This window comes from Triticum urartu, chromosome 4A, assembly GCF_056163025.1.
Source record: "Triticum urartu cultivar PI428250 chromosome 4A, HENAU_Tu73, whole genome shotgun sequence".
Lineage (NCBI taxonomy): Eukaryota > Viridiplantae > Streptophyta > Magnoliopsida > Poales > Poaceae > Triticum > Triticum urartu.
The window spans coordinates 230,410,000-230,482,088 of NC_141876.1; positions in this window are offsets into that span (position 1 = coordinate 230,410,000).

Sequence of the window (72,089 nt, forward strand, 5' to 3'; positions counted from 1 at the left end):
TTTTGTTTTATTTTTTTCTTTAGAGTGAGAGGGAAAGAGAGCCTAACCAGCCTCTGGGGCCTAACCCACTTCGCAGCCATGCTCTCCTCAGCCCACCAAGCCCCATCCAACGCCGGACCACTCCCTAACCTAACCCTAGGCCCGATCACTCCCTCTCGATCTCTCCCACTGCCCGCCGCCACCACGCTCGATCCCCTTGCGCTTCTCTCTTTCCCTTGATCCCGCACGTCTCCCCCTCCTCCTCTTGCGCCACCAGAGGAGACCCTCTCCTCGATCCTCACCCTCCCCTTGGCTCTGCCATGCTGGCCTGCGACGCCACCGCCGAGCTCCACCAGGACCACGCCTGTCTCTCCTCCTTCCTCGCCGTGCCTCTGCCTCCGGCCGTCGCCAGCGAGCAGCTCCCCTCCTTCGTCCATGGCCTCCGCCGCCGCTGAGCTTCCAACCTCTGGCAGCCCCTGATGCGAGTTCGGCACCCTGTTTCTTCTTCGTCATCGGCGAGCCACGCTGTCCCTCACCACAGCAAGTCCGCCGCTCCTGCCAAGTCCCTCGTCCGGATCTGTCAAGCCCTGCCGCGTCCTACTGTTTTCTTCCCTCGCTGGAGCCGCGTCAAGTAACGTCGCTGCCCTGCTTCCTCGTCATCGTCGTCGCTTCCCTACACCTCTAGGCGCCGCCCCTGCAACCCTCTCCATCGAGCAGGATCAGGAGCGCCACGAGGACGCCCGCCTCGACCACGCCAGGGCTGCGTTCTCGCCCTCGCTGCTTGCCCACGGACCACGCGGCCTGATGCCGGCCTCGCCAAGGCCCAGCTTCGCCAGCTCCTCTGGCCCAGCTCCCGCTGACCTCCTCAAGTTCACGACCTAGGACCTGAGACCCATGGCCTTCACTGCTAATTTCTGTGGACGTCAAGTACCAGTACCACGACCCTGGATGGCTGCGAGTCATGTACCTCTACAGCTAGTGTGTTTTGCGTCAAGTCCGACTGCGACATAAATGACTATGCGATGACCCCGAAGGACTTGGAGTCACCAAGTACCTCTCCGAACGAACGGGAACGAGTACCATCGCCAAGATCGAGAGTACCTCTACGAAAACGCCAAGTACCCCTTCATGTCAGCAAGACCTGCAAGTCAGACTCCGAATGATCGACGACTCGTGGACCATGTACAACTACCGCCGCCTTGGGTTTTGTCAAGCTCCTCACTATGACTATGAAAGTCTATGAACCGTGTACAACTACCATTGCCCAAAGAACCGTGGGTCACAAGACTCGTGTACGACTATCGCGAGTACCTCTACCGTCATCGTGTACCACTACTTCCACTACCGTCGCCGTGGACCCAACAAGTTCGTGAGTACAACTACTTCCTCTACGAACTCGAACCAATCTGCTTCGAGACGCACGCTTCGAAGGTATAACCCGAGATGACGACCGTGAACGTTTGTTGTGTGTTGTATGAGATGAACCCCACGTTTACACCGTGTCTGAAATTGTCGCTTGGATGGTCCTCCTCATTGCCATGCCATCCACCCATGGGAACCCGGTAACCGGGATCACCCCATCATCTTGCATGACATGCTCTCGTCACACTTCCTTTTGCACTGGCATCTCAATCGAGTACCGGAACCAGAAAGTTGTCGTGGCATCGTTACCGTTATCATTGTCGTGGCACCCCTTTTCTTTCCACCACGGTGACAAATGCTTCATAATGCTCTTGTCAAATTTTAATAAATAATAGCATAAACTTGAACATGTCGTCTGCATCATGATAATAACATTTAAAATGTTTAAATTGTTGTTTGCATTAAAATTGCTAAATGCACTTGAGGATTTTTCCGGACTTGTTGTTTGTTGTTCCGGCCTCATTTAAACTTGCCTAGTTAGGTAATTATCTTTTTCTTCACCTATTGACATGTTAATCAACATTTAATATTGTTCGGTACATAAAAGAGGTTGAACTAAATAACTTGAATGTGGTGTTCCGTCAATATGCAACTCGTTGCATATTGGGCTCCACTTAACTTGTAGTGTTGTTTGTGCACTTTGCCATGCCATGCTTCTTTAATCCGGACATGCATCATACTTGGTTGTGCATCATGCCATGTTCATGTGATGGTTGTTTACTATGTTGTTTTCTTCATTCCAGGTTGTTTCCCTCGTTAGCTTCGTTTCCGTTCCGGAGTTGTGAGGATCCGTTTGACTACGTCCTTTTGTCTTCTTCATGGACTCATTCTTCTTCCTTGCGGGATCTCAGGCAAGATGACCATACCCTCGAAATCACTTCTATCTTTGCTAGCTAGTTGCTCGCTCTATTGCTATGCTGCGATACCTACCACTTGCTATATCATGCCTCCCATATTGCCATGTCAAGCCTCTAACCCACCTTGTCCTAGCAAACCGTTGTTTGGCTATGTTACCGCTTTGCTCAGCCCCTCTTATAGCGTTGCTAGTTGCAGGTGAAGATGGAGTTTGTTCCTTGTTGAAACATGATTTACATGTTGGGATATCACAATATCTCTTATTTAATTAATGCATCTATATACTTGGTAAAGGTGGAAGGCTCGGCCTTATGCCTGGTGTTTTGTTCCACTCTTGCCGCCCTAGTTTCCGTCATACCGGTGTTATGTTCCTTGATTTTGCGTTCCTTACGCGGTTGGGTTATAATGGGAACCCCTTCACAGTTCGCCTGGAATAAAACTCCTCCAGCAAGGCCCAACCTTGGTTTTACCATTTGCCACCTAAGCCTTTTTCCCTTGGGTTCTGCAGACTCAAGGGTCATCTTTATTTTAAATCCCCGGGCCAGTGCTCCTCTGAGTGTTGGTCCAAACTAGGGCACCGTGCAGGGCCATCCCTTGGCAACTTGGGTTACGTCGGCTCCTGTACGCTTAGCTTATCTGGTGTGCCCTGAGAACAAGATATGTGCAGCTCCTATCGGGATTTGTCGACACAGCGGGTGGTCTTGCTGGTCTTGTTTTACCATTGTCGAGATGTCTTGTAACCAGGATTCCGAGTCTGATCGGGTCTTCCTGGGAGAATGAATATCCTTCGTTGACCGTGAGAGCTTGTGATGGGCTAAGTTGGGACACCCCTGCAGGGTTTTGAACTTTCAAAAGCCGTGCCCGTGGTTATGGGCAGATGGGAATTTGTTAATATCCGGTTGTAGAGAACTTGGCACGTAACTTAATTAAAATGCATCAACCGCGTGCGTAGCCATGATGGTCCCTTTCCGGCGGAGTCCGGGAAGCGAACACGGTTCTTGTGTTATGCCTGATGTAAGTAGTTTCAGGATCACATCTTGATCACTTCTAGTTCACGACCGTGCTTTGCTTCTCTTCTCGCTCTCATTTGCGTAAGTTAGCCACCATATATGCTAGTGCTTGCTGCAGCTCCACCTCATTACCTTTTCCCTACCCATAAGCTTAAATAGTCTTGATCGTGAGGGTGTGAGATTGCTGAGTCCCCGTGACTCACAGATTACTTCAAACAGTTGCAGGTGCCGATGATAACCGTGCAGGTGACGCAACTGAGCTCAAGGAGGAGCTCGATGAAGATCGTGTTCGTTGTGTAGTTTCGTTTCTAGTTGATCAGTAGTGGAGCCTAGTCGGGGCGATCGGGGATCTTTCGCATTAGGGGTGGTCTTCTTTTGTTTTGGTTCCGTAGTCGGACCTTGATTGTATTCTGGATGACGTAATGCTATATTCATGTATTGTGTGAAGTGGCGATTGTAAGCCAACTCTGTACGTCTTCCTTATTGAGTACATGGGATGTGTAAACATTACCCCTCTTGCGACATGCCTACAATGCGGTTATGCCTCTAAGTCGTGCTCCGACACGTGGGAGATATAGCCTCATCGTGGGTGTCATAACACTAGGCCACATTGTTGGAGGCGGCAAAGTGAATTTGCAGGGTGTATCTGAGCTTGTCACCTTTGGGACAAGCGAGGACGATGTCGGGTCCCAGACCGGTTCGCATCTTCGAGCCATCAAAGTGCAGTCGCCAATGGGTGAGGTCCAGAGCTGGCGGCAGGTACTGGGTCTCGGCCCAGTAGACGAGGAAGTCGGCCAGTGCTTGGGACATGATAGCAGTGCGTGGCTGGTAGAAAATAGCATAGGGGGCCAGCTCGATGGCCCACTTGGCCACTCGGCCTAATGCATCTCTGTTGCCTACGATTTCGGCAAGTGGTGCAGTGCAGACAACCGTGATGGAATGCTCTTGAAAGTACTGCTTGAGCTTCTTGGTGGCAAAGTACACGCCATAGCACATCTTCTGGTAATGGGGGTAGTTCTGTTTGTAGGCCGACAGCACCTTACTTAAGTAGTACACTGGCCTCTGGACCGGCTGTGCTCTGCCGTCTTCTGGGCACTCTAACACAATGACAGTGCTGACCACCCGGCTAGTGGCGGCAATGTAGAGGAACATGGGCACCTTCGCAATCGGAGCCGCCAGGATAGGTAGCGTAGTCAGCATCTTCTTGAGCTGGAGGAAGGCCTCGTCCGCCTTGTCGTTCCACTCTAAGTGAGTGGTTTTCTTCATCAATTGGTATAGTGGAACAGCCTTCTCGCCCAGCCAACTGATGAAGCGGCTGATGGACGCCAAGCAGCCAGTGAAGTTCTGGACGTCACGCAGTCGGGTGGGTCTCTCCATCCACTCAATGGCCTTGATCTTCACATGGTTGCACTTGATGCCGCATTCTGAGACAAGGAAGCCAAGGAGCTAGCCGGCTGGGACTCCGAAGACACACTTTTCTGGGTTGTGCTTGATTTAAAAACGGCACAGATTGTTAAAAGTCTCCTTGAGATCTTCTAAAAGAGTGCCATGCTTCTCCGTCTTCACCACAATATCATCTACATAGACGTCGGTATTTCCGCTGAGTTGCTTGAGGAGGCACTTCTGCATGCAATGCTGGAAAGTGGCACCAGCATTTCTCAGGATGAATGTCATGGTCAGCTGGTAGAAGGCTCCGAATGGGGTGATGAAGGCGGTCTTCATCCGATTGGCTGGATTCAGCTTGATCTGGTGGTAGCCAGAGTAGGCCTCAAGGAAAGACAGCAGCTCGCATCTGGCTGTGGAGTCTATCACCTGATCAATCCGGGGCAGAGCAAATGGATCTTTGGGGCAGGCTTTGTTGAAGTTGGTGTTGTCAATACACATGCGCCACTTGTTATTCTTGTTCAGCACGAGGACTGGGTTGGCAAGCCATTCTGGAAAGAACACTTCCATAATGAAGCCGGCCGCCAGGAGTCGGGCTATCTCTTCACCAACAATTCTTTTCTTTTCTTCTAACAGGCGGCGGAGGGGCTGCTTGAAAGGTTTTGCATCTGATCTGATATGTAGCTTGTGCTTGGCAAAATCCGTCGGAACACCCGGCATATCCTTGGGAGACCATGCGAAAATGTCCCGATTCTCATGGAGGAAATCGATGAGCTCGCTTTCCTATTTGCTATCGAGGTTGGTACCCATGATAGCGTGCCTCTCCCGGTGGTCAGGGTCCAAGGGGATCTTCTTTGTTTCTTTGGCCGGCTGGAAAGAACTCGTGGCTTCCGACTCCTTGGGGTCTGGTGACAGTTCCGGCTGCTTGCTGGTCATGGCCACAACCCGGTCAAGGAGCTTCTTCTCGGCAGCAATCATGAGGGACTTGGCTAGCTGGCTGCTAGCAGTAGCATAGGCGGCCGACTTCTTGTAGTCACCGGCTATGGTGATAATGCCCTTGGTTCCCGGCATCTTCATCTTGAGGTAGGCATAGTACGGCACCTGTAAGTGCATCTAGTGCCACCCCTAGTTGGTTTTGGAGTATTGACGACAAACCTGGTTGAGGGACTAATGTGTTTGTGAGAATTGCAGGATAACACAGGTAGTAGTCCCTCACTGATTCGGTTTACCTACCGGAGATGACCCCTAAAAATGTATGAAGACATTGAAGACAAAGGTGGTATGTGAAGGTATTCACATTGAAGACTATGACAAGAGAAGACACTGTGTGAAGACTATGGAGGGCGAAGACTTAGTTGTTTTGTTATTTCGTTTTCTTCTTTGTTGAGTCATAGGAACCACCGTACTGTTAAGTGGGGTCCATGTGAACCAGTCAGAATGACTGAAGTGATGCTTAACCAAAATCCTATGTCTTTGGGCGAAGACAATGAGAGCAAATCTTATCCAGAGCTGGATAAGTCAGCTTTGCTTGTAGCTCAAGTAAAGTTGTCGTGTGTGTTTGAAATCTGACTGTTGGAACACGTGTCAGTTCCTTAGTGACCCAGGGTCATTTCGGACAAATCAGGTAGGGTTGCCTAGTGGCTATAAATAGCCCACCCTCTACACCATAAATTGGTTGGCTGCTTAGAGTTAGTGCACGGCTTTTTGTCGTTTGAGAGCAACCCACCTCGAAGCCTTTGAGAGAAATCCTTGCAAGGACAAAGCCCTAAACACCCAAAGCCAAAGAGTGTTAGGCATCACTGGAGTCTTCCTATCTGTGTGATCTGAAGACTTATTACACTTGAGGACTGTGAATCCTCCAGCCACATAGGCGTCGCATTCTGAGCATCCAAGAGTCATTGCGGATTGCCGGTGAACGAAGTCTGTGAAGGTTTGGAAGTCTACCTTGAAGACTTACCAGAGTGATTGGGCGAGGACTGGGTGCCCTTAGCTCAAGGGGAATAAGGTGAAGGCGCGGTCTTCTGAGTTGAATCTCAGCCTCCCTAACCAGACGTACAGTTGTCACAGCAACTGGAACTGGTCCAACAAATCATTGTCTTCAACGAGCAACTGGTTCTATCGTTCCCATCCCTTTATCAACAGTTGGTCCTTGTGAAGTCATTGCCTGTTTGCATTATCTATTTGTCTTCATTTTGTAACTGCTTGTTCTGATTGGCTTCATACTATCTTCCGCCCTGATCTATACTACCTAGTTGCTATTAGTCGTTGTGCTTTCACTTCATTGGATACTTGACTATGGCTTGCCTAGTGTAGTCTACCTTCCGCTGCATGGTAATAGGTTTGTTTCTATCGTTTGTCTTCGAAACTTCCGTGTTTTGAAGAATTTCATAAAAATCGCCTATTCACCCCCCCTCTAGTCGATCACTAGCACTTTCAATTGGTATCAGAGCAAGGTACTCCCTTGTTCTGTGTGATTCGGTTTAACCACCTGGAGTTTTAGCTATGTCGACTGCAGGGATAATCAAAGTCTCCGCTGCGTGCCCAGTCTTCGATGGAACTGAATATCCCTACTGGAAGAATAAGATGCGCATGCATCTTGAAGCCATTGATGTCGACCTCTAGTATGTTGTCAAGAATGGCGTCCCCAAGGCTGGTGAAGGTGTCACCGCTGCTGATGCCAAGAAGTTCGTTCAACTGGATTCCACTGCCAAGATATCATCTGCGGTCATCTGACCAAAGGACAGTATGGCCGTGTGAGTGCTATGGAAACATCCAAGCTAGTCTGGGACTGGCTCTCCAAGCTCAACGGAGGCGTCTCAACCCAGAGAGATCAAAGGATCAGTGTCCTACGCAACCTCTTCAACCGCTTCAAGAGAAACGACAATGAGAATGTTCAGCTCACGTTTGATCGACTCACTGACATCACAAATGAGCTTCAAGCTCTTGGCGCTACTGAGATCACCAAGCATGAAATCGTCAAGACACTCCTGAGATGACTTGACAGCTCGTTTGACACCCTAGCCCTGATGATTCAAGAACGCCCTGACTTCAAGACACTCGATCCGTCTGACATACTTGAAAGGCTCGACACACATGAGTTTCAGCTTTCTGAGAAAGGAGACATCTACGGTCCCAACTATGGGCGAACTCGTGCTTTGAAGGCAAAAGTTGTTTCCTCATCTGAAGAAGAATCTGACTGCAGTTCTGATGATCCTGAAGACATTGGAAAGGAGCTTGCTATGCTTGTGAAGAAGTTCCATAAATTCACCAAGAAGAAAGGCTTCAAAAAGTCCTCACAGTCCAGCTCAAGGAATGATGAAGCTTTTGCTCATGACTACAAGAAGAGAACATGCCACAAGTGCAAGAAACCTGGTCACTACATCTCTGAGTGGCCACAGTGGGAAAATGAGAACAACAAGAAGAAGAAGAGCAAGGAATATGATTCTGACGACAAGAAAAAGAAGAAATACTCAAAGTCTTCTTCCAAGTCTTCCTCAAAGTCTACATCACACAAGAAGAGCTCATCTGGAAAGGCCCGTGCGTTTGTCGGCAAGGAAATGGATTCAGAGGAGGAGTCTGCTTCTGAGGAGGCGGAGGTGGAGTCTGAGGAGGAGTCTGATTCTGGCGTTGCATGTCTGGCTACAGCCTATGTTGCCAAGTCTATCTTCAACACTGAAGACAATGACTTCGTCACCGACGCCGATGCTAATGACAAGGACAACTCCGCTCCCACCTACTGCTTCATGGCACGCAGTGCCAAGGTAAACTCAAGCACCACTCACTATCAAACATCAAGTGAAGATGACTCTGATTGTGGTTCCAAACCCAGCTACAAAACACTTGCTAAAATTGACACTGAACAACAGAAAGCTATGGAACATATTCAAAAACTGTTAGACAAAAGCGATGACCTGTTAGACGCTGAAATGACTCGATCTCAGTACTTAATTGAAGACATAAAAAATTGTCATGTTAAGTATGAGGAGCTTGAAAGTCGTCATGAAACGCTCTCAAAAACTCATGAAAAGCTTTCTTATGATTATCTTCAAAGGAAGCAAGAACTTGAGAAATTGAGAGCGGCTCATGAAGATCTTCAAAAGGAAAACGAGTCACTTCGCGCCAAACAGATCAGTCTCGCATAGGAAGGATTTGAACCACCATGTCTTAAATGCATTGAGCGTGATAACGCTACTTCTGTTGCTGGATGTTCTACTGCTGCTATTGTTGCAATATCTTCAACTGTTGATGTGGTAACTAACCCCTCTGCTGAGGATGCCACTGCTATTGCTGAGGAACATGCTAGGTTGAAGACATTGCTTGAAATAGGGATGTACAAAAGTCTCAAAGGGCATCAGACTCTATGTGATATCCTCAAAAGGCAGATTCTGAACCGAAACCCTAGGAAAGAGGGTGTCGGGTTCGAAAGGAAAATGAATGCTGATGGCTCTTTCTAGAAACCTGAGCAGTACCCGAAAACCACATGGGTTGCTGCAAAGGAACCTTCAGTGGATCCATCCACCCTATCTGGCTTCACTTGCGCTAATCCCATTGTCATTGATGAATCCTTTGATGCAAACTATAAGCCGTTTAAGAATCAGAATGGTGAAGTGTTTGCCAGGTATATTGCTACTAACTACAGGAATGGGCCACCTATGAAGAAAGTTTGGGTGCCGAAAAAGTGTCTGGAAAATCTTCCTGTGAATGTCGTCATGACACCACAAGTGAAGAAGACAAACCCCAGACCACAGGCTTCATATGGTCCAAAGGCTTCATACAGACAGAGGACTCACCTGAGTCGCACTAACGCAAATGTTTTGCAGGGAAACAATACTCAGGCCCATGAATATGAGCGCGTTTCATCAAACCGCCATGTCCGTGAGACCCAGAACTACTCTGCTTATTCTTATGAGTAGTATTGTCCACTTGCAAGACTATTTGCTAGGGCTCCCAGGCCAAAGTTCTCAAATGTTGCAATTAGACTCATTGCTTCAAAGCCACCCTTGAAGATGTGGGTGGCTAGGAAAGCTTAACTCTCTTTTGCAGGGAAAGGTCTCTAGTCGAAAATCAAATGCGTCTGAAGCTATTGCTGGGGACCGTAAACATCTTGTAGGGCGCAAGATCAAATGCCCAAATAGTCTTATTATGTACTTTGTTCCTGAGTCGCTTGCTACTTGCCATATCAGTCCTAACCTTGATCTAAGCTTTAATAATCCTCTTGCTCGTCAAATGTTTATGCTTCACAATGCTCTTCGTGAAGCCTATCCCCCTAACTGCTCTGTAGGGTATGACACCAGCTACTTCAGAATGGATTATTGATAGTGGATGTACTAATCACATGACTGGCAAGCGAAGTCTTCTCATGGACTCAATCTTACGTCCATCTGACAAGAGTCACATCACATTTGCTGATACTGGTAAAAGCAAGGTATTGGGTGTAGGTAGAGTTGCAATCTCAAGGGATCAGCACATGGATAAAGTGATGCTTGTTGAATCCCTTGGTTTCAACTTAATGTCTGTCTCAATGCTTTGCGATTTGAATATGATTGTGATGTTTGGAAAATATCGTTGCCTTGTTCTAATGCAATCTGACAAGTCTCTAGTCTTTGAAGGGTATTGGAAAGATGATTTGCACATGGTAGATTTCTCAGCAGGACCATAGCTTGCCGTATGTCTTCTTGCAAAAGCTTCAGAATGCTGGCTCTGGCATCGGAGGCTAGGGCATGCTGGCATGAGGAACTTGCATACTCTTGCAAAGAAGAAGCACGTCATAGGCATGGAGAGTGTCAAGTTCAAGAAGGATCACTTATGCGGTGCCTGCGAAGCAGGAAAGATGATGAGGGCCAAGCATCCCTCGAAGACAATCATGACAACAACTCAACCCTTCGAACTGCTACACATGGACCTCTTCGGTCCCACTCACTACTCAACTCTTACTACTACTGCTTGTCTCTATGGCTTCGTCATTGTTGATGATTATTCAAGGTATACATGGGTGCATATAATCCTCTACAAGATTGAAGTGCAGGATGTCTTCAGACGCTTCGCCAATCGAGCCATGAACAGCTATGGCGTCAAGATCAAGCACATCAGAAGTGACAATGTCACTGAATTCAAGAACACCGGCCTCGACACTTATCTTGATACCTTGGGCATCACTCATGAGTTCTCAGCTCCATACACGCCGCAGCAGAATGGCATCGTGGAACGCAAGAACAGAACACTCATTGAGATGGCTCGGACGATGCTCAATGAATACAAGACTCCAAGGAAGTTCTGGCCTGAAGCCATTGATACTGCATGCCATGTCATCAACCGTGTTTATCTTCACAAGCTTCCGAACAAAACATCCTATGAGCTCCTGTAAGAAGCCAAATGTCAGTTACTTCAGAGTATTTGGTGCCAGGTGCTGGATCAAGGATCCACATCACACTTGAAAATTTGCACCAAAAGCACATGAAGGTTTTATGCTTGGTTACGGAAAGGATTCGCACTCCTACAGAGTCTTCAACCTCTTTCACTATAAAGTGGTTGAAACTATGGATGTGCGGTTCGATGAGACTAACGGCTCGCAAAAAGAGCACCAGTCAAATGTGCTAGATGAAGTTCCATCCAGTGAATCCATCAAGCTTATGGGAACTGGAGAAATCATACCGTCTGAAGCACAGCCTGAAGAGGAACTCATCATCTCTGCACCTGATCAACCTGAAGACAATGCTCCGCATGAAGACAATCCTTCTAACGATGACAATGATCAATGCACCTGGTCCACTCACTCGTTCTAGGGCAACACAACTAGCAAATTTCTGTGGGCACTTCGCATTCGTCTCAATATCTGAACCCAAGAAAGTTGATGAAGCCTTCATGGAACCTGAATGGATTCAAGCTATGCAAGAAGAGTTTCAATAGTTTGAGCTGAATAATGTATGGGAGCTGGTCAAGCGTCCTGATCCTCGTAAACACAATATCATAGGCACTAAATGGATATATCGCAACAAGCAAGATGAGCATGGTCAAGTTGTCAGAAACAAGGCTCGTCTCATTGCTCCAGGATACACTCAAGTTGAAGGAATTGACTTTGATGAAACAGTTGCTCATGTGGCTAGGCTTGAAGCTATACGCATACTGCTGGCCTATGCAAATCATCATAACATTCTTCTGTATCAAATGGATGTGAAGAGTGCTTTTCTCAATGGCAAGATTGAAGAAGAAGTGTATGTTGCACAACCGCTTGGCTTTGAAGATCCAAAACATCCTGACATGGTTTACAAGCTTAACAAGACACTGTATGGCCTCAAACAAGCCCCTCATGCTTGGTATGACACACTCAAGGACTTCCTGAAGAGCAAAGGCTTCAAACCTGGTTCCCTGGATCCCACGCTCTTCACGAAGACATATGATGGTGAACTGTTTGTGTGCCAAATATATCTGGATGACATTATCTTCAGCTGCACTAATCAGAAATACAGTGATGAGTTTGGATACATGATGCAAGAGCAATATCAGATGTCCATGATCGGTGAGCTGAAGTTCTTCCTTGGTCTTCAAATACGACAGAAACGCAATGACATCTTCATATCTCAAGAGAAATACCTCAAGGATTGCCTGAAGAAGTTTGGAATGCAATACTGCAAAGGTTACACGACGCCAATGCCTACCAAGAGTCATCTAGATTGTGACGCCACTGGTAAAGAATTCAATCAAAAGGTATACCGCTCCATGATTGGTTCTTTGCTTTACTTATGTGGATCTAGGTCAGATATCATGCTTGGTGTTTCCACGTTCCAAGCGGCACCAAAGGAATCGCATCACTTAGTTGTGAAGCGAATTCTTCGATATTTGGTTTACCCCCCAACACTAGGATTATGGTATCCAAAGGGCTCAGAGTTTGATCTAGTTGGATTCTTGGATGTTGATTATGCTGGTGACAAGGTGGATCGCAAGTCTACATTAGGCACATGTCACTTTCTGGGACGATCACTTGTGTGTTGGTCTTCAAAGAAGCAGAACTGTGTATCTCTCTCCACTGCTGAATCTGAATACATTGCTGCTGGATCTTGCTGCGCTCAGCTTCTATGGATGAAGCAAACACTCAAAGACTATGGCATTCATCTGAAGCAAGTGCCACTCTACTGCGACAATGAAAGCGCCATCAAGATCGCCAACAACCCAGTTCAGCACTCGAAGACAAAGCACATTCAGATTCATCATCACTTTCTCAGAGATCATGTCATGAAGGAAGATATTGATATCATTCAAGTCAACACTGAAGAGCAGTTGGCAGATATCTTCACAAAGCCCTTGGATGAGAAAAGATTTTGCAAGTTGCGGTGTGAGCTAAATATCTTGGAATCCTCAAATGTCCTGTGATCATGCCCACATCCTAACACTTATGCATGTTGATGACTTAGATGTGCAAACACACGAAGTAACGCATATCTTCAACTAATGAAGACTTACACTCTAAGTGTGCATACATTAACGCAGAATTTGACTTCGGAGCGCCATGATAATTGTGCGCCGTGTCTGGGTCTAATATTTCCTATACGGTGGGTAACGCCACCACCAAACTTTTGTTTGGAGTACTTTCTATTGGCGTTGCATTTGCAAAGTCTTCACATTTGGTTTGTCTTCATTGTTAACATGGCTTCAAGTTTATCTTCAATATACTGATTTGGTTTCTGTCCTCTACAGCATTCACTTATAGCTATGTCTTCTAGTTGAATCTTTTGAACTAAGTGAATGTGATCGGACCCTGACCTTTCTATGCTCCCGTCTTAAGTCTATCTATCCAAATCATATGCATTCTATTGAAACTGTCGAATCTCTTCGATGCGTCCTTGTTAGCAGAAGATACATAGACAAACATTAAATCTGTTTTAAATGCTTAATCCTTTTTGCCTGAAACCCGGAGAAGCGGGAATGACTACCCGACAATCCAGGCGTGCGTGGGAACATGGAACAACCTCCAATGAGTTGCATGATCGCCACGTGTCCTTCAAATGTGAACCGCCAGGGGCACCTGCGTAATAACGGTGTGTCGTCCCTGTCCCTATAAATACACGCCACACCCCAGTCATTATCTCTTCTTCCACTCTCGCACAAACCCTAGCGCCACCGCTAGCCCTCGACGACGCCGGCGACGAAGCTCTTAGCTGCCGCGACCTCACCGACGCCATCATCACGCCGGCCGCGGACATCGTCTTCTCCGCCGTCATCGTAGGTGTCTTCCGTCGCCAAGTTAGGACACGGAAGATCGAACTGCTCGGCCTCATCTCCTACTCTGTCTAGCAGTTCCTCGAGTGGTAAATAAAAACTCCTTTTTACAGTCCTTTTGATCCGATAGATTCATCCTTTTTCAACCACAAGTGGTTTCTGTTCCTACAAGTTGGATCTATCTCGTTCTGCATCTCATAGCATGCCCAGTATGTTCACTTATGCTTCACAAAGTAGTTAGATTCCTCATGTGTACTTATTCATGGATTCGTACAAATCTGGAACCAACTCTCTACATATGAGTGAATGTCTTCGCACTGTGAGGTCAATGACATCTAAAACTGATTTATCTTCAAAATCTTCTGAGAATGCATATGACCTCTTCCCCTTCCCTCGCATCTCTAATGCTTTCACAGGTACATGTCCGTGGGAGAATCCCTTGGTTCTCATAGTCTGCATTCATTTGCAGAGTTCTTACAGCATCACATAAATTCTCCTAAAGCCAGTTCCTGTCTATCAGTAGACGGAAGACTTTGATAGTGTTGAAGCCTTTCAGTCTAAACTTCATGGCAACTGAAAAATCAGTCAGGAAGGGCGGCAGACAGCGCCATGGAAACACTGCTAAGGACCTGCCACCAGATCTCTATGAGCTATACAAGTCAGATCCAGAAGAAACCTATGGAGAATGCAAGAACCGAATCCAGTGGATTCGAAGAAATTGGGCAGAGGAATGGTTCAAGTACAGATTCGTCACCAAGGAGTATGCTGAGAAGAATGCCTTAAAGGGCCCCTGGGGAGATATAATATACAAAGGTCTTCAGCCCAAGTCGAAGTCCGAAGCTATTGCTCAACGCTTCTACCCCTGCATGATTCATGGACCTCAGCCTGCTAATGCCGACCCATCCTCTCTGTCATGGTGTCGTGAAGATAATATGTTCAAGCGCAACTATCAGGCTGCAAAGAACTTGGCCAAGGAAAACAAGAAGTCTTTGGGATTAGACTTCAACCCAGGCCCCTCTGCACCATGTGCTGACGGCACACGCGACGCTGAACCAAATCTTATTGGGCCCTTCTACAACTTAGAAGGTCTCATCGCTCACATTCAGGTTCAAGGGGCAGCCGTGGACCACTCTGCAGATGACAATGATTCTGACGAGGCGCCTGTACCACCGAAGCCTGTGAAGCAAAATAAACCAAAGGCTTCAAAGCCCCCCTCTGCACCAAAGGTCTCATGGGCGAAGCCTTTGGCCACTGCACCTCCTGAAGCCAGTGTGCGGTATGAAGATCTCTCACGCATCTCCAAGTCTGACAAGTTGAAAAAGCCCTTGCAACCCACTGGTCAAGCACTGACCCCTACTGCTGTTTTGAGAAATGAGAATGACGCCATTGATCTGTCCAGCGACGACGATCTTGGCGATGACGCTCTTGAGCAATTGATAAAGAGCACGCAAGAGGCGTAAATCTTCAATGATCTTCCCCTCTTTGATGTGGAAATCTTGCACAAGTTTATTGATGAATGGTTTGACAGCCCAGACCTCAGTTTTGATGATATTCAGCTCCCGATTGGCCTCAGCGTCTCCTTCCACGGAGCCATTGCTCATGAGTTGGCTCTTGCCCAGAAGATTGTTGAGCTAAAGCACAAAATTGACTATGAAAAGGCTCAGTTCAAGAAGCACATGGCCAAGCTCAATGTTGAAGACATTGAAAACTTCAAGGTCATGATGCATGAGCTCAAGGAGGCATTCCACAAGAAACGAGAAGAAGCAAAAGGTTCTCGTGACCGCATGAAGAATCTTGCTGCCAAATGTGTTCAAGGCTACAATGAAGCTGAAAAGCGCAAGGCTTTGGGGCGACCAGGCATCGACCCCAGGATGGCTGCCAAGAAGAAGAAGAAGCCAGCTGTGGCCGAACCAGAAGCATCAAGGCAGGAAGCACCTCACATTGTCTTCCCGGCCAGTATGACAGGCTCGAAGCCTAAGGCCCCCATAGTGGCTTCAGAGTTCAAGAAAACTAGAGCAGCTGAAGCTGAAGCCAGAAAGCGCAAGACCAAAGCCACCACTGATGATGCTCCCCCAACCAAGAAAAGGAAAACAAAGAAGAGAGACCGGGCTGCTTCCACAGAGCCCCTTGTTGTCGAGCCGATCTTAGTGGCTCATCCTGCGTCTGAACATCGTGAACGTCGTCTGGTAGTTCATGAGCCTGCTTCCATAGAGGCTCCTAAAGCTGAAGAGAATCCAGCTGTTGACCCCACCACAACTAAAGACATTGGTCCTCACGACAATGTTGAAGATGATGAAGTCCTTCCTCAGATCAAGTTCAATTTGGTATCATCGCCTGTTCTCACGAACAACAAACTCATCAGCATTGGTCGTCCATTGACGCCAATTGCTCAGGATGACTTATGGGCTGATCACCCTCAAGAATACCCTCGTGATGAAGAAACACCAGTCACTCCCCCACCACAAGTCACCACTCCGGTGATTGACAATGAAGAATTTGAGGCCCAACCAACTCCATCTCCACAGGCGTCGCCAGCATTTCGCAGGCTTCGCAAAGGACCAAGGCCACAGGTCACATTTTCAAGTGTTCCAGAAGGAGAAGAGTGCCAATCCGTCTCACGCGAAGTGTTTCCTGAAGCCTCTCCTACCGTGAACATCCCTGAATCTGAAGCCAAAGAGCTGAAGATATTCCGGCTGCATCAGCCGATGAAGAAGAAGAACCACGTGATGAAGAAAGAGTTGCTACACCCCCGTCCAACCCTGAAGTTGTTCTCGAGGAGAACGTGTCTGACCCTCCAGCTCCTGAAGTGGAGGTTACCAATACTGAGGCGGCCACCAACATCAACACTGAAGCCAATGACGTTGTCATGGCTGAAGCTAATGTGGCGCCTGAAGCTAATCTGCAGCTTGAAACCAATGCCTCTGCTCCTGTACCACCTCCCAGGCCACACACCATCGAGCAAGCATATGATCGTGGTCAGCTTGTGACTGTCCCCTGGCCAATTCTGGTTCCTCCACCTGCTCCCGGACCTCAATTTGCCTATCATGTGGAGCACAGGCCTCAGGTCCAGAATCCAAAGCCCAGGCTACCATGATTTCCAGGTACTGCAATGTCACTAGTATCATTTAATCTGAATGGATTCAAGGCACACAACACATTCTTCGACAGTGACAAGAACCCCTACACAAGGCCAAGAATCTCTTCGGACCAATTCTGGAGTTATCAGCAGCGAAGCAATTATTCATGCATCTTGTACAATCAGGGACGCATCTTCCCACATATGCGTCTTGATTGTGAAGCCATTGCTGGACTGCCATGCCTTGAAGAAGCCCTTGACTGCTTCCGTGATGCGGTTCTGCTCAACTTTGTGACTGCCAAGGAACACTGGAATGAAGAACTTCTACTTCAATTGTACCATCCCAAATTTTCAATTTGGAATGTTATACATTAGGTCATTATGCATATCATGTTTTATTTTGCTTTTGGTTTTGATCCTAGAAAATCCTAAGCAACTCAAGGACCCACGGAGAGAGTTGGGGATTTCGTTATTTACATATTTGAGTTTTCTCAAATTATGTAAACATGATCATTTGATTTTATTTATTTTATCATCAATTATTTCTATTACAAAAATATGAGAGAGGGAATAAAATGACTTTCCAAAAAATAGAAATATTTAGGATTTAATAAAAAATCAAATAAGATATATTTCGGAGTTTTTCGGTATTTTTATTTGAATTTAGGAAAAATGCACGTTTTTCAAAGTTGTAGTTTAGGGCCCAAATAAATGTTCACTTTGTCGGGCTTGATTTTAGAAGCCCGGGAAAATTTATTTCGTGATTTTTGGAGTCCGTTTAGTATTTCTTTTTATTTTTCTTCCGAGCGGAATTTTTTTTAAATAAAAAAACGCGGAACCGACTATGGGCCGTACTCGGCCAGGACACCGCCGGCCGAGGCCTTTATAAGTCGCCGCCCCGGGGCCCGAGAGAGCCCGGCCGCCCTAGCCGAAACCCTAACCCTAGCCCAACCCCGCCGCCGCCGCCGCCAGCCACCGCCGCTGCCGGAGCCGCGCGTCGCCCGAGGTTCGCCGCCCTCTAAATCCGTGCCGTTTTAAAAAAAAATTCTGTTCGTCATTTTTCTTTTTCGTCGGATTTTCCGCGGTTATTTTCTAATCGCGATCTCTTATCCGATTTTTGTTTTGGTATAACTTTTCGCTCGTTTATCGGAATCAGGCGATTCAAGCGCTTGGAGTTTCGTCTCGAAACCCTCTTTCCGAATAATAAACTTAAACAAGTTTTTGCTACTGTAAAATTTGCCTTAGATCCAGATTACTAGAACGAAGTTGTTTTCTTTCGCCGTTTGATTTCTTTTGCTTCGTTCGATTTGATTCTTTTTGCAAACCAGGGTTCTTAAGTTGAACTTTCTGGTTAGATCTTCTATTTGAGTTTTACCTGTGCATTAGATGAGTACTTATTGTATGCTTGTTTCTTTGTCTTTGATAGAATACCCGGAGTGCGCCGCCTGTTACTTTGAATCTCTAGGTTTCGCGGATCATCAGCAAGGCAAGTAACACTTTGATCATACCTTTTTCTACAACCCAGTTTTATTGCATTAGATCAATCCTCACACATTGCATGATTAGGATCTAATTAAATTGTGGGATGGGAAGTATATGAGGTAGTACCTATTACCCGTTTTATTTTCAAACCTTTGGGAGTTACTTCTACGTTTGCTTATTATGCCATGCTATGCTAGTAGACGTGGATTGGGTGAGTGATATCCATGGCAGATGTGAGATTGTTAATTAATGGTTTATCTAAGGTGGCAACCTAACACACATCTGGGTGGATTGAGGCACCTGGGTATTCCAGGACTTGCCTGTTTTTCTTTTGGACCGCCACCCAGGCTCAAAGGGATCATGAGATTATTCAAACTAGAAACTTCCGTGTGCAGCCACAAGCCATTATGGGCTCTGGCATAGTTGATTAAGTTGTGCGAACTCTTACAGTGGTAGACTAGCAGATGTAGGGGATGTAGGTGGTACGGTCTACCCGATCGTAAGGTGCTAGCACTTCTGAAAGACTATGTCTCGGTCATCCGTTTCTCAAACACCATGTAGTGCGAGAAATCCAACGGAGGCGATCGAGTCTTGTGGGGAAAAGTGCGCAAACCTCTGCAGAGTGTAACAAACTAATCATGGTTAGCCGTGTCCCCGGTTATGGACAATCTTGAGTAACTAGTACCTGGATTATCATGTGAATCTCAACATGTTACTCTAAAATTAATTTTGTTGGGTTTTAATGATGTTACTTAATTGGGATTGAGAATGCTGTCAACCATTCTCAATGTTTAACAACCACCATGATAGTAATTAATTTTATTCCTTTGAAGTAGGGAAAAATTGGCTTTATGCAAAAACTGTAACCATAGAGCTTTCCACCAGCCAAATATGCATATAGTATAGCTGTTTCATTCCATTACTCTCTATGTGTTACCTTGCCAGCATATTCCATGTGCTGATCCGTTTTCGGGCTGCAACGTTAATGTTGCAGACTTTCCAGACGACGATTGAGGAGTTTTAGGTCGTGGTTCTATACTCAGTGATGCCGTTGGAGTTGATGGACTCACTTATCTTCCAAGCCTTCCGCTGTTATCGTTATTAGATGGCCTTAAGCCATATTTATTGTAATAAGTTCTCTTTTGAGACACTCAATGTAATAAGTGTGTGATTGCTATTCTGATATAAATCCTTCGAGTACTATGTGGTGTCAGCATTACTGATCCAGGGATGACACCGGAGCACAGAGATCAGACTGTTTGAGGTCTGGTCGCTACAGAGATGGTATCAGAGCACACGCTGACTGTAGGACACGACCACTAAGCTAAAGACCTAGATCACTACTTACTCTCTTCTCTTCTGACTTCTCTTCTCTTTTCTACTCTTTAGGATGGCGGATGCAAGGAACAAGTTCACCCAACCAGATGAGGATACACCCTTTGGACGCCACTTGAAGGAAGTCACTAGATACCTGAACATAGGTATACCAAGCTTCACGGGAACCTACAACGCCACTTTACCTGAAGAAGAGCGCTGGATGATTCAAGTTCAAGTTCCAGGAAGGACGTTCATGCCAGTCACTTAGCCCATAGAGTTTTCTTTTGATCCACCAACTTGGAGTCTAGGAAAGAGTATGGCCGCTCACATCGCCATAGGACGCATTGGAGAAGTCTACCACAAGGATCTCAAGGATACTATCTACCAGATTTGTGGGCGCCGAGATGAACACTAGGAGATGATCAGCACCAGGAAAGATAGATCAATTGCAGCTTTTATCCAGGAGTTAAATCAGCACATTCGACGACAGGAGAATCAGATGTGCGCCGACATGATAGATCTGAAGAAGGCTAAGACTAGAATCAAGGAACTGGTGGAAGAACTCCAGGCTACACGTGAAGATTATGAAGAAGAAATTGAAGTATTGGTGGATAAGAATGCCGACCTAACTATGAAGCTAGCAGTATTTATGGGAGACCCGACACCAGTAGATGAAGACGAGGAACCCAAGGAGATTAGCCCGGAAGACTACATCATCATTGACGGCATCGACTCGGAACAAGATAGTAGCAATGATGACTATGTTGATGAAGCTGGAGCCGATATCATGGAGTCTACAACCGTAGAATATTTCTATTAGACCACCTCATCAGTAGTAGTAGTCCACCATGTAAATTTAGTAGTCCGAGAACTTTGCGATAGTTAGATCGATTGTATGCCTTTGTTTGTCTGATTGAAGTGAATTGTTTGCTTTTGCCTCATGTGCATATGGGTAGTGTTTTCTCTTTAGACCCCCTCTATTCTAATATCTCATCTTTTCTAAACCCTCAGATGCCTCCGAGATGTGACCCCGGATTTGCCTTTCCGCCGGAGCTCACCCAGTTGATCCAGCAGCAAAACACCTTGATGCAGTTGCTAGTTCAGAATCAGAATCAGGGGAACAACAACAACAACCCACCACCACCACCACCACCTGTTGACCACTTAGCCCGTTTTCTTAGGCTGAATCCGCCGGTGTTTTCCAGTAGCACCGAGCCGATAGTAGCAGATGATTGGCTCCGCAAGATAGCTAGGGAGTTGACCACAACAGGATGCACAGATGCGGAGAAGGTGAAGTTTGCCGCACATCAGTTAGAAGGACCCGCAGCATCCTGGTGGGAGAATTTCACAGCCACCTTCCCAGTCGACACTGTCACATGGGACCAGTTTCAGCAGGCTTTTCATAATGCCCATGTTTCAGCAGGAGCAATGGCCATGAAGAAGCGTGAGTTTCGTAACTTGCGCCAAGGAGGACGGACAGTTGGCCAGTGTGTGGAGGAGTTTAGTAAGCTAGCACGTTATGCCCCAGATGACGTTGCTACGGATGCAGCTAAGCAGGAGAAATTCCTGGAAGGATTGAATGATGAGTTGAGTATGCAGTTGATGGTAGCCACCTTCAACAACTACCAGGAGTTGGTAGATCGTGCTCTTATGATTGAAGGGAAGCAGCAGCAAATTGAGAACCGCAAGAGGAAGTATGGACAAGGAAAGTATAATTCAAGAGCTCAGCAGAAGCCTCGCTTTACCCCTAGACCGGGAGGACATTTTCAGCATACCCATGGAGTAGGTAGCTCGCACAATCACAATGGTACCAAGAATGGTAATGGGAATGGAGGAAGCAATGGCCATAACCGCAGCACCCCATCAACCCCAGCCAAGAAGGACTTGAGCCAAGTCACTTGCTATAAGTGTTCGAAGCCAAGACATTACGCAAATGAATTTCCTGAAGGCCAAAACGGCAATGGAAGTTCTGGAAAGAAGCCGAACCCTTTCAACAGGGGACAGGTGAACCACGTTAATGTGGAGGAGGTTGAAGCTCAGCCCGATGCAGTAATAGGTAAGTTTTTGGTTAAGTCATTTACTGCACTCGTTCTTTTTGATACTGGTGCATCGCATTCATACATATCAAGGGGATTTGTGGAAAATTATAACCTACCAACCCAAGCCCTTAGGTCACCCATGTTAGTAACCTCGCCAGGAGCAGAGTATGTGGCTAGTCTATGGTGTGATCGGTTACCATTAAGGATTGGTAACTATGTTTTTCCCTCAGACCTAATAGTATTGCAATCTCAAGGATTGGATGTGATATTAGGCATGGATTGGTTATCAAAGTATGAAGGGAATATTGAGTGTGCTAGTAAGTCAATTTTGCTTACCACACCAGAAGGGAGAAGGATCAAGTATGTATCCCGGCATGTGCCAAACAGGACACAAGTAAATTCCTTATCAAGAGTTGTGCAGGAGGAAGTACCAGTGGTAAAGGATTTTCCTGATGTATTTCCTGAAGAGTTGCCAGGCATGCCACCGGATAGAGACATTGAGTTTTTGATTGAGCTTTTACCAGGCACTGGGCCAATATCGAAGCGACCATATAGGATGCCCGCAAAGGATTTGGTGGAAATTAAGAAGCAGATTAAGGAGTTACTGGATAAGCGATATATTCGCCCAAGTTCTTCGCCTTGGGGATCACCAGTACTTCTAGTAGAGAAGAAGGATGGATCGTTAAGGATGGTTGTTGACTATCGAGGATTGAATGAAGTAACAATCAAGAACAAGTACCCGCTACCAATGATCAATGATCTGTTTGATCGATTGCAAGGATCTAAAGTATTTTCCAAGATCGATTTGCGATCAGGGTACCATCAGTTGAAGATTCGAGAACAGGACATACCTAAGATAGCATTCACCACAAGATATGGACTATATGAGTATACCGTTATGTCATTTGGACTGACTAACGCGCCTGCCTATTTTATGAACATGATGAACAAAGTGTTTATGGAGTTTTTGGATAAGTTCGTCGTAGTGTTCATTGATGATATCCTGGTTTATTCAAAGAATGAAGAGGAACATAAGGAGCATTTGCGTTTGGCACTTGGAAAGCTCAGAGAACATCAATTATATGCCAAGTTCAGCAAATGTGAGTTTTGGTTGAAGGAAGTAGGATTCCTCGGACACGTTATATCCGGAGAAGGTATAGCAGTTGATCCCGCTAAAGTTGAAACCGTGACCAAGTGGGAAGCCCCAACTACCGTTGGAGAGATCCGGAGTTTTCTTGGACTCGCAGGATGCTACCGGAGGTTTATTGAGAATTTCTCAAAGATCGCGAAGCCTATGACGGAGTTGCTGAAGAAGGATACCAAGTTCAAATGGACTGAGGAGTGTGAGGCTAGTTTCCAGGAATTGAAGAACCATTTGGTTACCTCACCAGTGTTGATTTTGCCAGATCAGACCAAGGATTATGAGGTGTATTGCGATGCTTCACGTCGAGGACTTGGAGCAGTGCTTATGCAGGATGGAAGAGTTGTTTCGTATGCTTCATGACAACTGAAGCCTCACGAATTGAATTATGCCACGCATGATTTGGAGTTAGCAGCCGTAGTGCATGCATTGAAGACATGGAGACATTTCCTCATTGGAAATCATTGTGAGGTGTACACGGATCACAAGAGTTTGAAGTACATTTTCACGCAGAAGGAGTTGAACCTCAGACAGAGGAGATGGTTGGAGCTCATCAAGGATTATGATATGAGATTGCATTATCATCCCAGAAAGGCTAATGTGGTAGCTGATGCATTAAGCCGCAAGAGCCATGTCAACACGTTAATGACGGGAGAAATACCCAAGGTGTTAGCAGAAAATCTTCGTGAACTATGTTTGGAAATAGTTCCGAGAGGCTATGTAGCAGCGTTGGAAATTCAGTCAACCTTGATGGATAGAATCAGAGAAGCTCAGAAAACTGACAAAGAGATTGCCGCTATAAAGGAGAAACTGAGCAAAGGAAAAGCTAAAGGATTTCGTGAGGATGAGCACGACACCCTATGGTTTGAAGACCGTGTTTATGTACCCAATGACCCGGAGATCAGAAAGTTGATTCTGCAAGAGGCACATGATTCATCGTATTCGATTCACCTAGGAAATACCAAGATGTATTTGGATTTGAAGGATATTTTCTGGTGGACCGGAATGAAGAAGGATATTGCGGAGTATGTAGCTGTCTGTGACGTATGTCAGAGAGTAAAGGCAGAGCATCAGAAGCCAGCAGGATTGTTGCAACCATTGCCGATACCCGAATGGAAGTGGGATAAGCTAGGCATGGATTTTATCACGGGATTACCAAGGACTTGTTCAGGCTATGACTCGATTTGGCTTGTAGTTGATCGATTGACGAAGGTAGCTCATTTCATCCCAGTAAAGACCACTTACACTAGTGCTAAGTTGGCAAAGATATACATGACCAGGATCGTATGTTTGCATGGAGTTCCGAGGAGCATCGTATCAGATAGAGGAACCCAGTTTACCTCAAAGTTCTGGAAGCAGTTGCATGAGACTTTGGGTACTAGGCTAGAATTTAGTACAGCTTTTCATCTGCAGATAGATGGACAGACCGAGAGAGTCAATCAGATTTTGGAGGATATGCTGAGAGCTTGTGCGCTAGATTATGGATCTAGTTGGGACGATAATTTGCCATATGCAGAGTTCTCTTACAATAATAGTTATCAGACCAGTTTGAAGATGGCACCTTTCGAAGCTCTGTACGGAAGGAGGTGCAGGACACCGTTGTCGTGGGACAAAGTTGGAGACCGCCAGTTGTTTGGACTTGACTTGATTAAGGAGTCTGAACAGAAGGTGAAGTTGATTCGTGATAGGCTCAAGGTAGCCCAGGCCAGGCGGAAGAGCTACGCAGATTCTAAACGCAAGGAGACAGTTTACGAAGTCAGAGACAGAGCTTATCTTCAAGTATCCCCACTTCGAGGGATTAAGCGCTTTGGAGTTAAGGGGAAGTTAGCGCCACGATTTTTAGGGCCATATCGAGTTTTGGAGCGTATGGGAGAAGTGGCTTACAAGTTGGAATTGCCAGGAGGATTGACAGGAGTTCATGATGTGTTCCACGTTTCTCAGTTGAAAAAGTGTCATGCGGAGATGGCTGACATACCTTTGAGAGACACAGTGCCATTGGAAGCAATTCAGTTGGATAACAATTTGACCTATGAGGAGAAACCAGTCAAGATTCTTGAGTTTGCCAGCCGAGTCACTCGCAGCAAGGTTATCAAGTTTTGCAAAGTTCAGTGGAGCCACCACACGGAGGATGAAGCCACCTGGGAGCGAGAGGAAGATTTGCTCAAGGACCACCCTCACCTATTTTCTAGCCAACCCGAATCTCGAGGGCGAGATTCATCTTAAGGGGGTAGGTTTGTAACATCCCAAATTTTCAATTTGGAATGTTATACATTAGGTCATCATACATATCATGTTTTATTTTGCTTTTGGTTTTGATCCTAGAAAATCCTAAGCAACTCAAGGACCCATGGAGAGAGTTGGGGATTTCGTTATTTACATATTTGAGTTTTCTCAAATTATGTAAACAGGATCATTTGATTTTATTTATTTTATCATCAATTATTTCTATTACAAAAATATGAGAGAGGGAATAAAATGACTTTCCCAAAATATAGAAATATTGAGGATTTAATAAAAAAATCAAATAAGATTTATTTCGGAGTTTTTCGGTATTTTTATTTGAATTTAGGAAAAATGCGCATTTTTCAAAGTTGTAGTTTAGGGCCCAAATAAATGTTCACTTTATCGGGCTTGATTTTAGAAGCCCGGGGAAATTTATTTCGTGATTTTTGGAGTCCGTTTAGTATTTCTTTTTATTTTTCTTCTGAGCGGAAGTTTTTTTAATTAAAAAAAACGCGGAACCGACTATGGGCCGTACTCGGCCAGGACACCGCCGGCCGAGGCCTTTATAAGCCGCCTCCCCGGGGCCCGAGAGAGCCCAGCCGCCCCAGCCGAAACCCTAACCCTAGCCCAGCCCCGCCGCCGCCGCCAGCCGCCGGAGCCGCGCGTCGCCCGAGGATCGCCGCCCTCGAAATCCGTGCCGTTTTAAAAAAAATTATGTTCGTCGTTTTTCTTTTTCGTCGGATTTTCCGCGATTATTTTCTGATCGCGATCTCTGATCCAATTTTCGTTTTGGTATAACTTTTCGCTCGTTTATCGGAATCAGGCGATTCAAGCCCCTGGAGTTTCGTCTCAAAACCCTCTTTCCGAATAATCAACTTAAACAAGTTTTTGCTACTGTAAAATTTGCCCTAGAACCAGATTACTAGAACAAAGTTGTTTTCTTTCGCCGTTTGATTTCTTTTGCTTCGTTCAATTTGATTCTTTTTGCAAACCAGGGTTCTTAAGTTGAACTTTCTGGTTATATCTTCTATTTGAGTTTTACCTGTGCATTAGATGAGTACTTATTGTATGCTTGTTTTTTTGTCTGCGATAGAATACCCGGAGTGCGCCGCCTGTTACTTTGAATCTCTAGGTTTCGCGGATCATCAGCAAGGCAAGTAACACTTTGATCATACCTTTTTCTACAACCCAATTTTATTGCATTAGATCAATCCTCGCACATTGCATGATTAGGATCTAATTAAATTGTGGGATGGGAAGTAGATGAGGTAGTACCTATTACCCGTTTTATTTTCAAACCTTTGGGAGTTACTTCTACGTTTGCTTATTATGCCATGCTATGCTAGTAGACGTGGATTGGGTGAGTGATATCCATGACAGATGTGAGATTGTTAATTAATGGTTTATCTAAGGTGGCAACCTAACACACATCTGGGTGGATTGAGGCACATGGGTATTCCAGGAATTGCCTGTTTTTCTTTTGGACCGCCACCCAGGCTCAAAGGGATCATGAGATTATTCAAACTAGAAACTTCCGTGTGCAGCCACAAGCCATTATGGGCTCTGGCATAGTTGATTAAGTTGTGCGAACTCTTACAGTGGTAGACTAGCATATGTAGGGGATGTAGGTGGTATGGTCTACCCGATCGTAAGGTGCTAGCGCTTCTGAAAGACTATGTCTCGGTCATCCGTTTCTCAAACACCATGTAGTGCGAGAAATCCAACGGAGGCGATCGAGTCTTGTGGGGAAAAGTGCGCAAACCTCTGCAGAGTGTAACAAACTAATCATGGTTAGCCGTGTCCCCGGTTATGGACAATCTTGAGTATCTAGTACCTGGATTATCATGTGAATCTCAACATGTTACTCTAAAATTAATTTTGTTGGGTTTTAATGATGTTACTTAAATGGGATTGAGAATGCTGTCAACCATTCTCAATGTTTAACAACCACCATGATAGTAATTAATTTTATTCCTTTGAAGTAGGGAAAAATTGGCTTTACGCAAAAACTGTAACCATAGAGCTTTCCACCAGCCAAATATGCATATAGTATAGCTGTTTCATTCCATTACTCTCTATGTGTTACCTTGCCAGCATATTCCATGTGCTGACCCGTTTTCGGGCTGCAACGTTAATGTTGCAGACTTTTCAGACGACGATTGAGGAGTTTTAGATCGTGGTTCTATACTTAGTGATGCCGTTGGAGTTGATGGACTCACTTATCTTTCAAGCCTTCCGCTGTTATCGTTATTAGATGGCCTTAAGCCATATTTATTGTAATAAGTTCTCTTTTGAGACACTCGATGTAATAAGTGTGTGATTGCTACTCTGATATAAATCCTTCGAGTCCTGTGTGGTGTCAGCATTACTGATCCAGGGATGACACCGGAGCACAGAGATCAAACTGTTTGAGGTCTGATCGCTACATCAATTCTATGCTACCCTCCACATTCGTGGATACAACAGGGATCCGAAGACTTGGATCCTTGAGTGGATGAAAGGTGATGTCCATCATGAAGCTAAAGCCCAAGACATCATTGAGCTCACAGCCCTGCCCACTCATGGTGAATACTATGAACCAGGTTGTCAACAACACCAGAATGCTTTGGAGAGCATTTTTCAGAAGCCAGAACCGAACATGAGTTAAATGCTGAGCATGATGAAGCCTTTGCCATGTGACGCTGAATACTCGACCGAATTCTTTGTTGAAGACCTAGAGTATTTGCCCCGCACTATTTACCATATCATCAGAAAAACTCTATGGCCTGTCAAAGGACATTCCTCTACAGCGAAGCTTGAAGGAGCGATGAAGACCTTGGTTTTCTATATCTTCAATGGCATCAGCTTCAATGCTCAAGACTTCTTCATCAGGAAGTTGGCTGCATCTGGCTCCGACATCTTTGGTCTGAAGTTCTATGCTCCATGGGAATGCGCCTTATCAAGCTTCACTCTGCCTTCAACTATCAGCCGTCTGCGCACAATCATCTTGTATTCCTGCCAGAGGTTGATCTGTCTGTTGAAGCTATTTACCCAGAGCTTGCTAAGGATCCAATCTATCTTCACAAGTTGATCGTCAAAGCTTCACCCAGCCCATTGAAGGAGTTCAGGCAGTATCTCATGTTTATCCCTTGGCTGGCAACACATGTGCCCCTTGCGCCCAAACTGACGCCACTGGAAGCACCATTGCCGAAAGGCCTCGGAAGCGATCTCATGTTCTCATTGACCGAGAGCTTCTCGTCGTGCTACATCAGAAACAGGATAAGCATCATGACTGGCTTAAGCGTCAGATGCAAATCCTCTTGGTGGACGTCAATCGCATTCGCAATCTTGCCACCAAGAATGCCTTAGTTACACATGAAACCTGTCGGAGGTCTTGGAAGAGTTTGACATTGCTTAGTGCTGAAGCTGATCTGCAAGACGATGGCTTCACAGAAAGATTCAAGTTTGACTCAACTCCTCCAAGGAATGCTCACTTGCATTGGACTCCCTCACTTGAAGACTCGGACTATTCGTCCTCAGCTGCACTGGTGAATGCCAGAGTCATCGATGACGAAGATGATGCCACTTCACCACCTCCAACTTCAGCGCGTGTCGACACTGCACCGAGTTCTTCTGCACCATCGAACCTCAAAGACGGCCCTGCTGCTTCGCCTGCACCTCATGGGAACGAGTAGAAGCTCCATGTCTTCAAACCTTTTTGGTCCTTACTAACAAAAGGGGGAGAAGCATATGAGTTGATAGTCTTCAAGAGGGTCCATATGGGTGGTTGCCTTACTTTTGATACATTTGCCAAGTGCTTACAACTCTCGCTTTTGAAACATTTGGTTCGTTTTTGAATTGTAACAGTTAAACTTGTTGGTTTTCTGCTACCTTTTCGACACTATGTGATGCGATGATAAATTCCGCATGTGCGATGATAAATTCCGCACGAAGTCATCTAGCAGACGTCCATTTTTTTCATTAAGCATGTCATTATCTTCGATATATCCTTCCATGCATGATGAAATGTCTTCATAAGTAGAAGAGGAGCTCCACAAGTACAACCTGCCATGTGCATTTGAATTCAAAAGCAAAATACTTATATGCACATCTTCAGGGGGAGCTTTCCTGCTACCTACGAACACAATACTTAAATCCGTTACAATTTCACATACTTTTATCCCCGTTGAAAACTTCAACCAGTTTGTCATCAATCACCAAAAAGGGGGAGATTGTAAGTGCATCTAGTGCCACCCCTAGTTGGTTTTGGAGTATTGACGACAAACCTGGTTGAGGGACTAATGTGTTTGGGAGAATTGCAGGATAACACAGGTAGTAGTCCCTCACTGATTTGGTTTACCTATCGGAGATGACCCCTAAAATGTATGAAGACGTTGAAGACAAAGGTGGTATGTGAAGGTATTCACATTAAAGACTATGACAAGAGAAGACATTGTGTGAAGACTATGGAGCACGAAGACTTAGTTGTTTCGTTGTTTCGTTTTCTTCTCTGTTGAGTCATCGGAACCACCGTACTGTTAAGTGGGGTCCAAGTTAGCCAGTCAGAATGACTGAAGTGATGCTTAACCAAAATCCTATGTCTTCGAGCAAAGACAATGAGAGCAAATCTTATGCAGAGATGGATAAGTCAGCTTTGCTTGTAGCTCAAGTAAAGTTGTCGTGTGTGTTTGTAATTTGACCATTGGAACACATATCAGTTCCTTAGTGACCCAGGGTCATTTCGGACAAATCAGGTCGGGTTGCCTAGTGGCTATAAATAGCCCACCCCCTACACTATAAATTGGTTGGCTGCTTAGAGTTAGTGCATGACTTTTTGTCGTTTGAGAGCAACCCACCTCGAAGCCTTTGAGAGAAATCCTTGCGAGGACAAAGCCCTAAACACCCAAAGCCAAAGAGTGTCAGGCATCACTGAAGTCTTCCTATCTGTGTGATCTGAAGACTTATTACACTTGAGGACTGTGAATCCTCCAGCCGGATGGGCGTCGCGTTCTGAGAATCCAAGAGTCATTGTGGATTGCCGGTGAACGAAGTCTGTGAAGGTTTGGAAGTCAACCTTGAAGACTTACCAGAGGGATTGGGCGAGGACTGGGTGTCCTTATCTCAAGGGGAATAAGGTGAAGACGCAGTCTTCTGAGTTGAATCTCAGCCTCCCTAACCAGACGTACAGTTGTCACAGCAACTGGAACTGGTCCAACAAATCATTTTATTCAACGAGCAACTGGTTCTATCCTTCCCATCTCTTTATCAACAGTTGGTCCTTGTGAAGTCATTGCCTATTTGCATTATCTATTTGTCTTCACTGTGTAACTGCTTGTTCTGATTGGCTTCATACTATCTTCCGCCCTGATCTATACTGCCTAGATGCTATTAGTCGTTGTGCTTTCACTTCATTGGATACTTGACTATGGCTTGCCTAGTGTAGTCTACCTTCCGCTGCATGGTAATAGGTTTGTTTCTATAGTTTGTCTTCAAAACTTCCGTGTTTTGAAGACTTTCATAAAAATCGCCTATTCAACCCCCCCTCTAGTCGATCACTAGCACTTTCAGCACCGCCATGAACTTAGCTAGAGCCGACCGGCCTAGGAGCGCATGGTAAAGGCTCTCTAGGTCAACCACCTCAAACCAAATTGACTCTCGGCGAAAGTGATCTATGTCTCGAGGACATCTATCTTGATCTTGTCGATTGGTGAGCAGGAAAGGCCACGTACAATGCCATGGAAAACAATCTGACTGGGCTGGAGTTGTCTATCTTTGATGTGCAGTTTCTCCATGGTGTCACTGTAGAGGATGTTGATGCTGCTACTGCCATCTATCAGGACTCGGGAGAAACGAGCAGCTCCCCTATCTGTCGAAAAGGTGGCATCCAACACCAAGGCATAGGAACCCGGGGAAGGCATCACCTTCGAGTGGTCTGCACGGCTCCAGCTGATGGGCTTCTCGGACCAGTGCATGAACTCTTGGGCTTCTGAAGCGACAGCATTCACCTCACGGTGTTGTTGACGCCAACTGTGTCTGTCATCAGCCACACTGGTGAAGATGACGTAGGCCACGTGTTCTTTGGGGAATTCATCTTGGACGGCGGCAACAGGGCGGACCGCCGGCAGCGGAGGAGCCGAAGCCGGCTGGCCAGCGGGTGGAGGCGACAGTCCTTTGCCCTTTGGCGATTTGGGTGAGCCAGTGGCACTTTCGGGTGGTGTGGTTGGATGGCTTCGCACTGCTATGGAACTTCCAGGGAGCATTGAGCGTTTTCTCATAGGAGAAGGCGGGTAACCAAGCAAGCTTGCCGCCCTCTGATGCTTGGGACCGGGCTGTAACACCCCAGATGTAACTTGCCATATTTGTACTCCGACTCTTGCCATTTCAGCTTTAAGTTATGAGATTCCCTTCGTGGTTGGGTTTTGTCTTTGTTTTGCATTTTGTTCATGTCATGCATTTCACATCATGTCATCATGTGCATCTCTTTTGCATACGTGTTCGTCTCATGCATCCGAGCATTTTCCCCGTTGTCCGTTTTGCAATCTGACACTCCTACGTGCGCCGGCGTACCGCTTTTGTCTTTTTTTGTGAGCGGGTGTTAAACGTTCTCGGAATGGACCGAGGTTTGCCAAGTGGCATTGGTACACCACCGGTAGACCGCCAGTCAAATTTCGTTCCATTTGGAGTCCGTTTGATACTCCAACGGTTAACCGGGTAACCGGGAAGGCCTCTTGTGTGTTGCAGCCGAACACCCCTCCAAAACAGCCCAATAACCCTTCCAAACCCCTTCCATGTCCTCCGTTGTCGTATCACAATCGTGTTGTTGAAAACTACAGCTCATTTGGACACTCCTACCTCTTCCTACCTATAAATATCTGCCCCTCCCCGATTTTTCACGCAGTCAAACCCTAGATCCAGCACCTCCGTGCCGCCGGACACGTCTGCCACAGACCGGACGCGTTCTCTGCCTCTCTTAGCCATTCTCTGTGCGCCATGTGTCCCCGGACCCGTCCCCGCCGCCACAGCCCGGCGAGCCCGAGGAGGGCCCGCCCGAGCCCATCGCCGCTCCCGCGCCTCCTCGCGCCCGATCGCCACCAGCGCCAGCCGCCCCGCCGCCCGGCCGCCGCCCACTGCCTCACCGCCCTGCTCCGCCGGCTCCGCCCTGCCTTCGCCGAGGAACGCCGCCGCCACGCCCCCTCGCACACCGGCGACCCCAATGTGCCTGCGTCTCCCAGTCGTCTCCCTCCTCTCCGGCGGCTCCTCCGGCGACCTTCCATTGATCCTCGAAGAGCGTGCCCCGAAACCCTAGATCTGGTTTGGAGGGGTATATTTTCTCTAAGTCCTTTTTCTGCAACTTTTTAATGCTCTGTTCATTGCCCCATAACTCCATGACCGTAGCTCCGTTTCATGCATATAAGATATCAAAATGTTCATTGTGAGGTGCTCTTCATTTCATTCCATTGTGGAATGCTTGTTGGAGTACATCTTGATGCCCTAATCGTTGATGCAAGAGTGCTATAAAATGTTTACTACTGCTACTTATCAGTTTAGGGTGATTTGTCATTTTTGTCACATTTGATGAGTGCTTCATATGAGCATGAGCTCTACATGTGTTTTGAACTAAGCCATGCCATCTTTACAGGGGTGCTTGCCATGTATTTTTTGAGCATTGTGGGTGTTACACGGGTTAACCCTCTGGCTGCTGATCTTCAACTATTGCCACTTGCCGGCTGGTGGAAGTCGGCTGCGGGGCCTTGCGATTGTTGTCGTTCTGCTTCTGGCGCCGACTGTTATCACCATCCGGCATCTGAGGAGCCGAAGGGAGCACTTTCCTAGACGTGTCAACTCAGAGCTCCGACTTCATGGACGATTCGGCAGTGGTGTATTTGTCTGCTATGATCAGCAGCTCGTCGAGTGTAGCTGGCTTGTCGCAGAGGAGTCGATGTTTGAGTAGGGTGCCCTCTCGGCACCCGGCAATGAAGTATTATATGGCTTGCACCTCGCGCTCCCCCTCGCAGGAGTTGCGTAGTTCGGCCCACCGCCTCAAGTAGTCACAGGTGGACTCGGTGGGGCCTTGGACGCATAGGGAGAGCTAGCGAGCCTTGGGCGGCCGCTTGTAGTTGCTGGTGAAGTTGCGGATGAAGATTTCAGTGAAGTCCACCCAGCGGTTGATGTTGTAGGGCTTGAGACTATTCAACCATGTCCGAGCTGTGCCCTGGAGTATGAGGGGAACATACTTCACAGCAACACGTTTGTTGCCGTTTGCCATGCTGACGGCGATGGAGTAGTCAACCAGCCAATCTTCCGGCTTCACGGAGCCGTTGTACTTGGGAGTGTCTCGAGGGAGCGAGAACCCTTTGGGAAAGGGCTCATCGCGAATGCGGGGGATGAAACAAGGCGGGCCGATTGCATCTTCTTCTTCAAGCGCCAGGGATCGAGCCACGCGTCAATCCGGTGGCAGGCATTGTTTTCTCCGATTCCCTCATGGCGGCCTAGCCAGTCACCAAGAGTTGGGTGATCAACAGCCGTCGGGGAGACGCGCCTCTCCCTGTGTGGGGGAGGCGTATGATCACCCTGCTGCTCGACTGCTCGAGGGTGGGCGTCCTGGTCATGCTCGATGGTGATGCGTGTGCGGCTGCGGCTAGCAGCCGGCTCATGGTCTCTTCGGTCGCGGGCGCCGCCAGTCGGCGTCCGGGAGGTCGTGCCGTGTTCTCGGCAGGGAGGGAGGTCCTCAGCATGTAGGCCGGGTTCCACCACACGACGGTCGGCTTCTTGCTGTGTGATAGCCGTGTCAAGGAGCTATTGGACGTGCTCCGTCATGCAGCGTCTCTCATCACCCTCCAGGCGATCCAGTTCATCTGCCGCCGCCTGGGTAGTGCGCATGTTCTCTAAAGGCGTGCCGCAGACGGTGCGGTCGATCTCGCGCTAGTAAATCTTAGTGAGGCATCTCATGGCAGCCAACTTTTTGGCGCTCTCGACGAGTGAGATGCGGCAAGCCTCCAGCGTCTCGCCGTTAGCGTCTGCCGCGATGGGCATAGACAGGTCCCGCATTGCCGCCTGCAGCGGGTCCTGTCCGTCCCTGCCAGAAGCTCCATCGTGACTGATGACCAACACCTCCATGACAGTGCTGGTGCTGGCGTCGCTGATCACAGGAGGGAGCGGGTCGTCGAGGATCACAACGTTGGCGGGGAATGAATCGGGGGACGCCACGTCGAAGTCGACGAGCATTGGGTCAGTGGAGCCAACAAACTCTATGTCGAAGGTAGGCTCGTTGGCGATGTCAATTTTGCCAAGGAGGTCGATGAGGCATCTTTCGGAGCAGGCTTCTCCCTCATCGGGTGCAGGCTCATCGGAGAGACGGATCTCGCCGACGAGGTCAACAAGAGTTCTCATGGCGCAAGCGGCTTCTGCAAGGTCAAGTGCTCCTTATCACTGTCCGCTCTCAGAGGTTACTTGCAACAAGTGTCAGCAGAAAGGGCACTATGCAAACAAGTGCTTCAACCAAAGGCGCCTTCTGCCTCCTCCTCTTGTGAGATCTGTCAGCAATGCAGTGGTCAAGCATAATCCCAAGCATGCTAAGGTCAACATGATGAACGCAGCTCAGGCAGATGATTCTTCATAAGTGATCATGGGTAACCTTCCAGTTAACTCTATTCCTGCAAAAGTTCTTTTTGATACTGGTGCATCGCATTCTTTCATGTCATTCCCATTTGCATCGGAGCACAATGTTGACACAGAGGTTTTGTCCAAAGTCATGCAAGTTGTTTCTCCGGGAAACCTTATGCCTTCTAGTTTGGTTGCTCCCGATGTCTCTGTCCAATTTGGAGACTATAAATTTCTGTCCTCTCCAATTGTTCTTGGTGACTCAGATATTGATCTAATTCTCGGGATGGACTAGCTTTCTAAGCACAAGGCTCAGCTTGATTGTGCTGCCAGGCAGATTCAATTGACACACTCTTCTGAGGATGTGATCATCTATGCCGCTCGTGACGAAACCATTTGGCTGTTTTCTCTCAATGAGAAGGGCGAGTTGAATGCCATCTCTCAGATTCCAGTCGTTTGTGAATATCAAAACGTATTTCCAAAAGTGCTTCTGGGAATGCCTCCTCACCGGCCAGTTGAATTCGTTATCGATCTGGAGCCTGGCACAAAACCTGTTTGCAAACGTCCTTACAAGCTCGGACCAGAGGAGTTGAAGGAGTTGAAGAAACAACTCGATGAACAAGAGCGCATGGGTTTGATCAGACCGAGTTCATCTCCATGGTGTTGTGGTGTTCTTTTTGTCAAGAAGAAGGATGGAACGGAACGACTCTGCGTCGACTACCGTCCATTGAACAACAAAACAATAAAGAACAAGTATACACTTCCCAACATCAATGAGCTTTTCGAGCAACTTAAGGGTGCTCAAGTTTTCTCCAAGCTTGACCTCCGGATGGGTTATCATCAGATTCGCATTCGTGAACAAGATATCCCCAAGACAACATTCAGAACAAGCTATGGTTCTTATGAATATATTATCATGTATTTCGGCCTTGTCAATGCTCCTCCAACATTCTCTCGCATGATGAACTTCATCTTCAACCCATACACAAATGATTTCGTCTTGGTGTATCTCGATGATATTTTGGTCTTTTCCAAGAATAAGGAGGATCATGCCAAGCATTTGAGATTGGTACTCGACAAACTCAGAGAGCATCAATTCTATGCAAAGTTTTCCAAGTGTGAGTTCTGGCTTGATGAGGTTCTTTACCTTGGTCATATCATCTCGCCAAGGGCATCGCTGTTAATCCCGAGAAGGTGTCTGCAATTGTGAATTGGGAACCTCCTCAGAATGTCAAGAAGCTCCACAGTTTTCTTGGGCTTGCAAGGTATTGTCGAAGATTCATTGAGAATTTCTCTAAGATTGCAAAGCCTCTTTCCAACCTCCTCCAGAAGCATGTCAAGTATCTCTGGACACCTGAATGTGATGTTGCTTTCAACACCCTCAAAGAGAAGTTAGTCACAGCTCCTGTCTTGACTCCTCCTGATGAATCCAAGCCATTTGAAGTTTTCTGTGATGCCTCCCTGCAAGGTCTCCGTGTTGTGTTAATGCAAGAGAAGAAATTTGTGGCTTATACCTCTCGTCAGTTGAAGCCCAATGAAAGGAACTACCCCACTCATGATCTTGAGTTGGTGGCAATTGTCCATGCATTATTAACATGGAGAAATCTCTTGTTGGGAAGGAAAGTGGACATCTTCATGGATCATAAGAGCCTCAAGTACATCTTCACTCAGCCCAACCTCAACCTCAGGCAGACTCGTCGGGTAGAAATGATTCAAGAATACAATCCGAGTATTGAATATACTCCAGGCAAGGCCAATGTCATTGCAGATGCTTTGAGCAGGAAGGCTTACTAAGCCCTTTCAACCGGACCTTTGTGAAGCTTTCCATAAACTGAATCTCCAAGTTGTTCCTCAAGGCTTTCTTGCCAACCTCCAAGTCTCTCCTACTTTGGAAGATCAAATTCATGAGGCACAACTCCTGAATTCCATCGTGAAGAAGTTGAAAATGGAATTCCCAAGAGCCAACCCAAATACAAGTGCTATCGCATTGATGACAAAGACACTATTTTCTTCGAGGATCGAATTGTGGTTCCTATAGGTGATCTAAGGAAAGTCATTATGAACGAGGCTCACAATTCCCTTCTATCCATTCATCCTGGAAGTACGAAGATGTACCATGACCTCAAGCAGTCGTATTGGTGGACTCGAATGACGCGAGAAATTGCTCAATTCGTTAATGAATGTGATGCCTGGTGAAGGGTAAAAGCAGAACACCAACGGCCAGCTGGTCTCCTCCAACCTCTTGCCATTCCAGAATGGAAATTTGACCATATGGAGATGGACTTCATGACTGGATTTCCAAAGTCCAAACGTGGAAATGATGCTATCTTTGTTGTCATCGACAAGCTCACTAAAGTGGCCCATTTCCTTCCAATCAAAGAATCTATCACAGTAGCTCAGTTGGCAGAGCTATACGCCTCTAGTATTGTCTCCTTGCATGGCATTCCACAATTGATATGTTCTGATCATGGAAGCCTCTTCACTTCTAAGTTCTAGGACTCCTTCCAGAATGCCATGGGCACCAACATTCGCTTCAACACAGCCTTCCATCCTCAAACTAGTGGCCAAGTCGAGCGAGTCAATCAAATTCTTAAAGATATGATTAGGGCTTGTGTCATTTCCTTCGGTATTAAGTGGGAAGATTGTCTTCTATATGCCGAGTTCTCCTACAACAACAGCTTCCAAGCGAGATCAGGCAAGGACCCATTCGAGATTCTCTATGGCAGAAAGTGTCGTACTCCTCTCAATTATTCAGAGACTGGTGAACGCGAACTTCTTCGCAATGACTTAATCACAGAAGCTGAAGAAATTTGTAAAGTCATTCATGAAAATCTCAAAGCCGCGCAATCGCGTCAGAAGAGTTAGTATGATAGCAAGCACCGTGACTTGGCTTTCGAGATCGGAGACCATGTCTACCTCCGCGTCTCTCCAATGAAAGGTACTCGTCGCTTTGGTATTAAAGGGAAGCTCTCCCCTAGATACGTGGGTCCTTTCAAGATCATTGGCAAAAGAGGTGACCTCGCCTATCAACTTGAGCTTCCGTCCAACTTTGCAAATGTGCATGATGTGTTTCACGTATCACAGCTTCGCAAGTGCTTCAAAACTTCTGAGCGCACCATCAACTTCTAGGAGATTGATCTCCAAGAAGATTTGTCTTATCACGAGCATCCCGTTGCTATTCTTGAAGAAACCGAATGCAAGACTTGCAACAAGTCTATCAAATTCCTGAAAGTGAAGTGGTCACACCATTCCGACCGAGAAGCCAACTGGGAACGTGAGGACCACCTCCGTTCTGAATATCCGGAATTCTTTCAGTCCCAGATCTCAGGACGAGATCCTTTCGTAGTGGTGGAGTGTTGTAACACCCCGGATGTAACTTGCCATATTTGTACTCCGACTCTTGCCATTTCGGCTTTAATTTATGAGATTCCCTTCGTGGTCGGGTTTTGTCTTCGTTTTGCATTTTGTTCATGTCATGCATTTCATATCATGTCATCATGTGCATCTCTTTTGAATATGTGCTCGTCTCATGCATCCGAGCATTTTCCCCATTGTCCGTTTTGCAATCCGACACTCCTACATGCACCGGCGTACCCCTTCTTGTCTTTTTTCATGAGCTGGTGTTAAACGTTCTCGGAATGGACCGAGAGTTGCCAACTGGCCTTGGTACACCACCAGTAGACCGCCTGTCAAATTTCGTTCCATTTGGAGTCTGTTTGATACTCCAACGGTTAACCGGGTAACTGGGAAGGCCTCTTGTGTGTTGCAGCCCAACACCCCTCCAAAACAGCCAAATAACCCTTCCAAACCCCTTCCATGTCCTCCGTCGTCGGATCACGATCATGTGGGCAAAAACTACACCTCATTTGGACACTCCTACCTCCTCTTACCTATAAATATGTGCCCCTCCCCGATTTTTCGCGCAGTCAAACCCTACATACAACCCCTCCACGCCTCCAGACACGTCCGCCACCGACCGGACGCGCCTGCCACCCCCTCAGCCAATCCGGGCACACCACGTGTCCCTGGACCAGTCCCCGCCGCCGCGGCCCGGCGAGCCCGAGGAGGGCCCGCCCAAGCCCATCGCCGCTCCCGCACCTCCCCGCGCTCGGTCACCATCCCGCCGCCACGGCCCCTCGCGCACCGGCGACCCCTGCAACATGCCTGCATCTCCCCGTCGTCTCCCTCCTCTTCGGCAGCTCCTTCGGCGACCTTCTGGTGATCCTCGAAGAGCATGCCCCGAAACCCAAGATCTGGTTCGGAGGGGTATATTTTCTCTAAGTCCTTTTTCTGCAACTTTTTAATGCCCTGTTCATTGCCCCATAACTCCATGAACGTAGCTCCGTTTCATGCATATATGATATCAAAATGTTCATTGTGAGGTGCTCTTCATTTCATTCCATTGTGGCATGCTTGTTGGAGTTCATCTTGATGCCCTAATCGTTGATGCAAGAGTGCTATAAAATGTTACTGCTGCTACTTATCAGTTTAGGGTGATTTGTCATTTTTGTCACATTTGATGAGTGCTTCATATGAGCATGAGCTCTACATGTGTTTTGAACTATGCCATGCCATCTTTAAAGGGGTGCTTGCCATGTATTTTTGTGAGCATTGTGGGTGTTACACGGGTTGACCCTCTGGCTGCTGATCTTCAACTATTGCCACTTGCCGGCTGGTGAAAGCCGGCTGCGGGGCCTTGCGATTGTTGTCGTTCTGCTTCTGGCGCCGACTATTATCACCATTCGGCGTCTGAGGAGCCGAAGGGACCACTTTCCTAGACGTGTCAACTCAGAGCTCCGACCTCATGGACGATTCGGCAGTGGTGTATTTGTCTGCTATGATCAGCAGCTCGTCGAGTGTAGCTGGCTTGTCGCAGAGGAGTCGATGTTTGAGTAGGGTGCCCTCGGCACCCGGCAATGAAGTATTATATGGCTTGCACCTCGCGCTCCCCCTCGCAGGAGTTGCGTAGTTCGGCCCACCGCCTCAAGTAGTCACGGGTGGACTCGGTGGGGCCTTGGACGCATAGGGAGAGCTAGCGAGCCTTGGGCGGCCGCTTGTAGTTGCTGGTGAAGTTGCGGATGAATATTTCAGTGAAGTCCACCCAGCGGTTGATGTTGTAGGGCTTGAGACTATTCAACCATGTCTGAGCTGTGCCCTAGAGTATGAGGGGAACATACTTCATAGCAACACGTTTGTTGCCGTTTGCCATGCTGACGGCGATGGAGTAGTCAACCAGCCAATCTTCCGGCTTCACAGAGCCGTTGTACTTGGGAGTGTCTCGAGGGAGCGACAACCCTTTGGGAAAGGGCTCATCGTGAATGCGGGGGCTGAAACAAGGCGGGCCGATTGCATCTTCTTCTTCAAGCGCCAGGGATCGAGCCACGCGTCGATCCGGTGGCAGGCATTGTTTTCTCCGATTCCCTCACGGCGGCCTAGCCAGTCACCAAGAGTTGGGTGATCAACAGCCGTCGGGGAGACGCGCCTCTCCCTGTGTGGGGGAGGTGTATGATCACCCTGCTGCTCGACTGCTCGAGGGTGGGCGTCCTGGTCATGCTCGATGGTGATGCGTGTGCAGCTGCGGCTAGCAGCCGGCTCATGGTCTCTTCGGTCGCGGGCGCCGCAAGTCGGCGTCCGGGAGGTCGTGCCATGTTCTCAGCAGGGAGGGAGGTCCTCGGCATGTAGGACGGGTTCCACCACACGACGGTCGGCTTCTTGCTGCGTGATAGCCGTGTCAAGGAGCTGTTGGACACGCTCCGTCATGCAGCGTCGCTCATCACCCTCCAGGCGATCCAGTTCATCTGCCGCCGCCTGGGTAGTGCGCATGTTCTCTAAAGGCGTGCCGCAGACGGTGCGGTCGATCTCGCGCTGGTAAATCTTAGTGAGGCATCTCATGGCAGCCAACTTTTTGGCGCTCTCGACGAGTGAGATGCGGCAAGCCTCCAGCGTCTCGCCGTTAGCGTCTGCCGCGATGGGCATAGACAGGTCCCGCATTGCCGCCTGCAGCGGGTCCTGTCCGTCCCTGCCAGAAGCTCCATCGTGACTGATGACCAACACCTCCATGACGGTGCTGGTGCTGGTGTCGCTGATCACAGGAGGGAGCGGGTCGTCGAGGATCACCATGTTGGCGGGGAATGAATCGGGGGATGCCACGTCGAAGTCGACGAGCATCGGGTCAGTGGAGCCAACAAACTCTATGTCGAAGGTAGGCTCGTTGGCGATGTCGATCTTGCCAAGGAGGTCGATGAGGCATCTTTTGGAGCAGGCTTCTCCCTCATCGGGTACAGGCTCATCGGGGAGACGGATCTCGCCGATGAGGTCAACAAGAGTTCTCACGGCGCAAGCGGCTTCTGCACCACGCAGCATGTCGACACAGACGCCATCCGGCGTGCCGGGATGGCTGCGTTCGCTGGGAAGGAGAACGGTTCCCGTCCAGAATGTGTTTCCGGATGACGGTGCACCTAGCCCCATGGTGCGCTCCAAAGGTTGGGGTTGTGGTGTGGCATATGCCAAAGGATGGCTAATCATGGAGACGGTCAAGAGTACGTCGTCGGGCTTTAGAAGCGGTTGTGAGCGAGATCGCATGCGCCTGCAGTTCTTACCCAGGTTCGGGGCTCTCCTAGGAGATAACACCCCTAGTCCTGCTCTGCGGGGTCTCCGCATGATCACTATCTCAACAATGGTAGCTACAAGATTGCTCCTTGAGCTTTTAGACTAGAGGAGGAAGATGAACAAGGCTAGCCCTTCTTCCCCTCTATACGTGTGGGTGTGTGTCTACTAAGGTTCTGAACCCTTTGCATGGGTGACCTGGGAGTTTATATAGGCCTACCCCCCGGGGTACAATGGTAATCTGGCCGGGTATGGGACATGGCCATCAGTCTCTCTAAATGCCGGCTGCTGGGGCCCGCCGGCTGTCGTGTACTCGGACGACAGCCCGTGCCCACCGCTTGCGGGTCTGGTTGATCACTCCGCACTGTAGCCTCGCTACTGATGATGGATGCTTTGTTGGGGGAAGCATGGCTACAGTACCGCCGCCTGGTGGGCGTTCATTGTAGCCATTCCCTGTTTCCTCTGGTTAATGGTGCACAGACTTTGAGGGGGAGGGAGTCGCCTGGTGGGAGGTGGCACGCCGCCGTCGCCACGTTCTGGAGATTTGCCGCCTTCTGGGGCTCGCCAATAGGTAGGGCCCGCCTCCTGCGTATCGTACCGACAGGTCGTGATGGGAGCATAGCTCCCTAGGTAGTAGGTGATGTCACGGGAAGCGTGGCTACAATACCCCGTTGGATGGCGGGTGTCGGTGTCAAAACCGGCGGATCTCGGGTAGGGGGTCCCGAACTGTGCGTCTAGGCGGATGGTAACAGGAGGCAGGGGACACAATCTTTTACCCAGGTTCGGGCCCTCTTGATGGAGGTAAAACCCTACGTCCTGCTTGATTAATATTGATGATATGGGTAGTACAAGAGTAGATCTACCATGAGATCAAGGAGGCTAAACCCTAGAAGCTAGCCTATGGTATGATTGTTATCCCTATGGACTAAAACCCTCTGGTTTATATAGACACCGAAGAGGGCTAGGGTTACACAGAGTCGGTTACAATGGTAGGAAATCTACATGTCCGTATCGCCAAGCTTGCCTTCCATGCCAAGGAAAGTCCGTTCCGGACACGGGGCGAAGTCTTCAATCTTGTATCTTCATAGTCCAGGAGTCCAGCCGAAGGTATAGTCCGGCTATCCGGACACCCCCTAATCCAGGACTCCCTCAGTAGCCCCCAAACTAGGCTTCAATGACGACGAGTCCGGCACGCAAATTGTCTTCGTCATTGCAAGGCGGGTTCTCCTCCAAATTCCATGTACCTGTTGAATAGTGTCCGGTTTCTTGTAAATGTAGTGCTCCTTGGCTTCTACGCCCAATGATGGCCGTCTTCCACATGTCAGACGAATACGAAAAGTCAGGGTGTTTTCTTTATATTTACACCCCTAGTCGCGTGAATGAGCCGCCTATTTAAGGGGACGAGGATTTAGACCCAAACCACACCTTCTCCCTTCCGCGAGTATTCATCAGGGCGTATCCGATAGAGGTCCATTCTATCATGGCCGGCCGCCGCAGCTCCTCCTCTCGCCCTTCCAGCCCTCACCCTCGAGATTGGAAGAGGTGCTCCATCCCGCACAGCGAGCTAGCGACGCTCCAGACCAAGGGATTTCTCCCCCCGGCCTATATGGTCCCGGTTCGAGCCGGACTTGCCACCTATAATTGCGGAGAGCAAGCGGAGAGCGCCCCCAATCCCTCCAAAGGAGAGCGGGTATGCCTTGTCCCTTACTTAATAAGAGGCCTCGGATTTCCAATTCATCCGTTTCTCCGGGGGCTCCTGGAGTTCTATGGCATCCAGCTGCACAACCTCACGCCTGCCTCCATATTGCATATCGCGGGCTTCGTAGCCCTTTGCGAGCTGTTTTTGGGCTGCGAGGCTCATTTCACGCTGTGGAAAAGGCAATTCTGCCTTGTGCCCCGTTCTCAAAAGGGGTCAATATATCAAGTGGGCGGAGCCGAAGTGTGGCGCATCGCCGGGACCGGATATCTATCCGGAACCCCAAAGAAGGCGTCCGAGGACTGGCATTCGGAATGGTTTTATATAGAGGACGTCCCGTTGCCGGATCCTGTCCGGATCGGCCTCCCTGAGTTCGACAGTGCTCCCCTAAAGAAGCGCCTAAGCTGGCGTGCACGGAGCCCTCAGAGGGAAAGCGACAAGGACGTTCTTTACCTGATGGGCCGGATAAGATTGTTAGCCCATTCCGGACTGACCATGATCGGGGTCATGGCCGCATGCATCATGCGAGGGGTGCAGCCGCTCCAGTATAGATGCCACCCCATGTGGGACTTCAACGGGGAGGATGACGCCACCCGCCACGGCCGTAAGGGGCCGGATTCTGCTGCCGCTCTAATAAAGACCTTGTCCGCTTTGTACAAGGGAGAAGAGGAGGAATTTCTCCGCGTCAACCCACAGGGTGGATTTTCTATGTATAATCCCCCAAGTTGGGTAAGTGGACACTTCTACTTGCCCATCCGTTTTATATCCCCATCATTAAATATTCAGTCTAACGACTTCAATGCAGGAACTGCGCTAGGCTGTTAAAGAAATAAACTGCCCTCCTCCACAACCAGAGGATCCGGGACGGTCCCTCGACCCGGCCTCTCAAGAGGATCCGGACTTATCTGTGGAGCTGATTGATGGGGTGTTTCATCAATTGAGCAAGGACAACGCCTTGGTGGCCATCACGGTCGATTACCCAGGGCTACTCCCAGCCTCACAGGTAACTGAGACAGAAGTCCCAGCACTTTGAAAAGGTATCTATCCTGGAGGCCGAGCCTGCGGCGACTAGCCAACGAGGGGCGGCAAGGCCCCGCGGGCTGAAAAGAAGTGCAGTCCGGACTGACACGTCGGCGCAAAGGTATAGCGCGCCATCTTATTTGTCAGGACCCCGATTCCAAGTCACATCGATCTAGGCGGTAACACCTCATATCACTTTGCGGCCTCACGCATGGTAACCCACGGGTGTCGCCTTACCATGGCCCGGGACCATTTGCGCCTTTTGGCTCACGTATATGATAGTGTCGCTAGCATCCATACGACAGAGAACCCAGGCCGACATGGCTAGTCGTGAACCCAAAGTGGCACAGACCTATGGAGACAGGCATACATGAATCACATCGAGCATGTCGGTCATCAGCGAGTGATTCCGGGCTGTAGCACTGGGCTAATAGGACTCCGGGAACCCGGGCTGTAGCAGGCTAGGCAGGACTCCGGATGTCACCGCGTGACATTTCCCCGAAGGGACAGACACAGGAACGAAGTGAAACACATGCCGGTCAGTCAAGTGATCTGAGCAGTAGTGCTGGGCTAGCAGGACTCCGGTGAACCGGGCTGTAGCGGACCACTATGGCTCAAGGAAGCACTAGACTACATTTCCCCATAAGAGAGGCTGCCAAGGATAAACAACTAGATTGTCGGATCCCACACATACCAAGCATTTCAATCATACACACAATATGCTCGGTATGTGTAAATACAACATGGCATCACAACATAACTCTACGACTCAAAGTATTTATTCATTAGGCTCCGAGGAGCGAGATATGACAAACATGGGTCTTATGACCCGACATACAGAGCATACAAGAAATAAGCACATGCGGAAGCTTAACTTGTTTGAGTACAGACAACTACAAATGAAGAAGGCTGAGAAGCCTAACTATCTACCAGATCCTGCTGAGGGCACAAGATCGTAGCTAAGGTATCAAGCTAAACATCGAAGTCCACGCGAAACTACTAGCGAGACTGAAGTCTCTCTGCAAAACATAAATTAAGCAAACGTGAGTACAGATGTACCCAGCAAGACTTACATCAGAACTATCCACATATGCATCGGTATCAACAAAGAGGGTGGTGGAGTTTAACTGCAGCAAGTCAGCTTTGACTCAGTGGCTAACCTGAACTACGACTGCAAGTAACTCTTTTGAGGTGGCGCACATGACTCCACATATTCACCATTCAATACACCACTATGGATCCACTCCCATCTCCCTACGAGAAGGCCATCCATAGCACTCACACTTATCTTGCGAGTTTTAGAGTATCCACTTTCACTTGTCTATGAACTGTTATAGGCAACCCAGAAGTCCATTACTGCGGACACAGCTATTCGAATAGATGATGTTAACCCTGCAGGGGTGTACTTCTTCACACATTCTCTCACCACTTACCGTCGTTTACACGACATGTACTCGGCAACCTTCAAGCGGAAGCCCAATGAGGGTGTCGGCCACGGCCTACCTAAACACTCAAGTCTCTAGTCCAGGTTTATCGCCTATCCAGGTTCCATCCGCAGGGAGTCCGGCCGAGGTTTCCACATACGGCACCGGACGATGTGTACAGGGTTCCGAGACACCAAACGGGCACCCGGCATACCCGACCACGGTGTATCTACCGCATCATAGCCGACCCCTAGGGTTAGCGCTACGCACGGCCGCCAACACATATCCTATAAACACCAGAAACTAGTTGCAACTCCTGGACAGAGGACAAGGGTGATCAAGAAGCCGAGAGGGTCCATTGGTTTCGGGCCCAATGCGTGGTAGTAACTGTTTCATGGATCACAAACACAGAACTCAGTTCCTAAGGACGGTTTCAATGAGACAACCCACCATGTACTCCTACATGGCCTCTCACCGCTACCTTTACCAAATCGTGTTCACACACTTAGCTCACACACAGTAGGACATGTTCATCACTGTTCCAATTCATCCCCGATGAATCAGACCTGACTCAACTCTAAGCAGTAGCAGGCATGACAAATAAGCATGAATGAGTAGGCACATCACGGCTCAAACAACTCCTACTCATGCTAGTGGGTTTCATCTATTTACTGTGGCAATGACAGGTCATGCAGAGGAAAGGGGTTCAACTACCGCGACATGTAACAGTTGAATCGTTGTTGTCCTAATGCAGTAAAAGAGAGCAGGAGCGAGAGAGTGGGATTGTATCGGAATGAACAAGGGTGTTTTGCTTGCCTGGCACTTCTGAAGATATCATTGGGTCTTCATCAGTGTCAACGATCACAGCATCGGTACAACGTCTATCGAGAGGGGACAACCACCAGCAATTGAGAAGGAACACAATCAATGCAATGCACAACATGATGCATGATAATGACATGGCAATATGTTGTTGATTGAGCTAATGCAACTAGCAACACAATTAAATGAAGTTGGTTTGAATACAAGATTCAAATTCCAACTCCATATATGATTATTTAAATGCCCTTTATTGGATTTGTCCAGTGGCCTTAAATTGTTCTAACATGCATGAAAATGCCATAAACAGATTCCTTGAATTTTTCTGATAATTTTTCATATAGAAATTATATCATTCTGAGTTATAGATTATTTTCTATGATTTTTTGAAGTTTTGGACATTTTCTAAATTAAATAAATCATTTCTGATTTATTTAAAATCCAGAAAAGCATTTATGACCTCATCACTGCGTCACTATGATGTCATCCAGTCAACAGGACGGGTCCAGGTCAAACCTGACCTGCGGGACCCATTGGTCAGTGACCCTGGGATAGTTAGGTCGCCGACAGGTGGGCCCGGTCAACGTTGACTAAGTCGAAGTCAAGCTGACACGTGGGGTCCGCAGGATTAGCACTAATTTAAGCAGGATATTTAGATTAACCTAATTATGCTCGGGGACCCACATGTCAGTGTATGTTAGGATGGGTAATTAACGGAGATTAGCACTAATTACGCTGCCACGTCGGCATGCCGGAGTTTGGCCGGCGGCGACCTCAAGCCGTGGCGGAATCTGCTCGGGATTGAGCTACAGGTGATGGTTTCGAGCGTGGTTGGCAGCTACGGGACGCTGACACTCGCGCGCATCCATTGGTGGAGGCGGTCGGAGCTGGGGTGGCCTGCAGAGGCACCGGCGACGAGCGAGGCGGCCGCCAGAGCTACGGGTTCAAGCGGGGCGAGGCCACAGAGGACGGGAGGGCTAGCTAAGGGGCTCACTGAGCTCCTGAAGATGCTAGGAGCACGGTGCCGTGCTCGTTTTCGAGCCTCAGTGGCTGCAGTGACGGCGGCGACATCACCGGCACCGTGGAATTCTCGGCCAAGACGGGGCTATGGCCTAGAGGTCGAAAGCGACCAGGGGAGAAGGAGGAAACGACTCGGGGGCTCACTGTGGTGATGTAGGGATGGCCAGCGTGCTCGGGGAAGCGTCGGAGGCAGCGAATCGACCGGCGAAGTCTGGCGAGCAGAAGCGGTGGTGACGAGCTCGAAGACGACGGCATGGTGATCCTCGGCTTGCGTGGCTTGGCGAGGAGGAAGAGGGGCACCAAGCGGAGCTCGGGGGCGCATCGGAGAGGCTCAAAGATGGCTGTGGCCGTGGGGGAGCTCGTCGGCGGCGACGGCTGCATTCGGTCGCGCGCGTGAGAGAGAGAGACGGAGAAGGGGACGAGAGCGAGGGAGAGTGCGAGAGCGTCAAGGGGGTCCAGGGGGGTAGCGTTGGGTCGCAGAGGGAGTCCAGGGCGACGAGGGGGCAGACAGGCAGGCAGCTGCCGGCGTGGCACGCCGCGGCACCGTGACTAGCTTCTCCTCTGCCTTCTGGCGAGAGGGGGAAGACAACTAGCAGGGGGTGGCTGGGCTGGGCCAGCTTCAACAGCAGGCCGCACAGGTAGGTCGGTCGAGGTAAGTGTCAGGTTAGTCCTTCTCTCTCTCCTTTATTTAGTTTCTGTTTTCTATTTATGTTATTTTGTTTTGATTTAGTTTATAACCCAAACCATTTTAATAAATCCTGAAAATAATTGTGGCCATTAAATGAATTATTGCAGATGCCCTTAACTATTTTCAGAATTATTGGAGCATTTAAAAATATTAATGGTATTTAAAGGCCCCAATTCAAATACAATATGGGTTATTCAAAAATCCAGAATGGCCAAAAAGTATGTGCATCATTTTTGGCAGAGGTTTTCACCTTTATCAAAAATAATGAACTTTTCTAAAGGGCATTCTGGGTTCATTGAAAATATTTTTATTTTGATCCTAATTGCATTTCATTTAGTGCTCGGGCTTGTCATCCCCATTTCAAATTTTCTGAGTAAAGTAGACATGATGCAACACCATATGTTAGCAATAGGCATTACTAGAACTTGGGATGTGACAACTCACCCCCACTAAAACAAGAATCTTGTCCCGAGATTTAGGAAGTGGAGTAAGAAGACAGAGGGGTCACAAAACTATCATAGTCTTCTCGATCGAACTGTCCTTCTCGAAGATACCGATATATTGCATCACATTGCTCTGGACGTCTTTGTCTTCGAGATCTTCATCCAACGCGATGAAGAGGGAAGGAAACTCTACAGAAAACGATCTTCTCAAAGATCGAGCAACTTAAGATCAACTCGTGGAGTGAGACATTGGAACATCTCTTGAGCTGAGACACTAAACACACATCGAGAGAGATGGAAGGTAATAGATGTAAAGGGTTCAAATTGGTAGGCAACAATTCCACGCTGGAGTAGGATGGTGCATGGTTTCAAAGTAGCGAGGAGATAATTGCCATGATTCCATAATGGGGCACCTTAGGGAAAAATGACTCGTAGAGCATTTCCCTTAAGTGGCAAAAAGAATTACTTTTGATACAAAGATCATTGAAACTCTCTATACCAGCCTGAGGTAATCACAATCGATCGTTGGAAGGGGTTCGAAAGAATGGCATACTCCGACAAGGATGGATGATGTGGACTATCTTGTTGAAGACAATGCAATGGATGATTTTTGCTTATCATCGGGAATGGATGAGACCCATGGTAACTTCACTTTTGAAGATGATCCTGAACAACAACTACTGAGGTGTAAACTGGGAACAAAATGCAAATGTTGGGAATGATTCTAGTAACTAGGGAGAAGGTTCACCGGAAAGGTGATTCCACCAATTGGATGGCTATCGAACAACTGAGAGAACGGAGGCACATTCCAGTTAACGACAACATCAGAACCTAGTGCCTGAGCGTGCTCTCATGAAGTTGAGCATTTCCATACTCATCAAGGTCTTACCAACATCCGTGCCGAGGATCCTGGCAACACATCTTACTACCATGATGAATAGTGATGGACAATGCGGGTGCAAAGGAAGATAACACTTTCTCAGATTTCACCTTAGCGAGGCCAAGGGATCAAAATCTAGATGATCGACCGAGAGACATTTAGCGCTCCGCTTCTAATGCTCTCCTTGATGTGCTAGCCTAACCATTCTTTGAAATGGTTTGGTATCTAGAACATCAAGTAGCAGGTCGGACTTCGGAAACACAAAAATCCATAAGGAACTACTATTGGAATAAATTCTACGAGATCCTTATGGGGAGGTGGCCAACTTACTCAATCAAGATACTACAATAATAGGTCTTCCGGCTAGGTGTGTTGGTCACGACATCCACTTTACCGGGTTACAGAGAGATCAATATTATAGCTCTTGGGAAAACGTCCCAACCATCACATCTGCCTGAGATTCAGATCTGGTTGGTGTCAGGATATTCCAGACTCATCGAGTCTGGAAAGAAAATGAAAGTTTGCAACACAAATCGACGAGATGACATTGCGAGATTCTCAGGAAATGGACTATGGTAGTAAGCTCCAAAACATGAGCTGGTTCTGCTAAACACATGTGAACATGTTGTCCCACACAAGCATGATCACATAGTAGTCTTACAATGAAACACTGCCGAGTCCTAGTTGGGAACCATCATCAAGGATATCGAAGTCCTTGCATAAGTCATATGATTAGCTCTTATGAAGAAACTTCTTTTCCCTGAACAAATCAGCCAGTGGCTTGGTGTGATAGGGAATACAAATGGAATGGAGGTAGCGAGCCTGTCAAACCATAGCATACTTCGCACATGCATGACTGACTTGGGATGGTACCAGAGGAAACAAAAACAACCTTTCTCGAACTCACGGCGGCAAGTTGCATCGTTTGAACGTGAACTTAGAGGAGGTCACTACTTTCATCCAAACATATTCTACATGAACGGGGCATGAAGAAAATGCTTACACAAGTTTTCAACACTAGCTGGATGTTCAACACAAATCATGGAGGAGACAAAATGGTGCTGATGGGCTCAACAGCAACTCATCGGAATTTCCATATCACTGGACTTCCACCATCATGTGAACATGGTGATAGCATTGGTCAGCCCAAAATATGTAATGGTGTATGCTCGAGGGATCAACCACGAGTAAGGCAACATTACGAACATCGTTGGTTCTGATTTGACTTGACGATAGCTCATACTCAAGTCAAAGTTTTGACATGGCAATAGATCCAACAACTGATCACGAGGACCAATCGATGGAGATATCATCTTTCTTCATCACACACACACACACAAAAAGATATCCCTTAACATGAACTAAGTCAGACAAGCTTTATCTTCCAACTCTCCAAGTTGTTGTTTAGCTCAACCAACTAGCTCAGGGATATCCAACACAGATTCTTGGAGAAGGGGTGGTTTATAGAAAAACCAACATGATCACGAACTCAACATAGCGATCAGGGAACAACCTGGTAATACTTCCGAGAAGATATTCGGAAAATCACGAACCACCGATACGTTACTAAGCTCGAGAACAATCTTGCTTTTTAGGGCAAGACGATATGATCAAAAGAGCGAGGGACTGACCCAATCCTAACTCATTGATCGAAGAGTGCATGAGGAAAAGTGGACTAGGTAGCACGATCAATCTTAGGATGATGATTCAATAACCAACACGCTAGGAAAGAAATTATTGTCCATTAGCTACCTAGCAACTAGTTGCTAGAAGTATTGAGTTCACACATCATGGTTCACTTGCCGGCATTCCGGTTGCGACAACACGGGACCGAGGAATGAAAAATGATGGTAATAAGTATCACTGCGTCAAGAATTCGTGAGAGAGGGTGCAAATCTCATGACAATCCTGACATAAAGGGGGTAATACTCCAGGGTAGAACAGAGCAAAAGCTGGATTGGCATTTGTTCTGCAGAACACAACTACTTTGACCCAATCCTGTATATGGATGAGGTAATGGAGTTTGTTTCTCCTAGTCATTCCGGAATAGAATGGCTTGACGGACCACAAGAATAAAAGGGCATTGATGAACACAAATGCACACATACTCTTGGCTATCAACTGATAGGGGATGGTCGGAATACAACTAAAGAGGAACAACTCAAGGAACATATGATTTTCTGAGTTGTGGATGAATAGATTAATATGTCGAACAAGTTCAACAGGTTTCTTCTGGATAATCCATGCAGAAAGGTAGGACTAGCAGATTCACAATTCTTGAATGGAGAACCCATTAAGAGCACTCTTATTGTGATCTTTTGGTTCAAAGAACTTCTGCCTTAGTGGTTCATGGTATTTGGAAGAAGGAAATACCACGGACCTCGAGGACTGTCGCAAGGTTACTAATATCCTAAAGGAACTAGCAACACTATCAACACGAGATAAGTAGAGTGAATTTTGGGCCAAGAACCGAGGAATAGAATGTGTACTAACTAAACGGCATCACGGGATGCTTTCGAGAATGGTGGCCAGAATCATCACACTGGGGATGCAAAGCATTGATAGATTACCAGGTGATACTCTAGACACCTAGGGTCATAATAATAGCTCCAACATAAATGCCGAGGCAGCGGAGTACCTCAATAAATGGATTAGTGTGCTTAACTGGCCCAAAAGGACATCGGGAACTGGGAGGAAGGATTTGCAAATGCATCAGACTGTTTAGAAACCTGGGATGACTCGGACAGCATAACGGATGTAAATGCTCAAAAATATTTGAGACATCCTGCAAAATGGTGGCATAACCACTCAACAACATCATATCAGGGTTCTGAGGCCATTTAACAACACACTGGAGTAGAAGAAACTGAACTGAGGCTTGAGACCAACAATCCTACGAATCTATGGATTAGTAACATGTGATCCTGATAGAAAGATGAGAAGCCTAGTTCTTAATCCCCGTAGGAGAGAAGAGGGTGACACAGATCAGAAGGCATAAGGTATAAGGAGCAAAAAGAGCCTTACGTTCCCTTCCACAATCAATTCCCTTACATAACTAAAGCATTTCTAGACACGACTTCGACCAGTTGGCTTGGTAAACCTACAGGCAGTCAGGCTCTGATACCAACGCTGTCAGGACCCCGATTCCAAGTCACATCGATCTAGCTGGTAACACCTCATATCACTTTGCGGCCTCACGCACGGTAACCCACGGGTGTCGCCTTACCATGGCCCGGGACCGTTTGCGCGTTTTGGCTCACGTATATGATAGTGTCGCTAGCATCCATATGACAGAGAACCCGGGCCGACATGGCTAGTCGTGAACCCAAAGCGGCATAGACCTATGGAGACATGCATACATGAATCACATCGAGCATGTCGGTCATCAGCGAGTGATTCCGGGCTGTAGCACTAGGCTAACAGGACTCCGGGAACCCGGCCTATAGCAGGCTAGGCAGGACTCCGGATGTCACCGCGTGACATTTCCCCGAAGGGACAGACACAGGAATGAAGTGAAACACATGCCGGCCAGTCAAGTGATCTGAGAAGTAGTGCTGGGCTAGCAGGACTCCGGTGAACCGGGCTGTAGCGGACTACTATGGCTCAAGGAAGCACTTGACTACATTTCCCCATAAGAGAGGCTGCCAAGGATAAACAACTAGATTGTCGGATCCCACACATACCAAGCATTTCAATCATACACACAATATGCTCGGTATGTGTAAATACAACATGGCATCACAACATAACTCTGCGACTCAAAGTATTTATTCATTAGGCTCCGAGGAGCGAGATATGACAAACATGGGTCTTATGACCCAACATACAGAGCATACAAGTAACAAGCACATGCGGAAGCTTAACTTGTCTGAGTACAGACAACTACAAATGAAGAAGGCTGAGAAGCCTGACTATCTACCAGATCCTGCCGAGCACACAAGATCGTAGCTGAGGTATCAAGCTAAACGTCGAAGTCCATGCGAAACTACTAGCGAGACTGAAGTCTCTCTGCAAAACATAAATTAAGCAAACGTGAGTACAAATGTACCCAGCAAGACTTACATCAGAACTAACCACATATGCATCGGTATCAACAAAGAGGGTGGTGGAGTTTAACTACAGCAAGCCAACTTTGACTCAGTGGCTAACCTGAACTACGACTGCAAGTAACTCTTTTGAGGTGGCGCACACGAGTCCACATATTCACCATTCAATACACCACTATGGATCCACTCCCGTCTCCCTACGAGAAGGCCATCCATAGCACTCACACTTATCTTGCGAGTTTTAGAGTATCCACTTTCACTTGTCTATGAACTATTATAGGCAACCGAGAAGTCCATTACTGCGGACACGGCTATTCGAATAGATGATGTTAACCCTTCAGGGGTGTACTTCTTCACACACGCTCTCACCACTTACCGTCGTTTACACGACATGTACTCGGCAACCTTCAAGCAGAAGCCCAACGAGGGTGTCGGCCACGGCCTACCTAAACACTCAAGTCTCTAGTCCAGGTTTATCGCCTATCCAGGTTCCATCTGCAGGGAGTCTGGCCGAGGTTTCCACATACGGCCCCGGACGATGTGTACAGGGTTCCGAGACACCAAACTAGCGCCCGGCATGCCCGGCCATGGTGTATCTACCGCATCATAGCCCACCCCTAGGGTCAGCGCTACGCACGGCCGCCAACACATATCCTATAAACACCAGAAACTAGTTGCAACTCCTGGACAGAGGACAAGGGTGATCAAGAAGCCGAGAGGGTCCATTGGTTTCGGGCCCAATGCGTGGTAGTAACTGTTTCATGGATCACAAACACAGAACTCAGTTCCTAAGGACGGTTTCAATGAGACAACCCACCATGTACTCCTACATGGCCTCTCACCGCTACCTTTACCAAATCGTGTTCACACACTTAGCTCACACACAGTAGGACATGTTCATCACTGTTCCAATTCATCCCCGATAAATCAGACCTGACTCAACTCTAAGTAGTAGCAGGCATGACAAATAAGCATGAATGAGTAGGCACATCTGGGCTCAAACAACTCCTACTCATGCTAGTGGGTTTCATCTATTTACTGTGGCAACGACAGGTCATGCAGAGGAAAGGGATTCAACTACCGCGACATGTAACAGTTGAATCGTTGTTGTCCTAATGCAGTAAAAGAGAGCAGGAGCGAGAGAGTGGGATTGTATCGGAATGAACAAGGGTGTTTTGCTTGCCTGGCACTTCTGAAGATATCATTGGGTCTTCATCAGTGTCAACAATCACAACATCGGTACAACGTCTATCGAGAGGGGACAACCACCAGCAATACAGAAGGAACACAATCAATGCAATGCACAACATGATGCATGATAATGACATGGCAATATGTTGTTGATTGAGCTAATGCAACTAGCAACACAATTAAATGAAGTTGGTTTGAATACAAGATTCAAATTCCAACTCCATATATGATTATTTAAATGCCCTTTATTGGATTTGTCCTAAACGGTGGCCTTAGATTGTTCTAACATGCATGAAAATGCCATAAACAGATTCCTTGAATCTTTTTGATAATTTTTCATATATAAATTATTTCATTCTGAGTTATAGATTATTTTCTATGATTTTTTGAAGTTTTGGACATTTTCTGAATTAAATAAATCATTTCTGATATATTTAAAATCCGGAAAAGCATTTATGACCTCATCACTGTGTCACTATGACGTCATCCAGTCAACAAGACGGGTCCAGGTCAAACCTGACCTGCAGGACCCATTGGTCAGTGACCCTGGGCTAGTTAGGTCGCAGACAAGTGGGCCCGGTCAACGTTGACTAAGTCAAAGTCAAGCTGACACGTGAGGTCCGCAGGATTAGCACTAATTTAAGCAGGATATTTAGACTAACCTAATTAGGCTCGGGGACCACATGTCAGTGTCTGTTAGGATGGGTAATTCACGGAGATTAGCACTAATTACGCCGCCATGTCGGCATGCCAGAGTTTCGCCGGCGGCGACCTCAAGCCGTGGCGGAGTCTGCTCGGGATTGAGCTACAGGTGATGGTTTTGAGCGTGGTTTGCAGCTACGGGATGCTGACACTCGCGCGCATCGAATGGTGGAGGCGGCCGGAGCTGGGGTGGCCTGCAGAGGCACCGGCGACGAGCGAGGCGGCGGCCGGAGCTACGGGTTCAAGCGGGGCGAGGCCACAGAGGATGGGAGGGCTAGCTAAGGGGCTCACTGAGCTCCTGAAGATGCTAGGAGCACGGTGCCGTGCTCGTTTTCGAGCCTCAGTGGCTGCAGTGATGGCAGCGACATTGCCGGCGCCATGGAATTCTCGGCCAAGACGGGGCTATGGCCTAGAGGTCGAAAGCGACCAGGGGTGAAGGAGAAAACGACTCGGGGGCTCACTGTGGTGACGTAGTGATGGCCAGCATGCTCGGGGAACCGTCGGAGGCGGCGAATCGACCGGCGAAGTCCGGCGAGCAGAAGCGGTGGTGACGAGCTCGAAGACGACGGCATGGTGATCCTCGGCTTGCGTGGCTTGGCGAGGAGGAAGAGGGGCACCAGGCGGAGCTCGGGGGCACATCGGAGAGGCTCAAAGATGGCTGTGGCCCTGGGGGAGCTCGTCGGCGGCGACGGCTGTGTTCGGTCGCGCGCGTGAGAGAGACACCGAGAAGGGGACGAGGGCGAGGGAGAGTGCGAGAGCGTCAAGGGGGTCCAGGGGGTAGCATGGCGTCGCAAAGGGAGTTCAGGGCGACGAGGGGGCAGCCAGGCAGGCAGTTGCCGGCGTGGCACGCCGCGGCGCCGTGACTAGCTTCTCCTCTGCCTTCTGGTGAGAGGGGGAAGACAACTGGCAGGGGGGTGGCTGGGCTGGGCCGGCTTCAACAGCAGGTCGGACAGGTAGGTGGGCCGAGGTAAGTGCCAGGTTAGTCCTTCTGTCTCTCTCTTTTATTTAGTTTCTGTTTTCTATTTATGTTATTTTGTTTTGATTTAGGTTATAACCCAAACCATTTTAATAAATCCTGAAAATAATTGTGGCCATTAAATGAATTATTGCAGATCCCTTAACTATTTTCAGAATTATTGGAGCATTTAAAAATATTAATAGTATTTAAAGGCCCCAATTCAAATACAATATGGGTTATTCAAAAATCCAGAATGGCCTAAAAGTATGTGCATCATTTTTGGCAGAGGTTTTCACCTTTATAAAAAATAATGAACTTTTCTAAAAGGGCATTCTGGGTTCATTGAAAATATTTTTATTTTGATCCTAATTGCATTTCATTTAGTGCTAGGGCTTGTCATCCCCATTTCAAATTTTCTGAGTAAAGTAGACATGATGCAACACCATATGTTAGCACTAGGCATTACCAGAACTTGGGATGTGACATTATTCCCAGGTGTTATTCCTTCAAGGCATACTAACGCTCGTGCTCTCTTCAGGACGAAGAGACCTCGCCGGAATATATCCGGAGAGGTTGCCAATCGCGCCTCCACCAGCCAGGCTCCAAAGCCTGGTCTGAAAGCGGAGGCGAACACGAGGAGCGCACCGAACGCTCCTTCGACAGAGGATGCGGATAGGCTGTCTGCCACCAATTCCGAGGTGGAGAGTGCCATGAACCACAGGCGTTGCCGGACAGTTCTTCACGACGCTTGTTTCTCCCAGGTGGCATTGGATGTCTTCAATTCGGGAGATGCGTACCTCCGTGCCGCTCAAAATGGTCTAGCCAGAGCCACGGAGCAATATGTAAAAAACATACGGGTAAGAAAATTTCGGTAATTATATATATACCAGTAGGCCCCGAGACTTGAAACTGTTAGAATAACTAATTTAAGGATCATTTGTTATGCAGGTTCTTACAGAAAAGAATACCCTACTGTCCCAGGAGATGGAAGAGTGCAAAGCCCAACTTGAGGCCACACTAGCCGCGGCAGGGGAGCCCAAGGAGACCCCCTCTGGTAATATACGCTTCGAAAGATAAGTATTTTGTGAAGTGCGGCGTGGGTGCAAATCTGACAAATGAAATTGCAGATGGCGCCGGATTAAATCCGGAAGAGCAACAACTCCGACGCCAGCTGAAGGATGGTGAGAGTGTGCTGACAAAGGTGAGGCGGGAGAAGAACGATCTCCAAGATGCCAACAACAAGTTGGGCGTTGAACTGAAGGATGTTCATGCCTAGCTGTTGGACTCCGTGAAGGAGAATCAGCGGATTCGACGCGGCATATATAGTAAGTGCAACGAACTTTGAAAAAAGAGTTCAGCGAGGAAGTCGACTAACAGAGTAATGTCTGTAGGTATGCTAACAGGTCGTCCTGCAGAGGAAATGGCCAGTTCTACGGGTGACCTTCTTCCCGAGCTCTCACAACTGCACGAGCGAGTTCGGCAGGTGATGCAAAGCGTCGCCCAGGCCTTGTGGCCATCCGTCTCCATGCTCGAAGGCCTTGGAGAGCTTGTAGAGAAGCTGAAGGGAGTGTGGCGGCGCTTCCGATTGTGGAAGATGTCGTCCTGCCGTCAAGGCGCCAGGGAGGCCTGGCCATGGTGAAGACGCGGTACACGAAGGCTGACCCAAACCACATGTCCAAGGTCGGACCCGTGGGTCCGATGGGAAGGAGATCCCTGTGAGCTTAGTATACGGCCAAGTAGAATTGGCCGCAAAGTATTCCCAATAGGACTGTAAACTAGACAGCCTGTTAGATGGTATTGAAGAGGAATACAATCAGTGAGATTGACTATGTAATTATAATTGACATGTGTAATGCCTTCTAGCCGGATTGTAGATCATTTGTCATGGCCGACCTTTTCGCTTCAACCTCGGGACCTGACGGTCCGGAGTGTGTCCGAATACCCTCATGGTTATATAAGAACCGGGGTATGCATGGAGACCAGGCCTAGGGGTCATTAGTGCTTGAACAGACAAGTGCCCAACTAGTTATGTTATATTACATGGTTAGTAAGAAACATCTTCCAGGGAGAATAGTTCCGTTAGGGGTTCCTTTCCCTGGGAAGCATGCCCTAAAGTGCATGTCCATTCTGCGAAAAGAGATGCAGGAAAAACATCTGGGGGCGTATAGATAAATAAGTGAAAAAAAGATCATCTTTAGTTCAACGACCGAATATTCCCTTAAGAACGCTAGCTTTCGGCTTCACCCAGTCTGAGGTACACATCCGGCTGACCCGGTAGTATCAATCGCAGAGGTGCTCCCTTTACCACCTAGCCGAACAATCGGGAACGTAGGGGTAAGCACAGGAGCCAGGCAACCCAGCTTGGCCAAAACTTAAGTCATATCGATGCATATAATGGTGAATAAAAGGTACATGCGGAAGTGTGACACATATGTTGGGCATGAAGCCCGTATAAATAAGCTTCTGTTTAGAGAAGCCCCCGGGTTTAACGAGCGCGGATAGCGCATCACTGTATGAGCCTTTAAAGGCTATAAGAGAGAGAGAGGGGAGAAGGAGATAAATGTAAGACAGAAAGTATATAAAAAATGGACAGAGGAAGGAGACGAACATAGAGTCCGGCACTAGGCGTAGAATCTTCGGAGACGGGCTGCGTTCCATGGGTTCGGCTCGAGTCGGTTATCCGATGCATCTCGCAGGCGGTACGCTCCACCAGTCAGGACTTGGTCAATTATGAAGGGACCTTCCCACTTGGGCTTGAGTTTGTCCTTTTTCTTGTCCAGCAGGTGTAGAACTAATTCGCCAACGTTGTAATTTTTGGCCCATACTTCTCTGCTTTGGTATCTTGGAGCCTGCTGTTGATAGAATGCGGAACGGGATTTTGCCACGTCACGCTCTTCCTCCAAGGCGTCCAAACCGTCCTGCCGATCGAGCTCGGCTTCTCTTTCTTCGTACATGCGCACTCGAGGTGAGTCATGAATTATGTCGCAGGGCAAAACTGCCTCTGCGCTGTACACCATGAAGAATGGTGTGTATCCGGTGGTGCGATTCGGCGTGGTCCGCAGCCCCCAGAGTATGGAGTCAAGCTCCTCTACCCAGTGCGTATTAGATTCCTTAAGGGACCGCACTAATCTGGGTTTGATACCGCTCATGATAAGACCATTTGCATGTTCGACCTGGCCGTTAGTTTGTGGGTGATAGACAGAAGCATAATTGAGCTTGATGCCCATGTTTTTGCACCAGAGTTTTACCTCGTCGGCCGTAAAGTTCGTGCCGTTATCAGTGATGATGCTCTGTGGGACGCCATAACGGTGTACAACCCCGGATATAAAGTCTATCACCGGTCCGGATTCGGCCGTCTTAACAGGCTTGGCTTCTATCCATTTGGTGAACTTATCCACCATGACCAGTAAGTATTTTTTCTTGTGGGTTCCGCCTTTAAGGGGTCCAACCATGTCAAGCCCCCATACCACGAAGGGCCAAGTGATGGGGATAGTTTGGAGGGCGATGGGTGGCATATGGCTTTGGTTTGCAAAAAGCTGGCAGCCGACGCATCGTTGGACTAAGTCCTGGGCGTCTACCTGGGCCGTCGGCCAATAAAAGCCTGTACGGAGGCCTTGCTTACAAGGGACCGAGCTGCAGCGTGATGACCGCCGAGTCCGGCATGAATTTCAGCCAGGAGGTTCCGCCCTTCCTCTTCGGAGATGCACCTTTAAAGGACTCCAGTAGTGCTTTTCTTATAAAGCTCTCCCTCATGGACTTTATAGGCTTTAGATCGCCGCACTATGCAGCGTGCCTCATTTTGGTCCTCGGGGAGTTCCTGCCTGGTAAGGTAGGCGAGGAATGGTTCTGTCCACGGGGCGATGACAGCCATTATTACGTGGGCTGAAGGTGTTATTTCATTGGCAGAGCCTCCAATTATGTCAGAGTGTTCGGTGTCGGGCAGTGCGGTTGGGTCCGGGCCGTTATTGCCAGGTTCCCCTTCCCATACTACGGACGGCTTGAACAGCCTTTCCAAGAAGATGTTGGGGGACTACATCGCGTTTTGCACCGATGCGTGCCAGGACATCTGCCGCCTGATTATTTTCCCGGGCTATATGGTGAAATTCGAGCCCTTCGAACCAAGCTGACATTTTTAGGACGTTGTTGCGATAAGCTGCCATTTTTGGATCCTTGGCATCAAAGTCTCCATTTATTTGGGATATTGCAAGGTTCGAGTCCCCGCGCACCTCTAGGCGTTGAATGCCCATGGATACTGCCATCCGGAGACCATGTAAAAGGGCCTCATATTCGGCTGCATTGTTGGAGTCTGTGTACATTATCTGGAGTACATATTGAACTGCGTCTCCTGTGGGGGACGTCAAAACGACGCCAGCCCCTAGACCGACCAACATTTTGGAGCCGTCGAAGTGCATGACCCAGTTTGAATATGTGCCATACTCTTTAGGGAGTTCGGCCTCCGTCCAATCTGCGACAAAGTCGGCCAAGACTTGCGACTTGATAGCTCGCCGTGGCTTGTAAGTTATGTCGAACGGGAGGAGCTCAATGGCCCATTTTGCAATCTGGCCCATCGCGTCGCGGTTGTTTATAATATCGTTAAGTGGCACTTCCGAGGCTACTGTTATTGAACACTCTTGAAAGTAGTGTCGCAGCTTCTGGGATGCCATAAATACCGTGTACGCAATCTTTTGATAATGCGGGTACCGTGACTTGCACGGAGTAAGGACAGTGGACACATAGTAGACTGGCTTTTGAAGGGGGGATTTGTGTCCGTCTGTTTCTCGTTCGACGACGAGCACTGCGCTTACGACCTGATGGGTTGCTGCAATGTATAATAGCATTAGTTCGCCAATGTTTGGCGCGGCCAGGACTGGGTTTGTTGCCAAGATGGCTTTTATTTCGTCAAGTCCGGCCGTGGCTGCATCCATCCACTCGAAGTGTTCGGTGCGCTGAAGGAGGCGGTAAAGGGGTAGGACCTTTTCTCCCAAGCGGGAGATAAAGCGGCTTAGAGCCGCCACGCATCCGGTTAATTTTTGTATTTGTTTGAGGTCCTTCGGGATATCCAATTGTGACAGAGCTTGGATATTGGCTGGATTTGCTTCAATTCCTCTACCGGATACAATGAAGCCCAAGAGCTTTCCGGATGGAACGCCGAAAACGCATTTTTCCGGGTTGATCTTGATGTCGTATGTTCGGAGGTTACCGAATGTTAGCCTCAAGTCGTCTACTAGAGATTCGACATGTCTTGTTTTAATGACCACATCATCTACGTATGCCTCCACTGTTTTGCCGATCTGGTTTGCCAGACATGTCTGAATCATGCGCTGATATATTGCACCGGCGTTTTTGAGCCCGAAGGGGATTGTGTTGAAGCAGAATGGGTCGTATGGTGTGATGAATGCCGTGGCGGCTTGGTCTAACTCTGCCATCTTTATTTGATGGTAGCCGGAGTATGCGTCGAGGAAACACAACGAATCGTGTCCTGCGGTAGCGTCGATAATTCGATCGATGCGGGGGAGAGGGAAGGGATCCTTTGGGCAAGCCTTGTTAAGGTCTTCAAAATCAACGCACAGGCACCAGGATTTTTCCTTCTTTGGTACCATCACCAGGTTTGCTAGCCAGGCCGGGTGTTTTATATCTTTGATGAATCCGGCCTCCAATAGCTTGGCTAGTTCCTCTCCCATGGCCTGTCTCTTAGGTTTGGAAAAACACCGAAGAGCCTGTTTGACTGGCTTGAATCCTTTTAGGATATTTAAGCTGTGTTCGGCCAGCCTGCGTGGGATTCCTGGCATGTCTGAAGGGTTCCAGGCAAAAATGTCCCAGTTCTCTCGTAGGAACTCTCGCAGTGCGGCATCTACATCAGGGTTTAACTGTGCCCCGATGGAAGCTGTTTTATTGGGGTCCGTTGGATGGACCTGGAATTTGACTATTTCGTCCGCCGGTTTAAAGGAGGTGGACTTGGATCTTTTGTCGAGTATCACATCGTCCCTATTCACCATGGAGCGCAGCGCAGTCAGTTCCTCAGCCGCTAGGGCTTCAGATAGCGCCTCGAGGGCCAGTGCGGCTGTCTTGTTTTCGGCGTAGAGTGCTATGTCCGTATCACTAGCAAGAGTGATGATTCCATTAGGCCCGGGCATCTTGAGCTTCATGTACCCTTAATGGGGTAGTGCTTGGAAGATTGTAAATGCTTCCCGCCCGAGCAGAGCGTGATATCCGCTACTGAATGGGGCCACTTGGAACGTGACCTCTTCGGACCTATAATTATCCGCGTGCCGAATACCACATCTAGTGTGATTTTTCCTGTACAGTGCGCTTCCCGACTGGGGATTATTCCTCTAAAGGTTGTGCTGCTTCGCTCAATGCGGTTCCAGTCTATTTCCATTTTTTGAAGGGTTTCCTCATAAATGAGGTTCAATCCGCTACTGCCATCCATGAGTACCTTGGTAAGACGAAAGCCGTCCACTATTGGACTGAGGACCAATGCGGCTGGTGCTCGGGCTGTTCGGAATTTAGGTTCATCACTAGCGTTAAAAGTAATAGCCGTGTCACTCCATGGGTTTATTGTTGCTACTTGGTAGACTTCGGCAAGGCTGCAGAGTGTTCTTTTTCGCATATTATTTGATGCGAAAGTCTCGAAGACTGTTAATACCGTACTGGTGTCTCCGGGGTGGCTTTCTGTGGCTTCTGGAATTAGAAGATCTTCGCCAATTTTTGCCACCTGCCGGAGTATCCAACATGCTCTAAGGCTATGAGTTGGTGTGACGCCCTCTACACTGTGAATTTTACAGGGTCCATTAAGCCATCCTTCCAGCACGGTTCCGTGCCCTGTAGAGGGCTTTTGCTTTTCGGTATTGAACCCGGATGTCTGGCAATGATGCACCCTTTTATTTCGGACTGGGTTTGTATTCAAGGCCGGATTGTCCCAAAATTTTATTTCGGTTTTCCAGGCACTTTCATCGCACAGTACTTTTGTACTACGGACGCCAAGTCAACGAAGCGTGTAATATCACAGCGACTTATGGCGTTGAGGATTCCCTTGTCCATGCAATTATTGCAGAAGAATGAAATTGCGTCTTCCTCGCGGCAGTCCTTTATCCTGTTCATAACCAGGAGGAATCTGGCCCAGTAATGATGTATTGTTTCTTCAGGCTCTCGCCTAATTTGGGATAGATCGCTTATGTATGGGTGGGTGGGTGGAATCAAATCCGAAACCTCACCCAATCTGAGACCCATGGGCCAAGGAGTTTCCGAACTCGGAAGTTTGGATTCTTGGATGTTGTCCAATGAATCTAGCCCGTCGCCTGACTTTAAGTTCAGCTCTTGAGTGATGTCCTCCCCTCCGCGGGTATCCGGCTTGGAGGGATCGGGAATCCGTACATTGCTAGTCCTTAAGATAGATGAAGGGTCGCCGCACTGTCCCTCTACCATGGCAACGTGATGGGTGACCTGGGGAGAGTTAATCTCTCTCAGATCGGGTTTAGGCCCAATCTGGTCGTAATCCGTAGCGACTCCCAGGGTGGCGAAGCGATCCAAGAGCTCGTTTAGGGAAGAGAGCTCCATTGGATCTAGCTGCTCGGCGAATTCCGAGCTGACGTGAAGATTGCTTTCGATGACCCGAGAGGTCATCGTCGGCGCAGCAGCCGAACGGGCGGTCATAAGGAAACCACCTAGCCTGAGAGTCTGGCCGACAGCCAAAGCTCCCTTAGCAACGGTGCCATCTTTAAAGACGGGATGAGGCATCCTTCCTGATGGCGACGGCACAGAGGAACTCTCAACGAAAGCACCAATGTCGGTGTCAAAACTGGCGGATCTCGGGTAGGGGGTCCCGAACTGTGCGTCTAGGCGGATGGTTACAGGAGGCAGGGGACACAATGTTTTACCCATGTTCGGGCCCTCTTGATGGAGGTAAAACCCTACATCCTGCTTGATTAATATTGATGATATGGGTAGTACAAGAGTAGATCTACCACGAGATCAAGGAGGCTAAACCCTAGAAGCTAGCCTATGGTATGATTGTTGTCCCTACGGACTAAAACCCTCCGGTTTATATAGACACCGGAGAGGGCTAGGGTTACACAGAGTCGGTTACAATGGTAGGAAATCTACATATCCGTATCGCCAAGCTTGCCTTCCACGCCAAGGAAAGTCCCTTCCGGACACAGGGAGAAGTCTTCAATCTTGTATCTTCATAGTCCAGGAGTCCGGCTGAAGGTATAGTCCGGCTATCCGGACACCCCCTAATCCAGGACTCCCTCAGCGGGCGTTCGCCAGGTATACTCGTACTGTAGCACACTCAGCCCGGGATTCAAGGGTGGCAGGTTGCATTGTAGCCATGCCCTGTCCCGTCGTAATCATGTGGGTGCAAACTTTGAGGACACGAGGGGCCTCATGCTGGAAGCCGGCCGCCTCGTAGCCGCCCTCTGGTATTCTGCTGCCTTCTAGCATCCGGTTGCTTGGACCAGCCAGCTCAAGAAAGAAGTTGTTTTTCCGGGAGGTGTGAGGGGCGCAGTCGGCCCCGATGTCTTGAAATACCATGGGGGCCTGATGAAACTACCCATGGTCATTTACTCCGACAATAGGATACCCAAAGGAAACTATTGGGTACACCTTCTATCACAGATCTGAAGGCAAGATATTCGTTGCTAAGAATGGATCCTTTCTTGAGAAGGAATTTCTCTCGAAAGAAGTGAGTGGGAGGAAAGTAGAACTTGATGAGGTAATTGTACCTTCTCCCCAAATGGAAAGTAGTTCATCACTGAAATCAGTTCTAGTGATTCCTACACCAATTAGTGAGGAAGCTAATGATGATGATCATGAAACTTCAGATCAAGTTACTACCGAACCTCTTAGGTCAACCTAAGTATGATCCGCACCAGAGTGGTACAGTAATCATGTTCTGGAAGTCATGTTACTAGACCATGACGAACCTACGAACTATGAGGACGCAATGATGAGCCCAGATTCCGCAAAATGGCTTGAGGCCATGTAATCTGAGATGGGATCCATGTATGAGAACAAACTGTGGAATTTGGTTGACTTGCCCGATGATCGGCAAGCCATAGAGAATAAATGGATCTTCAAGAAGAAGACTGACGCTGACGGTAATGTTACTGTCTACAAAGCTCGACTAGTTGCAAGAGGTTTTCGACAAGTTCAAGGACTTGACTACAATGAGACCTTCTCACCCGTAGCAATGCTTAAGTCTGTCTGAATCATGTTAGCAATTGCCGCATTTTATGATTATGAAATTTGGCAAATGGATGTCAAAGATGCATTCCTTAATGGATTTCTTAAATAAGAGATGTATATGATGCAACCAGAAGGTTTTGTCGATCCTGAAGGTGCTAACAAAGTGTGCAAGCTCCAGTGATCCATTTATGCACGGGTGTAAGCATCTCGGAGTTGGAATATACGCTTTGATAGTGTGATCAAAGCATATAGTTTTATACAGTCTTTTGGAGAAGCCTATATTTACAAGAAAGTGAGTGGGAGCTCTGTAGCATTTCTAATATAAAATGTGGATGACATATTGTTGATTGGAGATAATACAGAATTTCTGGATAGCATAAAAGGATACTTGAATAATAATTTTTCAATGAAGGACCTCAGCGAAGCTGCTTATATATTGGGCATCAAGATCTATAGTGATAGATCAAGACGCTTAATTGGACTTTCACAAAGCACATACCGTGATAAAGTTTTGAAGAAGTTCAAAATGGTTCAGTAAAAGAAATGGTTCTTGCCTGTGTTACAAGGTGTGAAGTCGAGTCAGACTCAATGCCCGACCACTGCAGAAGATAGAGAGAAAATGAAAGTCATTTGTTGTGCCTCAGCCATAGGTTCTATCATGTATGCAATGTTGTGTACCAGACCTGATGTGTGCCTTGCCAGAAGTTTAGGAGGGAGGTAACAAAGTAATCCTGGAGTGGATCAGCGGAAAGTGGTCAAGGACAAAGGATATGCTTCTCGTTTATGGAGGTGACAAAGAGCTTGTCGTAAATGGTTACGTCGATGCAAGCTTTGACATTGATCCGGATGACTCAAAGTCGCAAACCAGATATGTATTTATATTGAATGATGGAGCTATAAGTTGGTGTAGTTCCAAGCAGACCATCTTGGTGGGGTCTATGTGTGAAGCGGAGGACATAGCTGCTTCGGAAGTAGCAAATGAAGGAGTCTGGATGAAGGAGTTCATATCCGATCTAGGTATAATACCTAGTGCATCGGGTCCAATGAAAATCTTTTGTGACAATACTAGAGCAATTGCCTTAGTGAAGGAATCTAGATTACACCAGAGAACCAAACACATCAAGAGAGGCTTCAATTCCATCCGCGATCAAGTCAAGGAGGGAGACACAGAGATTTGCAAAATACATACAGATCTGAATGTTGCAGACCCGTTGACTAAGCCTCTTTCACGAGCAAAACATGATCAACACAAATACTACATGGGTGTTAGAATCATTACTATGTAATCAAGATTATTGACTCTGGTGCAAGTGGGAGACTGAAGGAAATATGCCCTACAGGCAATAATGAAGTTGGTATTTATATTTCCTTATATCATGATAAATGTTTATAATTCATGCTAGAACTGTATTAACCGGAAACTTAGTACATGTGTGAATACATAGACAAAACAGAGTGTCCCTAGTATGCCTCAACTTGACTAGCTCGTTAATCGAAGATGGTTAAGTTTCCTAACCATAGACATGTGTTGTCATTTGATGAATGGGATCACATCATTAGAGAATGATGTGATGGACAAGACCCATCCGTTAGCTTAGCACAATGATCGTTAAGTTTTGTTGCTATTGCTTTCTTAATCACTTATACATATTCCTCTGACTATGAGATTATGCAACTCCCGAATATTGGAGGAACACCTTGTGTGCTATCAAATGTCACAACATAACTGGGTGATTATAAAGATGCTCTACACGTGTCTCCAAAGCTGTTTGTTGGGTTGGCATAGATCAAGATTAGGATTTTTCACTCCGAGTATCAGAGAGGTATCTCTGGGCCCTCTCGGTAATGCACATCACTATAAGCCTTGTAGGCAAAGTAACTAATGAGTTAGTTGCGGGATGATGCATTACGAAACGAGTAAAGAGACTTTCCAGTTACGAGATTGAATTAGGTATGATGATACCGACAATCGAATCTCGGACAAGTAACATACCGATGACAAAGGGAATAACGTATGTTGTTATTGCGGTTTGACCGACAAATATTTTTGAAGAATATGTGGGAAACAATATGAGCATCCAGGTTCCGCTATTGGTTACTGACAAAAGATGTGTCTCGGTCATGTCTACACAGTTCTCGAACTCGTAGGTTCCACACGCTTAACATTCGATAATGGGTTATGTGTTTTGGTGCCCGAAGTTTGTTCGGAGTCCTGGATGAGATCACGGATAAGACGAGGAGTGTCGAAATGGTCGAGAGGTAAAGATTCATATATTGGAATGTAGTATTCAGACATCGGAATGGTTCCGAGTGATTCGGGTATTTTACTGGAGTACCGAGGGGTTATTGGAACCCCCTAGGGGAATTAATGGGCCTACATGGGCCTTAGTGCAGAGAGAGGAGGGCCGCAAGGGGTTCCCCCCCATTGCAGTCCGAGTTGGACTAGGGGAGGGGGCGATGGCCCCCTCTCCCTCTCCCTGTCCCTCTCCTTCCTTTTCCCTCCGGTAAAGAAAGGAAAAGGGGGGGCGAATCCTACTAGGACTAGGAGTCCTAGTAGGACTCCCCCTTGGTGAGCCCCCTCTAGGCCAGCCGCCTCCTCCTCCACTGCTTTATATACGGGGGGGCACCTCAAAGGCATCTCAATTGTTCTCTTAGCAGTGTGTGGTGGCCCTCTCCACAGTTTACTCCTCCGGTCATAGCGTCGTAGTGCTTAGGTGAAGCTCTGCACGGATCACATCACTATCACTGTTACCATGCCACCGTGCTGACGGAACTTTCCCTCAACCCTCTGCTGGATCAAGAGTTCAAGGGACGTCATCGAGCTGAACATGTGATAAACTCAGAGGTGTCGTACGTTCAGTGCTAGATCGGTTGGATCGTGAAGACATTCGGCTACATCAACTGCGTTAACCTAACGCTTCCGCTTTCGGTCTACGAGGGTACGTGGACACACTCTCCCCCTCTCGTTGTTATGCATCTCCTAGATAGATCTTGCGTGATCGTAGGAAAAATTTTGACATTGCATGGTACGTTCCCCAACACATTTGCCTTCAACCTTCCTTCTGCCATTGTTCGATCGTCTTCTCCATGGAGGGAACAGGCCAGAAATGACCCCGTTATTCTTGCCCCAATCTGAAAGATGACATGGTGGAGGAACTCGTTGATCGGTGCGACGTCATCACCTCGGCTAGCATGGCAGGTTCGTTCAAGACCATTTTTGACTCAAAAAATAACATATTACAAAGAACCCAAGGGTTCAGGAGCGGTTTGATCTCCCTATCTTCTACGCCATGACCCTGTTCGCTGGCGCTGGGACGACGGAAGCCTCGCCTTGTGCAAGTTGATGCCGCTTGATAATGATATGTGTGATGTTAAGATGACATCACCTAAGGACTCCGTGCATGTGCTTGCCTCTTTAGCACCAAAGAGGAAACCGGTTGTATTACGCCCACTGGCGCACGCCTAGCCTTGGTTGTCATGCCTTGTGTCATCTGAACCTCACGAGGTGAGGGCTTGCATAGAAATATCCGCTCCTCAGGAGCCAGCCTAAGGAGGCCCCTCCTTCTGTAGGTCTTGGAATCGTCTGCCTCACAAGGCTTGGTCCCTCGCAAGGGTCTTGTGTTGTTGATGTTGAAGGTGGGTCGTACCAGGCCGTCGACAGAGCCATGCCTTGGGCCACAGGCAGGCAAGTCTGGGTACCCCCATTCCCAGAATGCCGACAGTAGCCCCCGGGCCCAAGGCGCGCTCAGACTTGGCTTCGAGGCGAAGCTAAGGGGCAAGGGTCGAGTGTCACGGGCCCGAGCCGCCTGCGGCCATAGTCAACGTGTGGTGCTTGATGGGACGTGGGCGTCTCCGCTTCCCCACGCAGCCTCGACAACCGTCTTGGGCTAACAAAAAGGCTAGCGCCTACAGCTAAGCATTCATTTCCTTCCCTTCATCTTGCTTCAGATCCCCTTCTCTCGTGCTCAGAGCGCCTCCAGATCTGCCAACCTCTCCCCAGACTTGCCTCCGTTGGCAACCGGAAAAGCGAAGCCTGCCGCTCCTTCCGCACGCTTGGCCCCCTCGTTCGAGCCAGCCCTCAGTGCATCCACCATCACTGGGAGAAGCACCTTGTCACCATGCTCCCGCTGATGGCGAGCAGCGCCAATGAGGGAGGGTAGACGGTACTCTGGGTTGGCTCAGCCAATCCGGAAACCTTGAGGGAGACCTTCTACCCCTTCTTCCTACACAGCGTCTTTGTTGGGCTCGTCCCCCCTTCTCCACCTTCTTCCTTGCCATTCTCAACCATTATCAGATCTGTGCCCTTCATCTTCATCCCAACTCCATCCCCCTCTTGTCGATATTCGCCTTCTACTGCGAGCCATTTGTGGGGGTGGCGCCATCTGTTGCGTTGTTCCGCCACTTCTTCTACCTCCGGATGGGTGGCACCCTGTGCTCCGAGTGCGTCTGCTTTGTTCCATCTTATGGCAGCAACACGATCTCGAAGGCCGGAAGAAGGTGGAGGACTTACGGCATAAGTGGATCTTCATGGACGTCAAGCGCTCCCATGCTCGGCTAGAGCTGCCGACCGCAGTTCCGACGAAGTTGTACTAGTGGGCTCACAAGAAGTTCACCGACCCCCGGGTGGAGTTGCTGTTGGAGAAGATGACGGCTGACCTATAGCCGAGAAACCTAAGAGGGGCCATGCTTGTTAGGGAATTCATGACGCAACGCCAGGTGCCCCTCCACGCACGCTCGCACCCTCTGTGGAGCCTCAAGGGCGCGGAGGACGAGCTCTGGCTGCGCCCGGACGACCTGTCCGATGAGGAGCTGAGCAAGGCCATGCGCACCTTGCTCGAGAAGGACCCATGTGGCCTCCCAGAAGCCTATCTCCCGCTTTACCGCCGCGACGACGGGGAAAAAGTGGCCGCTGCAATGCATGTCTTCAACGAGTGAGGGCTCGTGCCGCCCAAGCCTTCCCAGCCCCCTAGCTCTCCGATGTCGGTGTCCTCCGGCGAGCACTCCGAGGAGGAGGAGGAGGGGGACTCGGAAGTGACCCTGGAGGGGGCGGGGGAGACCTCTCCACCATGGCAGAGCGAGCTCCTCCGCGTCCTCTCTGATGACGACGACGCTGACGAGTACCTGGTCGAGGGGTCACCGCGCTCCGTCGGGGTTGCCATGAGGTCCCGAAGCACCCCCCCCCCTAAGGAGACTGAAGCGGGGGACCCTGAAGAAGGACGGGATGGTGATGCTTCCCCGGGGCAACGCCTCCACCTTCTCGTCTGCCGCCACCGTCGCAGTGCCGACCGCCGTGCGATCGTCTGCTCCTGGGTGTGCGGCGGGGCTTGTACATAGGAAGCTTGGGGGATGCCGCACTCCTAGTTAGGAATAGGTCACCCATCGCCGAGGACGAGTAAGTGCTTCAGCTTGTCTTTGCTTCCTGCTCCTGGCGTAGTACGATGTTGGTGGCGAAGAGGAAGAAGGAGGAGGCCAGGGCCTCCAAGGCCAAGCGGCTTGCCGCGGCTGTGACGACTCCGGCGCAGGAAAAGGAGGCCGCCTCGCGTCCTCCTACGATGGAGCTGGCCTCACGAAGCTCGGGAGCCTAGCCTCAGGAGAAGACCACCTCTGCGGCTAACCTGACTCCGGAGGCGCCCATCCTCGGCGCACCTGCTGGTGGTCCGAAAGCTCCGGAGCCCCCGGCTGTCCTTGCTGTCATTGCCTCACCAGCCGTGGCGCTGGTGCCGCCTCCTTCCCAAGCCGTCACACTGGCAGACCATGGTTCTTCTGCCATGCCCGGCGCTCTGGAGGATGCCTTCTTCGTGCTGGACCGGCTCTGGGCTGATCTTTGAGGCGCCGACCGACACATGGCGACAGGGCGTCTAGGGCTAGTCTCAGGGTGGCTCCAGGCCGACTCGTCTGTCAGGGCAGCCTGGGGCCAGCCCAAGGCCGCCGCCAAGGAGGGCCGGAAGGTGGCCAGTGTGGCTGCGGCTACTGGCGACATGGCGTTGGTCGACACAGCGGCTGCCGAGAAGCGCTGCCGCACGGCGGACGCTGAGCTGATGGCCCTCCGTGACGAGCAGGCCGCCTGCGCCAGTCAGCTCGAGGTGTAAGAGGAAGAGCTGAAGGCCCGGGATGCCGTGCTCGCCAACCACAATGTCGAACTAGAGCAGGGAGCCCAGGAACAGGCTACGGAGCGGAGCCGCCTGGAGAAGCTGAAGGAAGAGATGGAAGCGGCCTAGGCGTCCCACACCAAGCTCGTCTTCGAAGAGAAGGCCCGGCTGGAGGCCAAGGAGAAATCCATGGCCACGGATGAGAAGGCAGCCACCGCGGGACGCGACGCCATCGTCTCCCTCGAGCTGAGGTCCCGCAAGGCACTACACGACCTTTATGGGGAGGGGTACAAGAAGCCGCAAGCGACTCCTGAGGAAGGCCCTGCCGGGCTGCTCCTCAAGCTTGCCACGGCGCTCGAGGGCATCATCGTCGGAGTGGGCCCCATGGTGGAAGGAGAGGCTCACGCACTTTTTACCTCGGCCGCGACGCGCTTCTTCAGCCACCTCCATCTTCGACCTTGGCGCGCTGCTCGAACCTGTGGATCCTGAGCTCCATGATGCTGCCGCTGAGGCTGTGAAGAAGTAGGTGGAGGCCCTGCTGCATAAGTTCCTATGCGTCGACCCCATGACCGAGGCCAGCGGCAAGGACAGCCGCGACATTG